Raw genomic sequence first — 72,089 nt, 5'->3', positions numbered from 1 at the left:
CATGATATGACAGGCAACTCGCATTTGCACAGACATCGGTTCAGTTCCCCGTCCGACCACCCAGATCTATTCTTTCCGTGGTTTCCATAAATCACTTTTAAAGCAAATGTCAGGTTGCTCCTTTCGAAAAGAACACGCGGCTGTGTTCTTTTTAAGAGAAGCATCCCGACATTCGCCTTAAAAGTGATTTATGGAAACCACGGAAAAATTATACCTAAAGCTGCCCTCCCTGATCCTTCTTACTTGCACCATATGCACATCCAAGCATCACTTAGTGTCTGACGATGGTGCTGCACGAAGCTCTGAACTTATGAATGGCTTGTAGCTGACAGGCAGTGAATGCTTGAAGACAGTCTCATTGTCAGAGCGGAACGAATTAATAAAAAAAGCAAGGAATCTGCAACCTTTTGCGGTTTGTGCTTACATTAAGTATGAAAGGTGGTTGCGTTAACCCAGTTTTAGTTGCAAGCTGCCTTAGAAAGTGAACTCTCTCTTCATTACATTCGTACATTCCCCTCCTGTGGTGTACTCGGCTCCCTGTTGGTAGAAGGAATGCTGGATAAAAAGCTCGCTAGAGCAGTAACTATAAAAATGGATACCTGTATACGAGTTGAGGCATTTCGTTGTCAAGACACACGTCCTTGCAAAGCCAGACTCCTATAGGAAATGACAACGTGCAGACAGGAAGATGAAATTGATTACTCGTTACAAATAAGGTTTTGCCAGCGCGGTATTCGAACCCGCATCTATTGTTTATCGCAGGCAGCCGCCTTTACTAATCAGTCGCCCGACTGCGCCTCCAGCGAGTTATCCAAGTATTGAGTGCCAGGTATCTTTTGCTCCGCAGACGCCCTCCTTCCGGGAGTAACACCATCAGAGGACTGTGGGGCTTACCACCTCACTGGGTCGTGCATTGGCTGAATTAAATTCACAGGAATTATATGAATTTAATCGACGGGGGTGAAATTAATGAAATAAAAAGCTTTATTCTAAGTGATTTTTTTAAAGAAAGATAAGCTTCTGTCGAGCTCTTGCAAACTGTAAAATTGACGTTTGTGTAAATTTTACCTAACAATTTCGTGAATTCTAACAGCATAAAATAATTACATAGTTGTATTCGTCAGGCCTTCTGACTGTGAAACTATTGTGCTTGTAAGGGTTAAGTTTTGATCCAATTGTCAAAGTAATTAGTTTTAGCTTAACGTTTACAAAAGTCGTTTTTCTTTCAATTTCACTGGCACGTTGAAATTACTAATGTTAACGAAATAACAGACACTGCGTGCGGCACAATAGCCCAATCAGTAGAGATCAGAAAGGCTGGCTCTGAGCACTATGGGACTTAACTTCAGAGGTCATCAGTCCCCTAGAACTTAGAACTACTTAAACCTAACTAACCTAAGGACATATATCCATACCCAAGGCAGGATTCAAACCTGCGACCGTAGCGGTAGCGCGGTTCCAGACTGAAGCGCCTAGAACCGCTCGGCTACAACGGCTGGCAGATCAGAAAGGGCTGCCTATCCGAAATAGTTAATGTGGTTAGAAATTTTTGAGCGGTGGTAGGAGGGAGGTACACGATCAACGTACTACAAATCTTGACTGGTAAGGGATGAGTGTGGCAGTGGAGGTACGTTTGAGGGCCACTTTTGTAGGTTTTTCTTGAGCAACTCAAAAATCGCGGCCTCCATCGAAAACGTATCCCAGTACGAAATTTAATTGCACTAAACTTCCTGTTCATTTTTTTTCTGTAGGACTAATAGTTTGCGCGTAATGAGCGAGAGAATATGAAAATACGAGGAAAGCCACGCGAACCGGGGCAAGGTGCCTGAGACCGCGCAGCTCACACGTGGTTTTTCATGGTCAGATACAGCATTGCGGTTTGCATAAAGCGACATCGTTAAGGGCATCTGTATCACGATGTGTATATCACTCCTCTACCTTAGGAAGAAGAATAAAAAGACTTATTAACTGTGAACTATACATAGTATAAAGTTTGTGTGTTTCAGTTCTGTGCAATTTCAGTTAGTTCTGAGAATTAGTTGTTTATGGGGCAACACATCATTGTCGTTAATAAGCAGATAATGCTGTTGTACTGAGTGGTTTTTTCAGAGAATGGTTTGTTTTCATGCACGAACCAACTGTCGTGACTAACGAAGTTCCGGGATTTCGCGTAATACCGATGGCGAAAGCCAGTAGTGTAGTATGTCCGCTAACCTTCGTACTTAGTCTCTACGGTGTAGCTGTATTTGATTCCATATAAGGATTCTCCGCGACTAGACGCTGCTATAGTTTTAATTACAAACGAAGTGTTTCCATTGATGGGATGAATGTGATCTACAGTGTTCTATGTCCTCACCTGAAAGCAGAACTGCTTTTCTATCTGACGCAGTGAGAACTGAGCGAAAGGAAATTCGGAACGATGTAGACAAATAAACTTTTTTGTGATCGAGCACAACTAAATTATATGTCTTGAAAGAATTTATTTGAGTTTTTTTTATTTGCAATAAGTAATTTTTTTCATCTCATTTGCCATCGGCTAATCCTTCCCCATCCCCTGCGGAGAATACAATTTCTTCAAAGATGTCAAATTCCTGCGTGCAGCTGTTTTCTTTTAGTTATTTAATGTAAACAATTTATTCCATTACATCTGCACTTAGCCACCATGGGTGGAACCTGCAGTTAAGTATCCCACCAGCCTCCCTTTCACTGCTCCGAAGCGTAGCATTAGCAATCTCGTCTACAATAGCAGCCCTTTCCTGTACATACGCTCGTATTGCTTCACGTTAACAGATCTCATGGTTATTACTTCCATGTACGTACGAGATTTCAAAATCTCTGTCTGCATTTGCTGATGAAATGCCGTATGGCTAGGGCCTCCCGTCGGGTAGACTGATCGCCTGGTGCTCTTTCTAGATGACGCCACTTCGGCGACTTGCGTGTTGATGGGGATGATACGATGGTGAAGAAAACACAACACCCAGTCCCTGAGCGGAGAAAATCTCCAACCCAGCGGGAATCAAATCCGCTCCCCTTTGCATGGCATTCTGTCGCGTTGACCACTCATCTATCGGGGCGGACCATTTGCTGATTATTGGATAACGTTGCTTCGTTTGTCCTTGAACTAACTGTATTACATTTTTAACCAGCCTTCTCCTTGATTCTTCGAGGACTTCACTGTGATAGTGGTGAAGGGTGGAGGCAGAGGTGAGTCAAACTTTAATACAGTGACGGTATGAACAAATTGGTCTCTCGGTGCACGAAACCTGTTCGTCGTCAGGGTGCCTACGTTAAGAAATAAATATGTGGACATAACGAATAAAGACGTAGAATTTTAGTGCAGTTTGTTTATTTAAAATGTTTAAAAGTTTTCACATAAATAAATGCTGAGACATCACTTTTCAGCACGCCTTCGTATGTATTACAACAGTTATCGGTTTTACAACTCAGATAACACTTTATGAACAAGCCGAATTGAAGCAAAGCGTTACATTCTATCTTATTGACATTTCTTTTAGCTTTTCAACTTCGTTAGTAGAACCTTACCTTCTTCTCCTTCGATAAAACGGCGGAACTGCAGGCCTGTAAATTTACAGTTTTTCTTCAGCATTTATTCAGCTTCTGAGATGAGGTGGTCACTGCCAGAAAGTTTCTAGTAATTCGCCAATTGTTGCTCACGAAGCTAAAAATTCTTTCCGTGAGACACACTAAAACATAAGGGAAACTCAGTACAGTATGCATTAAAATCTTTCATTGAACCATGAGCAACCTTTCATCATTCATTATTAACCTATTGCCAATACTGTTTCTTCTTCGGGATCGACGCTGCGTTACTGCCGCTGTCTCAAGTCGAATCCATTTATAAAAATGCTTGATGAATAACAGGATACACAGTAACAATAACCTATTGTTTTTTTGAATGTTTGATTCACTACAGAATACGAGTAAGTTCGATGTATAAATAGTTAACTACAGGTTTGCCAACATAGCTCTGTTTGGACTAAAAGCTGAATTTTTAGTTTCAGTTACGATCAAGAGTGCCGCTTAATTTAAACTCTCGCATAATGAGCGGGCTGAATTATGTGAAATTTTATCTCTTTTGGTGTAAGATTCTTACAATCCCTACTATATTTAACCGGGAGTCCTGCTTCCAACAAGCGGAGCTATGTTGCCTAAATCGTGATAACTGGCATCCCTGGTTTGACGTACTGTAAGTCTTGAACGAACGTAATAGTAATCGTGTCGATGAATCTGCAAGAAAGACATAACTATCACCGTTCACCAAATCACAGACGAAAGGAAGCGCGACTGTGTACAGAAGGAGGCGGCAGCAGCGGCGGCGGAACGCTTTGAAGAAGTCGGCGACAGTTTTACGAGCGGAATGATACGCCCTTTGGATTGCCGATGGCGCGTTCCAGTGTTTGTGAACAATGGGGAAAGCGGGTGAGCCCGCGCTTCGTCGGTCCTCCCAAACATCGCCGCATCCTCCATGCCGAAGGCTAGCGAAAGTCTTTGCCGTGCGCGTCACTGTTGAAAGTCACAGGATTAGTACAGCACCTGCAAACCAACCGGCGAATTATGTTCCACTCCGCTGTAATGAAAGTCATTCCTGTATTAGCTCGCAGTAAGATTCGCTATGCCCCATGCAACAAACTTTTCACAAGGAATCAGTATCATAACTATTATCATCATTAGTTGTTTGGCAACCGTTCCCTGCAATAAAGATCTCGGCTCTAAGCATCCCTGTTCCCCTGAATGTTTCTGAACGTCAACCGTGCACCTTCCATTACGTCGCAGCCTCGGTCTTTTCTTGTATTCGAATCCAGAAAAGAACCACTTTGGTCCATCTACCGTTCATTCGCCTATCTACATGCCCTGACACTCATTTTCAAGTCAACCAAAGTTACACATTCCACTTCAGTCTGCTCCCTGATGCATTTTCTTGTTCTCCTAATTGTGACTTGCTGACAGACCACTGTGTCTCGAACTGGGACTCGAACCAGGAACCTGTCTTCTTGCAACTTCATTTACGTCAGAATCTCTCTTCTAGTTCTTTTTTTTTCTTTGTCCCGCATCCACACAGGGTCGGCATGGTTACTACGGATTTGCCAAGATTAAGGGGTGGCCGAATGGCTTTCCTATCGCCACTCCTTTACCTCCACAAGTGTCTGCGTGCAGTGCTATGTATGTGAAAGAGAGTGAACGTTTTATAAATGTCTGCGAATCGTATAACTAGGTGGGACGTGGGTACGAGATCGGTATTCACCTAGTCGGATGTGGGAAGTCGCTTAAAAACCGCATCCAGGCTGACCGGGATACAGACCATCGACGGGGAATTCCATCTAGGGCTTGCGCATTCCCCCGTTCCGAAAACGACGCTTACGCACGGCTATCCGGGCGGGTCTTACGTCAGTATCTCTGTTGCTTCCCAAATTTCACACTCTGTCGCCTGGTTTGATACTGTGGGACGTGTGAACTCCCCATATTACGACTTAATGTGTCTTACCCACTGTGGCACTTGGCCCGGTGTGCATTGGTGCATGTCTGCATTAATTAAAGAATGTGCAGAGCATCTGCATCAGCATATCGTACCGTACGTGGAAGCATATCTGGTCCTTTGTGTAACCTAAGAATCAATTTCGTGTGTGGCTCAATGGCGACGTGGAAGTGTTTCAATTGGACGCCACTTCTGCGACTTGTGTGTCCCTAACCTACCCCAGTTATCGAATTAGTGAAAGGGGACGTACAGTTCAGCGTGAAATCCGGATGATGTTTCGTTGCTGGCGGCTCCTCACATCGTTGAGAAGTGAAGACTAGATTAAAGTCAGACTGAAAGCGTTCGTGGTGCGCCCGTGTGATTCAATCCCGTGACCACTCGGTTTTCAGACACGCGCTTTACCACTAGATCATCGGGCCCATCAAGAAACAGTTAAAAGCCTATCTTTCCAGCAGATGTAAAAAAAAATACCGTCTGATTCTCTGTTTTGAACAACGTAACAATTTTTTAAGAGTTGTCCATTGATTAAGAGTATGGAAGCTGCAAGATTGCTTATAACTACCATGTTATTAATTAGAGAGCTGAGCGTTCGATTGGGCTGCGTTCCCCTCGTACTATAAGCAGCTCAAATAAGACTCTCAGTTGTTGACTCGAGTTACTGAAATGGTGGAAGTTGAATTCATGAGACTGCTTTCTGGACACTGTTACCTTCAGCTAGCTGACAACATTGTATTTAGTGCGTCTAATACCTTAATAAATTATATTTAAAACTCAGCTATATATAAAATTTCAAGAAGACGCCAAAAGTTTTTAATTCTATTTTCTGCAACTTCAAAATGTAAGTTGCTCGTTATTATAGCAAGACAAGTAACTTTTATTGAATGCTGCTCTGCAGTTAAAAGTGACGTAAATACGTGACAGCATTAATCAGTCACTAGGCCTTTCTAGACAACGTTCGGAATGTTCTACCAGTCGTTCGATTCCTCGACTACAGAAATCCGCTCGTTGGTCACGAAGCCATTCGAGAATCGCCATGTGAACGTCCTCATAGTGTAAAATCTGCTATTGCTGCGAATGAATTCCTCGACTGCTTGACATGCCGTCTGTGGTCATTGTCGATGGTCTTCCATCCTGAACAGCATCATCCGCGTCTGTGCCTCCTTGCTCAAATTGTTCGCACAATGTCTACCACCATTGCATTTGGTGCACCTACCACCACAATTTCACGATGGATCTGTGTGCAATTTAGACCTTCTTCCCACAAGAACTGCACTGTCCTGCGTACTTCAACTTCGGAGTTGGTTTCCAGTTGCCGCACTATTTTGCTTCCACGCTGTGATGTACCTGTTATCCGTGTCGCAGCAGAACTGTGTCCATAAAGAACCCACAACATGTACTCTTTTCTGTAATGCGCAAGTCTTGTTGCTCAATAGTCGTAGCATGGGACGACATGTGTAACTTACTTTCTGAAATCCATTCGTAGTGTCAACTTTGACGGCATCGTCTGGCAGGAGTTTCAAAATATTTCAATGTGAATACCACATGACAAAATTCAAATGACTGTGAGCAGGCCGGCCGGAGTGGCCGTGCGGTTCTAGGCGCTACAGTCTGAAGCCGCGTGACCGCTACGGTCGCAGGTTCGATCCTGCCTCGGGCATGGATGTGTGTGATGTCCTTAGGTTAGTTAGGTTTAAGTAGTTCTAAGTTCTAGGGGACTGATGACCTCAGAAGTTAAGTCCCATAGTGCTCAGAGCCATTTGAACCTAGCTCCATATGCTATCTCTTCGAGACATTTTGCATTTTGTGCGTTCCCAATGATAAAATTATCTTATTTCGAAGGAGCGTATGTAACAGAGCGAATCGGTTTAGTAACCCTCGAGAAAATGGTGTTTCTCGGTATCGCAGCGATGAACAACCAGCCAGCGCTCCGAGGTTCAGTGTCAGCCCATACGGATCCCACAAAAATGATCACCAGACGTGGTACGCGCAGTACAGACGTTGGGGTGAAGAACCGCGCAACTGGTGGCGCCGCGGAAGGATCGGGACGCTGGCGGTGGCAAACTGGGCCAGCGCGCCGGCACCGAGCGGCGACCCGCGCCGCTTGCAAAACCCGGGCCGGCGTGCCTGGCGTGCCGTGCCGAACCCGACTCGCTGCCGGTCTTACCGGCTGCTCGACCCTTTCTCCCGACTCGCGTGCCCACCGCCGGCGCAACCGGCACACCTGTTGCAGCTTGCCCTACGCTAGGTGCACGTATCCAAGTCTTTACGACACCCTAACTTGAAAACATTCCTTCCTTCGTCTCTTGAGATCTTTTATAGCGCCGAGCCCCACGCACGTCTCTGGCCAATACCAGCTCGTTCCTGAGCGTGACACGACACCCAAGATAAATTACTCGACGCATTACACGCCCGATTACCCAAGGAGACGACTACAGGGACCAAGTCCCGGCACGGCTGTACTTGTTAAACGGTCTTAATAAGGAACGCCAGCCTTGCATTGACTAGCGAGGCAAGATTAAAATTGTCAGCTTTACATCCACGTTTACTTACACTATGTGATCAAAAGTATCCGGACACTCCCAAAAATATACGTTTGTCATGTTAGATGCAAAATGTTGCCACGTACTACCAGGTACTCCATATCAGTAACATCAGTAGTTGATTGATTGGTTTGTGGGATTAAAGGGACCAGACTGCAACGTCATCGGTCCCTTACGTCAGTAGTGATTAGACATCGGGAGAGAGCAGAATGGGCGCTCCGTGGAACTCATGGACTTCGAACGTGGTCAAGTTATTGTGTATCACTTGTGGCATACGTTTGTACCGAGATTTCCATACTCCTAAACATCCCTAGGTCCACTGTTTCCAATGTGATAGTGAGTGGAAACGTGAAAGGAGACATACAGCACAAAAGCGCACAGGCCGGCCTCATCTTCTGAGTGACAAAGACCGCCAGCAGTTGAAGAGGTTTGTAATGTCTAATTAAACATCTATCCAGACCATCACTCAGGAATTCCAAACTACATCAAGATCCACTGCAAGTACTATGACAGGCGTGAGGTGAGAAAACTTGGATTGCATGGTCGAGCGGGTGCTCATAAGCCACACATCACGCGGGTGAATACCAAACGACGCCTCGCTTGGTGTAAGCAGCGTAAACATTGGACGACTGAACAGTGAAAAAACGTTGTGTGGAGTGACAAGCGACTGGTCCCGGCGGAGGTTCGAGTCCGCCCTCGGGAATGGGTGTGTGTGTTTGTCCTTAGGATAATTTAGGTTAAGAAGTGTGTAACCTTAGGGACTGATGACCTTAGCAGTGAAGTCCCATAAGATTTCACACACATCTGAACACATCTGGAGTGACAAAGCCGACCGCTGTGGCCGAGCAGTTCTAGGCGCTTCAATCCGGAACCACGCTTCCGCTACGGTCGCATGTTCGAATCCTGCCTCGGGCATGGATGTGTGTAATGTCCTTAGGTTAGATAGGTTTAACTAGTTCTAAGTTCTAGGGGACTAATGACCTCAGATGTAAAGTCCCATTGTGCTTAGAGCCATTTGAACCATTTTTGGAGTGACGAATCACGGTACACAATATGGCGATCCGATGGCAGGGTGTGGGTATGCCGAATGCCCGGTGAACGCCATTTTCCAGCGCGTGAAGTGCTAATAATAAAATTCGGAGGCAGTGGTGTTACGGTGTGGTCGTGTTTTTCATGGAGGGGGCTTGCACCCCTTGTTGTTTTGCGTGGCACTATCACAGCACAGGCCTACGTTGATGTTTTAAGCACCTTCTCGCTTCCCACTGTTGAAGAGCAATTTGGGGATGGCGATTGCATCTTTTAACACGATCGAGCACCTGTTCATAATGCACGGCCTGTGGAGTGGTTGCAGGACGCTAAATCCCTTAATGGACTGGCCTGCACAGAGTCCTGACCTGAATCCTGTAGAACACCTTTAGGATGATTTGGAACGCCGACTTTGTGCTTGCTATCGCTGAGAATGCTGGACGCAAAGTGTGATCTTCAACCACTGTATCACGACAGTTGAACGTTCCGTGGTTCGCCTTTCGAAAAATGCTGCGAACAATTGTGAAATGGTATCTTGGACTGTTTGAAGGATAGGGAACTTGGAGCGATTTCTGGAAATAACGGAAAGTCTAATTTTGGATGGCCGGACACGGATGTGAACCGTCGTCCTCCTGAATGCATCTCCAGTGTATTAATTACTGCGCCGCCTCGTCCGGCAATAGGCAGTGCTGGGAAACAGAAAGGACGAAAGGGAAAATATCTCTGAAAGAGCCACTTGAGAGTTATCTAAAGAACCAGTGTTTATTTACGGAGGCCTAAAAGGAAAACTCCCTCCGAACAGGCTTGGGAAGGCCAACGGTACCGACCGACTCCGTGTCATCCTCAGCTGAGAGGCGTCTCTGGATGCGGATATGTAGCGGAATGTGGTCAGCACACCGCTCTCCCGGCCGTTGTCAGCCGCAACTCGTCATCCAAGTGGCTCCTCAATGGGCCTCTCAAGAGCTGAGTGCGGCCCGCTTGCCAACAGCGTTCGGCAGACCCGGACATCCAAGACCGACAGTGCCTAACTTCGGTGATCTCACTGGAACCGGTTTTACCACTGCGGCTAGGCCATTTGCTCTAAAACTGAAAAGAAAAAAATGGTTCAAATGGCTATGAGCACTATGGGACTTAACATCTGAGGTCATCAGTCCCCTAGAACTTAGAACTACTTAAACTTAACCAACTTAAAGACATCACATACATCCATGCCCGAGGCAGGATTCGAACCTGCCACCGTAGTGGTCGCGCGGTTCCAGACTGAAGCGCCTAGAACCGCTCGGTCACACCGGCGGGCAAAACTGAAAAGAGTTTTAATAATGTGGTTATACAGTAGTGACTGTAACTTCATTAGAACAAAAACAGGGAGACATACTATGCCGAGGAAAAATTCTGGTTTTCCTCCAATTGGACTCAGTCAGTAATTTTCTATAGTATGCAACAGGTTTTAATGAAGACAGTTAACACAAAATTGTATTATTTACTTTATGTGTGATATTTACTTGTGGCATGTGTGAACACTGCGCATAGGAGGAGGCATGTAACGTTGACATTGTGAGACGTGTCTTGGGGTGTATAGATCACTCGGCATTAGCACCACCCATGAAAGCCGAGTTTCGAAAAATCACTTAAACCTGTCAGCTGGTCTGACTGTAATAACAATAATATACATAACATACAATAATAATAGATACAGGATTTTCACATTACAGCGTAGTAAAAGATCAACGTACTACCATGACTAGCAATCTGTCAGAACGGGATATCATAGAGTGAAGGTGTTAGCTGAGTACTCGCTGCATGCCCCACCTCTCAACAGTTGTCGTAGCCACATTTAGAGGCAAGAGTCGCTGTGCGGAGTTGAACTCATCTCCTCTTTGGACACAATGTTACCTCCGATTTCTCTGAGGGTCCCTTTCCGTGTTATGTAAACAAGCCATGCCACCCAAGAAGAACGGAAGAAATGGTTCAAATAGCTCTGAGCACTACGGGACTTAACATCTATGGTCATCAGTCCCCTAGAACTTAGAACTACTTAAACCTAACTAACCTAAGGACATCACACAACACCCAGCCATCACGAGGTAGAGAAAAACGGAAGAAATAATTGAAAGGAATGTAACCCAGTTAAACAATATTATGTGAAAAGTTCACGAAATACAGATGTAATGATAAAGAACCGAATTTTCATAGGTTTCTCTGTGTCATTAGAGTTCATCCCGGGAGCCATTGAAGCGAATCAGAATCACGTTATGGTCCACTACGTTTCTGGATCACATAGGGGGTAGTCAAAAAGTTTCAGTTTTCACGTAGAAAAAAAACAAAATAAATAAAAGTACGCAAGTAAATATTTGTTTGTCTGCAGATGCATGTCTGCAGAGTGATAGATGACGCCATAAGCGCGAATGCGGACGCCACGGTACCGTAACGTGCCGCTAGAGGAAACAAAACAGAACGGCACAGCCCACAGATATAGTGGGGGTGGGTTGCGGCGATGGGGTTTCAATGAGTGCCGCACGTGGGCTGCAAACACTACTTGCAAACAAACAAAAAATAATTTCTTACTAGAATAATAGTCATTATTGACGATCGACAGCCACACGAAACCAGTTCGAGACACGAGAGCAAATATCTTGGTGTCAGATGTATACATAAATGATTTGGAGGTGAGGATGGGCAGCAAGCTGCGGTCGTTTGCCGATGATGCTTTGGTGTACGTTAAGGAGTCGAAGTTGAGTGACTATAGGAGGATACAAGATGACTTATACAAAATTTCTAGTTAGTATGATGAATGGCAGCTAGCTCTGGGTGTAGGAAAATGTTAGATAATGAGGATGAATAGGGAAAACAAACAGCATTATTAGTGTCCTGTTTGACATAGCCACGTTGGTTAAATATAGGGGCGTAACGTTGCAAAGCGTTATGAAGTGGAACGAGCGTGTGTGTGTAGTGGTAGAGAAGGCAGATGGTCGACAACGGTTTATTAGAAGAATTTTGGGGAAGTGTTGTTCGTTTGTAAAGGAGATCGCATATAGGACGCTGGTGCGAACTATTCTTTTGAGTACTGCTCGAGTGTTTGGGATCCTCGTATTAGAGGAAGACATCGAAGCATTTCAGAGGCGGGCTGTTGGATTTGTTACTGGTAGTTTGGAACAAGATGCCTTGGGAACTCAAATGGGAATCCCTGGAGAGAAGGCGACGTTCCTTTCTAGAAATACTGCTGAGAAAATTTAGAGAACCGACGTTTGAAGCTGACTGCGGAATGATTCTACTGCCTCCAACGTACATTTCGCGTAAGAGTCACGAGAAAAAGAGAAATTAAGGCACAGACGGAGGCATATAGACAGTGGTTTATCCCTCGCTCAATTGCGAGTGGGACAGGAAAGGAAATGCCTGAACCTGTATTTCCCACTTATCACGAGCGGTCACCTTAACAAGTTCGGTTATCCGCGCACGGCTCCCGTACCGATCCAAACTTCCATATATAACGCTGTCCACATCCGTCTTGTACCACAGCCCCGTGCATTCTGATTTTCATACGGCACTAATAGGTGGTGTACCTACAACTAATACAAGATATTCGCATTCAGTGAATTTATTTGGAACTAATAATTAATCTGTTAATTTTATTTTTTCGAAGTGATAACTAAATCTAAAGAACTGTGCGTTCTACCTGTGGCAGACGCCAGCGTAGACGCTGAATACTTTCATTCCAGGGCAAGGGAGTAAAAAATCGAAGCAACAGCTGACAGTAATACTGCTTTTCGGCGTTCATGGGAGTTTTATCCGCTGATGTTACCGATGCTGGGTGCCACGCAGTTGGCATTTCTATCGCCTCAGTTTCAGTTTCTGCAATACCTTCCATCACATCTCTAGCTTCTCAATTTGTATTGCACCCGTCCCGTCATTATCGCTTTAATAGCCAGCGTCGCGGCTCTCTGTGGTAGAGAGCGTTGGATTGTTAATCTGCTCTGAACCCGTCGCGGAGTCCCGTATTGCTTGCTTTCTCCCCGGAGCGATTAGCGCCCGCATTGCTGCCGGCTGGGAGAAACCGACCAAAGCCGCAGGTGCTGGGTAGCGCCCCTGGCTGGCATGCAACACGCCACGCTCTTGCGCCGGCGGCTAGGCCATTCCTCGCCGTCTAGCGGAACTAGCGCCTTTCCGTTAATCTGATAGGCTACTTACTCTATGCAGACATCCACGCCGCACCTATCGCACAACAGAAAGCCGAGTGTTCCCAGCAGCAGGAATTTTGCGTACTGCGTCGTCCACTCAACAGTAACAAAAGAGTGCACATGTTTTCCGTCAGAGCGCTGTTGCTAATGAGCCACCGTTCCCATTCAGGCTCGACCGGCCAGCTGGTTTTGAAGGAATCTGGTGCGTTGCACATTGGGTCCTAGTGAAGGAGTGGCAAAGACGTTGGATGAGCAACCGAGATCACTACAGAATGCAGGGAAAAGGATAAACACGTATCACAGGATCTGCTGGAAAAATAGATTATCAGCATATCCATTGTGGACGAAGAACTGAGACTGTGATTTGAATTGGCGATTTATCTGGAAATAAATACGCAATCAGTCGCTTTTTTAAGTTATTTGATACGATTTATTGTACCATAAACATGTTTTCGAGCCACTGCAGAGTCATCGTCAGATGGAGGTGTTACAAGACCTTAGTCAACAGCATAATGTTCTTGTAACATCTCCGTCTGACGATGAGTCTGCAGTGGGTCGAAAACATGTTTATGGCACAATAAATCGCATCAAAAAACAAAACAAAAAATGCGACTGGTTGCATATTGGTTACCAGATAAATCGCCAAAGAACAGATACCTGGGACAGGCTGAGATTTCTAGCATGTGTGGAAGATGAAACGAACAATTTCTCAAATGTTATTCTGCACACTGAAAATGTGAAAAATTACCCTAACGTGTCGCCGGAACCCAGTAATGGCTTCTACAGCAACGCTGACGATAACTGCCCAGAAACGATTAAATGTGAACCACTTTCTACAGAACCTCCGCAAACATCGGAACCACCTCATTTAGCCACATGCTAACGTCCTCCGACCAAGAAGAGGAAAGAAAGTGATGCTCTTCTCGAACATTTAAATGAGAACAAAGAAAACAGACGCCACTTTAAAAATTATCTGGGAAAGCTGTTGAAACCGCCACCACAGGAGAATGAAACAGATATGTTCTTCAAAACCATGGCTATGACCATGAAAAATTTTCGGCCAGATACCGTTATGCAGACCAAGACTGGAATTTCTCGATTCGTCGCAGAATTGGAGGTATTAAATCAACAGCGTCAATGCGATTCTAGTTCACCAACTGTAGATTGCAATGGAAGCCACTCGTTCTCGCAGCACCGTTACCCAGGTCCATCGCTGATACGCCTATAAAACCTCATGGTGAAGTTACTCACACAGCTGTCACCGTCACTCAAGCACTTGTTTTCACTAAATGACCATATCGATGAGCAATAATTATACGATCAATAACACAGAACAAGACAATATTTTGTGTAATTTTCAGTATGTTCTTTGCTATATAAATCTCACTGAAAATTAATATTTTCTGGTTGTATTTAGCTGAGATTTATTGTCGTGCCCCACAAACCTACAAAACGTTTATTTTGTCATTGAATTTCTTGCAAATAATAAACATCATTCACCACAACTATGCTTCCACGCAATGTACTTTCAGACGTCACGTGTAGACTAAATAGTTAATGCGCTTGCAGTGTCAATTTTTTTGGGAAACGCGCTACGTATTTAAATTTTGCGTCGCTGCCTGCATAATATGCCCGGTCCTGTTCGCTCGGCACGAAATTCCTGTTCCTAGGAAAACCTGGCTTAAGGTTAGAGTTTATACACGGTGCTGCACAAGTGGTTTTCATTGAAGAAGAAGTACTTTTACTCTTTGTGAAATGTACGCAGTGATGACTATTTATGAAGAATCTGTATGCGGACCAGGGATGAAATTGGGGAACTGGCCCACGCGGCCACGCTTGACGGCGGGTATCCAACTGAGCACTGGCTTTCCTTTCTTTCTTACAGCCTCCGAACATGCTCCTCCTCGATGCTACAGGACTAGCATGCTTCTCTGTATCTATTCTCCGGAAGGTACTGTCCCCTCACCATTGTCGGGAAACTCATGGAAAGTTGGGAAAGTATGAAGAGTGGCTGTCCATGACTCATGCACGAAATCAGAAGTATACAGTCTACGACAGCCGGTTATGCAGTTTCAAGATCAGTGGTGTACAGAATTTTAGCGTGTTAATTATCACCCGGTAACAAGCAACTTCTGGTAGAACTATTAAAATTTAATATATTTTCATGGTTTTGATACCAAAGTCATTGTAACTTAGAACACTTGATTGCACGCCCACGTATTTAATTAGCAGATTCAGAACAACAGTTCTGTTTCAAATGATCGCATAAAAATCATGTAGTAGCAAGTAAATGATAATGATGATGTTTTGTTTGCGGGGCGCTCAACTGCGCGGTTATCTGCACCCGTACAAATTCCCAAACTTTACTCGGTCCAGTCTCGCCACTTTCTGAATGATGATGATGATGAAACGATGAGGACAACACAAACACCCGGGCGGAGAAAATCTCCAACCTGGCCGGGTATCGAACCCGGGACCCCGTGATCCAGAGGCAGCAACGCTAGCCACTAGACCACGAGCTAGCAAATAAACTTCGACCTGCAGTCAATATTGGCGGACACACTAACTTGGCACTTTTATGAGGGTGGAGGAATCGATGGACGTCGGATGACTACGACCCGCTACGTATTTTTTCCGCCCGTTGCTAATCTTACCTAGGAAACAATGCAGCAATATAGCATTATAATAGGCATTGTGTTGCAATGTCAAATCCAGTGTTTTGCTTGCTCTGCGCGGAGGAGGCGAGGCTTGTTCACCCACATCTCTCCTCCTTCTTCAGCAGTCACTGTACAAGGCGGCGAACGCGTGCCAAAGCTCCCTGCATGCTCCGCGAAAAGTACCGGGCTACATTGCGCATACAGTACTCGTTGATCATATTCCTCATTTAAAATTGAGCGGCCCTTTGAACCTTGTGTAATGGAAAACAGGCTTAAAGAGATGAAACACGAATGCTTCTTACACAAAACATTCCCTTATTAGTTGGGTAACATGCAGGTATGCACTTAACATTTTCAGTATGCAGGCGCGAGTGCACCTTAGTGAATGGTGCCTTGGTTAATGGACAGGCGGTGGTGGTGCTGTCCCTTCTCATCTTACCAAACATATTCGTCTCCTCTCTGTGGTGGTACGTCAAATCAACGGTTTACGCACGATCTGTCAGTGATGGAGTACCTCTTCGTTGTGGAAGCATATAAGAAAGAAACTACTACGCCAGTTTTTTTTCAGTGTGTTCGAACTCCCTGCGGCGTGAGCTGCGGCCTTCGCTCAGACAGAAGGTGGGCTCTTGAAGTGTTTTGTGTGAGACGTGAACAATTCATAAAATGCAGAAAATGACAGAATATCACCTTTTCTACTTATTTTTGCTTAAGTAATCCGATCCTTAAATGTTGCGCACATTTTTTTATATACTACTGCATAAATTGAACACTCGCCTTTTGCATAAAACTCGCCAGCCTGAACACTACTGTATGTGATATAGTGGTTGCTGCACGACCTTAGACTTCCACCACAATTCCAAAACCAACCCCACTGGTACAATTGGTTTTACAATAATTTTTGTATAGAATTACTTCGCTTGTTTGCCATCAAAATGTTGAGAATTCTTTTTAAAAATCTGTATAAACGCCTTTGTTGAATTCATTCGCTCCTGAACAGCACCTAAATCTTATCATTTAACTTTGATCGCTGCCTTTTTTCGAGCCCATAGCAACCTCAAAGTGAACGCACAGACACATATCTGGCTTGCAGACAAGCACCACTAAGTTTTAAGTTTCATTTTTATTGTACAGTCAGTAATATGGTCCGCTTCTTCAATTATTATTCTCGTCCGTCCCCTCTTAGTTTACTGAAAATAGGCCCTAGATCTATTAACAATCTTTTCATAGCGTTGGTGTAATAGTGCCCTATTATAACTCTCACAAACCTGACTCTCGTAATTTTGTAATGCAGTAGTTGTGTCTGAGAAACATTACTCCACAGTGTGTCGGTCTGAAAGACGGTGACGTCTATCGCCTGTACATCATTCTTGACATTTTTAGCAAGGTAATTAGCGAACCTGAAACATATAAATGGCGATATGCTTCAATGATGCCCACACAAATTACTTAAAAAAACACGTTCGGTGTAACTTGGCAGTGTTATTACCGCCCCATTTTCTTTTTACAACCAAGAAACATCGTAAAAACGAAGGATGGACAGGCTACTAGTTTATTTTTGTTCGGTATGTGTCTACAGCGACGGGTTATTCCTCATTACTGTTCCTCATTATTTTCTTCCATAAATATTGTCTTTTAGTTCGGAAACGTCTTTGATGATGCAGGGTAATGAACCTATATTTCCAGTGAAGACAACAACTGTGGACAAATACGGGAAAGTTACATTCGAATCATGATCATAGTTAAAATGATAGCCATTCATCAGTCGCTATCTTAACTCATTTTCTGACACAGTTTCGTGGCAGGCTGTCCAAACCTTGTTCACTAGTGCGTCTCAGAACATTCTTTCAAATTACTGTAGTCGTCCTTTTTAGTTGGTGACCTCTTAATCCTTTATTGCTGTCCTATTACCCACTGGTTCCTTCCGTACGGTAGAACAGAACTATATTCGTAGAACAGCATTTCGACAAGAAAATTCGTGAATAAATATAGTAAATAAGGTAGGTTCTTTGGAGCCTCCCACAATCAAGTTTCATGAGATGTAGGCTGTTTTAGCAGACTACTTCATGGGCTCGAATGACTCTGAGCGTAAAGAATATATTTCTGCCTATGTGCTTCTAAGAAACAGTTGAAATCCTTGTAGAAATTCAGGACACACATTTTTAAGGTGGCGAAATGTATTCCCGGACTCGGAAGAACGAGCAGGAACAGAAGGTAACAGAAACATTACACACAAAGTATATCCCCCGGAAGTGCGACCTTTCGAATCCATTGCGGCTGGCTGCTCAGCAAAATACTCCGATGATCAAGGCTCCTACTGATTAGGCTCCTTCGTGGGCAGTGTTCAAGGGAAGGCTGCCAGTAGGGAAAAGACCACGATCTAAGGTTGTGTGTATTACATAGTAGAATGGTGGAATTTCGATGTAATGGGAAAAGGATATGCTATGAACAGAAAACATACTAGGTTGTTAAGTTGTTCCAATATATATGTTGCAACATGGAAAATGAAAACCATACTTACGAAAATAAGTGTAATCTCATTGACAACCATTGGTGTAACGCATTTTTGGAATGGCTATGAATCCGCTGGTAGAAACAATAAGGTGATATAATTATTGAACAGAGAAACGAAACATCGAGCTGAGTGATGGGGATCTTTGTCTGTCCACATGGATTTTTGCTTCATTGCCTGACAGACTAGTCACGTCATTGCCGTGGTACACATTTCGTGTGGGAACCAAGATCGACGATAAATGGATATCCGAAAACGGAGTGGAGAGCGGACGTTACGACCGCAAGTATCGTGAGCTGAAACCAGTACCGATGAATAAAAGCCAAAAGCCTCCTAAGCGACAACATTCAATTAAAGGGAATAGGAAATCAGTGGCCACGATCAGAGAAGTGAGGTAGCAGCTGTGTTCGGATATCGGCGTAACAAAGCCATCAATGACAAGATATTAATAACTGCCGATCCATTTCGAGATAGCAGCAGCCAAATTACCCTTGTTCAGCTGTTGCATTACAAAATTTTACAACTTTAATATAAAAAAAATTAGAAGTAGAATAGAAGATATTAATGACAAAAGATGGTGATGTGGTGTGTTTATGAGAAAACGACGGTGGTGTAGTGTACATTCTCTTCATTCTAGCATTATGTGATGGGGCTACTGATAACTGTGGGTAGGGATTGGGATGTAACGAGTATTGGGGAGGATATTGTATAGGAAAGGAGAAAAAACATGATTGGTGAGGTATGGATGTTACGAGATGAATGGGATGCCAACTGGGCAAGAAAAGGATGGGATGCGGCTTTGGGATGAGATGATGGGTAGAGGAGATTACGTTTGGAAGGAAGGGTATTTCAGAGATGAGTTCATCTCTGGGTAAGGCGATTGAAATTACGGTGTAAAAGAGTTAGAGATGAAATGAAGATGGGATGCGTAGACAGAGGCGCAGAAGCAGGCCATTATTCTCAAGCATCGAGGAGACTATGGGGTATTGAGAGTCAAGGTTAGGGGATATATAAGAGAGGCGAAAATTTTCTTGTTGTTTGAGGTTACGAGTGGGAAAAGATAGTCGGACACGGAAAGCAAGGAGGAGTGCACGTCGTTCCAAGATTTAGACATAGATGGGGATGAGGGGAAAGATAAGTTTATATGATGATGGTTGTCGGATTGAATCCACATTTTGATTTTGGCCGGTTAGTAGTTTTAGCCTATTGCCAGCTTTCGTTTGGATCATTAGAAGATGAAGGTTGCAGGTTAGCTTTTTAACCGAGTGTTCATCCAAGATTTTTTTAGTTTTTTTGTTAGATGTATCGGATAGTGTATAGCCTTCCCACACCTTTCGGTATCTGTTCAATCGACTGTCATCAAATGTACCTGATTAACGAGTAACGACCTGCTGCAGACACGGGTAATTATATCGATTAATTTTGACTAATTACTCGAGTGACTAATTAAGAAACACCAATTGAGTGACTGTACTTACAGGGCGAAATAATGTGGTCGCCAACCATGAAGTGGAGAATAAGTTTTAGTACTAAATGGATTAGAGTGGGTTTGAATTTATGTAACAATGAAGGATAGGCGCGTGGACGGTAACGTTCATTACTTACGCGGGCGTTCAATTGAAAATGTAGGCTATCGCAAAATTTATGTGGTTTCCAATATATTCAGCACTTTAGAATTATTTAAAATCAAACTGACTGGCCGATTGTCCTCTGAGGCCTCACGGTAATGTTCAGTTGCCACTGAGTCTAACTAATAACTCTTTTCGAATAGTCAAAATTCTTACCAAAAACAGAACGATGAAGTATAAATGGCATTACAATTAGCAGCAAATTTGTAAGTCAGTGCCAACATATGATAGCCAAGAGAACGATACATGAAATTACTAAACACATAAAATTGAATAATTTCAACAGTTAATGAACAATACTGTCAGAAAGTTAATTAATACTGCTGTGGTGAAAAGTATACCTAATGACTTTGACTAACGAGAAGTGGTCTTTCAGTATAAGCGAAACATTTACTTTCTTTCACATTTATCATTTTTATATTGAAATATTTCTCTTATTCATAACGTGATTCTCGGTTGTTAGGATAATAGGATATTGACACAGCTAACGGCAATAACGACTTGGGAAAGTAATTACTAAAGCATTTTGATTAACCTTCTGGCGCTCAATGTATCGTCCTAAGAAAACTCTGCGACACTGGGAAGTTTTCCCAGTGCTTGTCTGAAATGGTACAGTCTTAATTGAGGGGAAGCTGCTGGCGGGATGTATTAATAGGCGGTTTACCTGCCGTACACAGTGCTCTTTCTTTATAACGCGCTTAATTAACATTGCAATGTGGCCTACAATACTGCATGCCCTTCACATCCACCAAGCCGTGCTACATACGTTATCACAACGCCGTAGACATACACACTCAGTTTCAGTTTCCTCGCAGGTACATTGCGTCCAGTCGCTTCCACTGCGTATTCCCGACACTCCGCTGTAACGTATTACACAGATACTATGTACCGTCCAACTATGACTCTATACAATGCTACGTCTCTGGCACTGTGTGTGTCTACGTTAAAATATTTATAAAATCGTTTTAAGTAGTTTACATAAAATTAATACCACAGTATTACAAATGGTCATAATTGACAAAGGAATAACGAAAATATTTACATTCTTGATAACAGAACATTATTGAAAAATACGAAAGAGTTCTGCATCATAGCGTGACGTACTGCGTTGTGTTACAAGTTGTGGATTATACGTAAATTGAAGGGGATCACTGCTGTCAGATGCAGCGAGACACTACGCGGAAACAGCAGCGACGAGTGAAAAATGTGTACCGGATCGTGATTCGAACCCAGGATCTGCTTACTAAGGTAGGTGCGTCAACTACTACGCCATATTTCCTTTTTTTTTTTTTTTTTTTTTTTGTTCATTTTGTTTGGTATTGTTCGTTGCGTTTGGTCTGGGCGAACGTCACAAGACATCCGTTCAAGTTGATCGTTGATTCCTTTAGTTGTTTTATTACAGAGGGCTGTTCGCCCTCTGACCGAACACGCTAAGGGGACGCGCCGGCTTCGCCGTCTGGCACACAGCGTTATCACAACTGCTCGGACTATCTCGGCACGCCTCACTTCCACCTAGCGCCACCTAGCCGCAGTCCCCGTCCATTGACTCCATGTTCGCTACTCTGGGATTCCCACAGGAGGTCGGACGTATTTGTGCATCCGCACTGAAGAAGGTGGATCCATTGCCGAGCTAGGCGTATCATTTAGATGAAGGCGTGGTGTCTGTTCTTTTGGACACGTCCGACGTTGTGGATTGTCATTCAGAGCCATCCGCCGGCTCTCGTACTTACCCTCTAGAGGGCCAATGGTCATCCCCATCTGACGCGTTTTCCGTGCCATTGGAGTGGGGGGGCTGCGAAAACAGAACTTTGTGCCACACAAATAATATCACCGCTTGTTTGTAGGTCGGTTTCCATAATGCTGGTGTGGCGGAATGTTAGACTGTGTAATTCCCTAAAGGACTTCAGGTGGCTACCAGGACAGATTCAGTAATAGAGCTCGGCCACGAACAGGCAAGCTGAGCATGTTAACAACAGCAGAGCACAGCGTCGAGACTGTCCGTAAGTGGGTCGCTGGATCGAGCCCCGCCTCAAGGTCGCGTATTGCACGGCGCCCGCTGTATGGGCCTTCCCAGGTGATCTGCGCTTTGTCTGCTCCCACTCCGTGACAGTGGTGTGTGTTGCTCTGCCGGAGGTATGCTGTCGTAAATACGATTACACAACCGACGACAACATCTTGGTAGTGGCCCTTCAGCATCCTTACGTATAAGGAAGCAACATTAGGGTTTATCGCACCGTCGACAAGACGTTATTAGAAACGGGGCACAAGCTGGGATTGTTTCAAGAATGAGGAAGGGAGTCGGTCGGCCGTGTCTATAGCGTATCCCAACATTTGCCTGGAGGGAAATCACGGAAGACCTAAATCAGGATGATCAGGCGTGGATTTAAGCTCAAAATGGCTCTGAGCACTATGGGACTTAACTTCTAAGGTCATCAGTCCCCTATAACTTAGAACTGCTTAAACCTAGCTAACCTAAGGACATCACACACATCCATGCCCGAGGCAGGATTCTAACCTGCGTCCGTAGCGGTCGCGCGGTTCCAGACTCTAGCGCCTAGAACCGCTCGGCCACTCCGGCCGACGTGAATTTAAGTAAAAGGCATTTATTGAGTCTCTTCAAGTGAATTTGGCATATTTGTACTGCACATGGATTCAGTTACAGATAATGTTCGTTCCAGAACATTCGTAGGTTTCCTGCAGGGGTTATTTAATCGTAAAATCGTAGTTCCGGTAGCGTGTTTTGCTGCCAGATGGTAGCTATTCCCGGACGATGTTGCATCATGTATAACATAGTCCACAGGCTATGATCATTCTTGTACACAGCTTCGGAGAATTTAAGCTGTTATGGAAGGCATTAATTTTTAAATACGTTTTAGTGGTTCATTAAACGTGTTCGGTGACTGAATTAGCAGGCAGCTGGCACCTCTGAGTTACATATCAAGCCATTACACAATGTCAGATTGAGGGCATGGCACCATGTTGAAGGATATACATGTGTGGGACGTGCTTATATGCTTTTTAGTGGGGTTAGACTGTGTGTCAGTAATAGGTTTTACGCTCACGTTTCCATTTCCATTCTGATCAGTGCAAAACAAGGACGAGATCTCAAGTAGTTATCGGTGGACCACATGATACAGTTACATGTCTGGTCCGTCATGGCTGATCTCAGAAGAAAGGAAATGCCTTACACTTGGACCTCGCCAATAGTGCATGCAGGGATTTTACGGCCGCTACAGTCAGCTACTGAATGCTCTGGAGGAAGGAAGCAAAGAAGATTACGGTTTAACATCGAATCAACCACGGGGTCATTAGAGACAGAGCACAATCACGAATTTGGGAAGGATTCAAAGCACTCAACCCAGCATTATACTAGAGCGATTTATCAAACCGACGGAAAACGCAAATCTGAGTATTCGGACGCTAAATAAAGATTATGTTTGTCATAACTGCGAGCCAGGATGCTGAGAGAATTTATGTGACTAAGAGCTGATATATACTTGTTAACGTACCCAGTGAATCAAAAATTACCGGAAATCCTATGAGCTTTTATACTTTATTTCTTCAAATCCATACAACTGCAAATAAGTAGGCTTCTGGTCTAACCGTAGGTGGCAAGAAAGTGATTAGAAGTGTAATTCCTGCACAGTACTGACTATTTCTGGCCATTTTCTCAAATGTCGTCATTACGTGAGCGGACAACATGGAGCGTGATCATCACGGAAAGCGTTAAACGATGTGGTTTCTGTGGAAGGAAGGTGTAAACACTGCGGATATTCACAGGCGAAAGGGGGGAGGGGGGCAGTGTGTGGTGAATGTCCATCGCCACGAAAAGTGCTCGTGCATCTCAACAACGTTCGTCCCCATATGAGTCGGAAAACCAGAAAAGTGGTTCGAGGAGGGCCTACAGAAGTTACTGAGACCAAATCAGGGGAATATGGTGTGTGTGGTAGTACCTAGAACGCAGTTTCAGCGATAGCAGCGGTAGTTTTCCGACTAATGTGTGGACTGGTGTTGTCGCGTTGCAAGAGCACTTTCCATGCTGGTGCACATTCTCCATAATCTGCCACCAATCGCCTGTGAATATGAGCAGTGTTTACACCTTTCCTCCACAAAGACCACGTCGTCCATCTCTGTCGTTTATGATCACCCTACATTTTGTCTGCTCGCGCGATGACACCAATTGGGAAAATGGGCTGTACTGTGCAGGGATTGTATTTCAAATGATTATCCTCACACTTACAATTAGATCAAAATACTACATAAATTCAGCAGTAGTGATGAGGCAAATGACGCACCATGAATGATGGGAAAAAATAAGAGTAAAGCAGTATGGAACGTCTCTCAATTAAAAACAGTAACAGCAATTCAACACGAATTATCAGTAACACAAGGCACAAAATTTCTTTTGACGGTAACAGAATTATGAAAAGGATGTTTTTCGCTCGCACGTTGCTCTCCGTAGTCCCTCGTTATTTAATTACATTTGTGACTGGTACATGTGGAAAACAAGGGAAGGAAGGAAAGAAAGTTAGAGCTTAGCGACAAGTGGTAGTCGTTTTAGGCAGACGACTACGTCGGTTGGTTTAGATAAATAGTAACTATACAGCAACAAATTAATCTTTTGCTTTAATAAAATATAGCCGCTCGCACTCCAAGCTAGTCAAGATTACCGGTCGAAAATTTTGTCCTACCTGCTCCCGAATAAGACTGATCTATGTTATCCACGACGCCATGTCATTCCGTGCTAACTCTCTGGTAAATGATGAGCGGAGGCACACACATGTAATCACACGAACTATGCTAAGACACTGTTAATATTACTGACTCCATAGATACACCTTATTTTGTGATATACTTACGTAAGAGGACAATCTTCTTTAAATTATGACTCACAGGTTTAATATATTGTATGAAAAAAATAATCTGGGAAACTTCACAGTTCATGTTAGTGTAAATGACTTGTCTGTTCAATATGAAGAGTTTTTTTCGCTGTTAAAATATCTGAGTATTCTGTGGTAGAACTGAAGAGCATGAGGCTTCTTTATAATACCCGAGACAACAGTTGGGGCTGTTGAACTCTTAATAGTTTTAGGTGGTCTGGCAGGTGACCAGTGTAGGAAATGTTGCCTACTATCGTCGAGCCAGCTGAGTAACAGTCACTTCTTATGACTAACAACTGGAACTCAAACCTGATAATAGGCTCAGAAACATCGTTTCTACTCAGCTTTCTATATACAAGATGAGGAGCTTAAGTTCTTTCGTTTGTCACGATTATTTATACCCAGTGTTACGTCACAGTGCGGCTTCGTCTTTCCGCGGAGCGTTGTTCTCGTTGCCAATTTTCGACCCTTCCGGATACTTCAGTGACCACAAGGGTGCTGCACTTCATGGGGTGCAAATCATGGCTGCTGAGCCTACTCCAACAAGTGAGCATGGTGGAGCAACTCGTTGTAACAGTGGCGTAGGTGGTCACTCGTACGATGATTTCAATATTTATCCGGTCACATATAGTGCTGGTGCGCATCGTTCTTCCCTTGCTGCCTAAATACACACTGGCTTCCACATGCTGACATCCAGCGACATGGCTTCGACAGGCTGCTAAGAACTGCGCTCCACGCACGTACAACTCTCTCCGTCTTTCTTTCCTAGCCCTGTACCGTTGTAAGGGGTACGCTGTATTCATGATGTGGCAAATTTATTTTAACTTATTTGTACCCGAATTCATTTACTGTCGCCAATTCTCCTATAGGAGAAAAGTAGTGTGAGCCATCTGTGTGTGAATCGTATTTTAACTGTTTGTGCGTCGTATTTTCTGAGGCAAAGATTGGGGATGTGGTTAAATGAGCGAGCGAAACCTACTGAACACTCGTAAATACATCTCGCAGGTCACGAAAAGGCTGCAGAAGTATGATGATAACTGCTCCTAACTTTTGTGAAAATGTTTGTGTCTGGTCGTATTTAATTTTTAATTTTAGTTATTTTTCAGCCAGTTGCAGCCGACTTTTTATGGGAAGTTGCTGAGGGTGAAAAAAAACTTCATTTTTCACTTCTTAGAACGAGTGCGTTGCACTGATTAATGTAAAGAAAAGATTTTGTCAATATGGGATAGACTAGAGAAGTAGAAGAGAAACATGCGCCAAAGTTGAAATGTCCTGGTAGTTTCCTACGTTGGCAACAGGTGTGCATGCGTTTGGGGGGAGGGGGAGAGCAGCATAACGGGAAAACCGAGTTGGCGCGTGCCAGCGGCGGCGCAGCGGCGGTGAAAGTGGCGGGCGTCGAGCCGCGGGCCCGGCCTTCGGCAGCCGCTCCGCCTGGTCCCGTCCGGCCGCGGCTCGTGCCAGCCTGCACCAGCGCCACGAGCCACATAACGCCACTAGCCCACTCTCTGGCTATTGCCACGACTGCTGTGCAAGGCCGCTGTTCTCAGCTGGACACAAACGGCTTCTAAGTGCCTCGTCACTGTGTGAACTTGTATTGGATTACAGTCTCGGTGGCACCAGAGTCAAAGACAGAGATCAAAAACAAATGCAGCATATTATTTCCTGAGCGCGCCTGTGCGCTCTTCCTGTGGGTGTTGTCTACTGCGGAGTCGGCTTTTGGGCGAAGGGGGTTTTTCTAAACGTGTTGTAGAGGAGACTTAAAAGCTGACTCAAGGGCGCACGATTTACCCATGATGGCAAAGGTTTCCAAGTACTTCCTTTCTTCGTACTGAAATTGCTGGGCCAGTATTGCCTTAATCCTCCTAAATGGGTCGTGAAGGAGACCCAAATGGCTGGCTCAAGAGTAAGTGACTTAGCCAGAATGGCAGGTATTTGTAAGCAACTGTTTTCTTTGCCTTGGAACTGCTGGCACACTCTTGCCCATATCTTCCTAAATGAGTTGTGGAGAAGGCCTACAAGCCTGCCTCAAGGGCTAGTGATTTACCCAGGATAAGAGAGTTTCCAAGTACTTGTTTTCTTCGGCGTGGAATTGCTGGGCTAGCCTTGCCATAATCATCCTAAATGGGTTGTGGAGAGGACATAAAAGGCTGGCTCAACGGCGAGTGATCTTCCTTGGATGGCAGGTATTATTTCCAAGCGCCTGCTATAGCCGAGACGGCTTAAGAAGCTACTTGATAACTCGCAGCGCTGTTGTCACTTTCAATAGTGAAACGCCAACGGCTCCAGGCGAAAGCAGTAGCCGTCTACGGAGCTGTGCCAAAAGTGATGAGTTGACACAGAATCGCGTTACGTTACTGCTTTAGGTATGCTTGCGCTGCAGCTGCGCCCAGACCACTATGACTGTCATTGGTCAGCTTACGCCGACTCAGCTATGGGAAGTAAACACTTGAAAAACCCTAGCAACAAACAATATTTTGCAGTGGAGTGAATAGCGCGAGCAGGGAATGTCTACATCTACATTACATACTCGGCAATCCACCATACGGTGCGTGGCGGAGGGTACCTCGTACCACAACTAGCATCTTCTCTTCCTGTTCCACTCCCAAACAGAACGAGGGAAAAATGACTGCCTATATGCCTCTGTACGAGCCCTAATCTCTCTTATCTTATCTTTGTGGTCTTTCCGCGAAATGTAAGTTGGCGGCAGTAAAATTGTACTGCAGTCAGCCTCAAATTCTAGTTCTCTAAATTTCTTCAGTAGCGATTCACGAAAAGAACGCCTCCTTTCCTCTAGAGACTCCCACCCGAGTTCCTGAAGCATTTCCGTAACACTCGCGTGATAATCAAACCTACCAGTAACAAATCTAGCAGCCCGCCTATGCTTCTATGTCCTCCCTCAATCCGACCTGGTAGGGATCCCAAACGCTCGAGCAGTACTCAAGAATAGGTCGTATTAGTGTTTTATAAGCGGTCTCCTTTACAGATGAGCCACATCTTCCCAAAATTCTACCAATGAACCGAAGACGACTATCCGCCTTCCCCACAACTGCCATTACATGCTTGTCCCACTTCATATTGCTCTGTAATGTTACGTCCAAATATTTAATCGACGTGACTGTGTCAAGCGCTACACTACTAATGGAGTATTCAAACATTACAGGATTCTTTTTCCTATTCATCTGCATGGCCACTGATATTGTCCGTATGTGGCTTCTGATTGGCCAGAAGGGATGAACGTCATATAATTTCGTAGAGCGGTCGGTAGCTCGCGAAATCGGAGTTGATCGGCAGTCCTCTTCGGGTTTGGAAGTCGTGTACCCTTTGTGGCGGAGGTGGTGCTTTCGTAATATGTTTCAAAAGCCGTGAGAATGTGATCCTTTGTCATCACCCCTGTAACTTCTTAAAGTACAAAAAACTGATAGGATCCGAAAGAGCGTTCCCATATGCGCGTGTGGGTTCCTGGTTGTATCTTTCCGCTTTTCTAGGCTAGTGATACCTTGTTGGATGCGTCCTCACATCAGATCGCGGAGCCAGTAGCTAGTTGAACGTTTGTGTTTTAGTGGAGGAGACGGACTTCGCAATGTTTAATAGAAGCCAATATACTAAATTGGCTGGTTCACATGGCTCTGAGCACTATGGGACTTAACATCTGAGGTCATCAGTCCCCTAGAACTTAGAACTACTTAAACCTAACTAACCTAAGGACATCACACACATCCATGCCCGAGGCAGGATTCGAACCTGCGACCGTAGCAGCCGCGCGGTTCCGGACTGAAGCGCCTAGAACCGCCCAGCCATCGCGGCCGGCTCTATACTAAATTGTATTAGTTTCCGCGGAAATTTGAGTGATGTTTTTTGTGTGATTTTTTTCCGTTATTGGCGATGAAGTCCTTTCCTACTTTGTTGTTATGGAGATTATCGGCCGAGGTTGTTAGGAGCCAGATGGAAGCGCATTAAAGAGCTCTTAGCGGTGAACAAATTCAGTCCAACGTTAGGATTGTTGGTCAAAACGAAGCGATCGGCCCTTATTCAGACTGATTTACACAGGGGGAAATGCAGAGAATTAATCCGGATCCACCGATAAACTTTACCGTGGAGCAACAAGTCTCGTAATTTATCTCGCTTGCCGCCCATCGCCAGAAGAGCTTCGATTCTGGCCACAGCTGCGAGTATGATTTTGCGTGGCTCCACGGAAGCTTCGACGTAGGGACGAAAGGAACCTTTCAAAGTGAAAGGAAGTAAACTATGGACTTTCGGAGGTTCCTTCTCACCATCGTCTTACGTACTGAAATAGTGCCAAACGTAATCCAGAGTTATAAGAGACGATCAAAAAGTATCCGTTCGAACGCCATACAATCCAGAATCGGTATGTCAGTCAGCCAAAATCTCCGCGAGCAGTAGGCAATCGTCCCACCGACGCAACGCGTAGAACACATACATTTGGTAAAACACCTTGTCTTGCTGCGTGGAGAACTCTGTAACTGCCTGCTGCACATCCTCGTCTGACGCAATCGTCGACCCTGTTGGTGTAAGTCCCAGATTGGCCAGCGTCTTAATGTCAAATTGCGACCAGCGCGGAACTTTTCACAATATTTCACAACAGTGGATTTCGGCAAACATGCTGCCCCATATAAATTCTTTATTCTCTAATGGATGTCTATCGGTGTTAGTCCTTCGGAAGCCAAGAAAAGAATAACAGAACGTTGGTCCTGTATGGACGCATTTGGTAACTACGTCACCATAGTCCACGTTTCCGCATGTACAGCATGCACTTCAGGAAGACACGAATGCCACATTAACATCTTTGCCTACATATCGGTGCTTACGCACGCGCATCAAGATAGCGTTAGGTTGCATACACATTTCAGCAACGCCCTCAAACATAAACTTCTCGATGACATCTTTTTACATACATTTTAAGTGAAAGTCATCCACTATCTTTAGTCTGGTTTTTTTATTTACCTGTATGTATTACGGAGCGAACACTCTATTTCAGGATTTAGATGTTTCAATCGAGTTTCTTTGTTGTGACCTGCTGGTACTGTCACCGCCAGAGGAACAAGAGATATACAAACTTCAGCTTCATAAAATACCTGAATTTTGCAAAAATATGCTTCAGTGCTACACCATAAGCCAAGTTACTCCACGATGTTACAACTTTATCGTACACGCATTGTTATAAAAAACTTTACATTTGAAATCATTGGTCAAATGAGCTGTCTGGTTTCCAAGAAATTCGCTTATAGTAGTTCTGATCCATACATATGTTACACTGGAGAAATGGGACTGGTGTCATTGAGTTTACTAAGTTTCAAGCAGGTCTTTGTGACCACAATATTAAATTACTAAGAGCATAGAGCGATCAGGAGTCGGTATGATAGGGTGGCCAGCGTTCGGGAGAAGTGAATAAGACACCAACTGACTATTTTTGAAATCGTCAACATGGACATGGAATCGGGAGGGCGCTGATTAGTACGTCCTCTCGTTTGTCTCAGTTATTTGTTCCGCAATTCCCTTCACGTGAATGTTCGCGTTATTTGGGCTGGGCCTCTTTCCCACTTGGTCTTGACTTTTGTTTTGGTTGAGGGCCTAACGTGGTCTTGTTTGCTTCTTCTACGCACGTTCTTTGAACGTCTTTGCAAGTTAGGTAACAGAGTAAGAGACGGAAAGTGTTCAGAAATTTGAAGAACAGAGATGTCTAAACGTGATAATTATAGAACCTACTCTTCTTCGGTTTCACCGCCTGTTATAGGTGTTCAAAAGAGGAAACATCAGCCTTCATCATTTCTGAATACGCCGAAGTGTTACTTGAGCAATACGTTTAAAAGTTGTCAATTTTCTCATTGTGATTGCTGCAATTCAGCTCCTTCCCGAAGCCCTGATGCTGCATGTGGTTTACTTGGTACAAAAAATAATTTCCTCTCCAGCGGTGTCCTCTGAAGAAAGTGATTAAAATGATGAACGTTTTTGAGTTCTGTTAATCTGTTGCGGTCTGTACTACAAGAAGTTTAGGACCTGTTGCAGCTGTCCACAACATGTCAAGAAACGATACTAGGCTTATCAAAAGATCTCATCGACCGTTGCTGAAGATTTGTCTGTGTCGATCTTTATGTGCTTTGTTTCCCTGGTGGCATGTTTTCTTTTACACAAAATATTGTGTGAAGCTAAAAGTGAAATTAACCGGGAACGTGACATGGCGATACTAAAAATCGAACTCAATATTACGCGACAACGAGGAATGCGCGAACGTTTTCGGCATGGTGCCACAGCCAGCCAAGTGGATCTCCAAAAATTTTTTCAAGAGGGGTAAAGTGCAAAGCTTTCCCATTTTAGTATAAATGAATCGGTGAGTTTGACAACGTATCGTGCCCCAAGAACTATGTTTAAAAAGAAGCACATAAGCCTTTTATATCTCAGAAGGTTATATAGTTATCTACTTTGTATTTTTAAGGTAAATTACTTTAGTACCTGAATCATAAGCATCTTTCAATAGTACATGCAAAATACATTAGGTTAGGATGGGAAAGGGAATCGGCCGAGCCCTATCAAAGGAACCATCCCAGAGTATGCCTAAATCAGGATGGCCGGACGCGGGTTTGAACCGTCATTCTCTCGAATGCGAGTCCAGTGTGCTAACCACTGCGCCGTCTCACTCGGTAATAATTTATTCATTCATATTCCTGTAATGTTAGGTTGGAACTGAAAATTAAAATTCTGAAATAGGGGAAAAAGGTCAGGATGGTTTAGCAGATTCAGCTAGATATCCACTAAAATACGACATTAATAGCCCTCGAGTGGAGAAACAGGGGAAAAAACCTCAGAAAAGGGTTGTTCTACATTAATGCCATCTATAACATTTGATTTGATTATAAAACTTCCCTTTTGTTCACATAGTGGACTTATTGCATTTTATTTTTTTAGTGTCGACTGGCATAAGTGAAGTTGGAAAAAAAATGTATTTTTAAAGCTACATTTATGTACGAGTACATTGTGTCCTAGGGCTAATGTATAACTAGATGAGTGTAGAAAACGTCCCAAAACCTTACTGAAAATGGCCAGTAGAACAACTTTTAGCAGCCTAGGATTGCACGAAGGTAATTCTTCCCGTTTTGTCATATCCGTCTTGACTGCGAATCAGCGTCGAAACCACAGACGCATCAAAGAATAGACAAGACATAATTTCTTGTGAATAGAATGACAACCACGATGGTGAAACTCATATAGAGACTTCCTGTAACACGACCAGGTTCACTGCCAGGCCACTAGGAGCGCTTCAAGCTTATCACTTCATCATCTTGCTTTCTTTTTGCTGATTTTCAGTCTTCCGTGTTCATTTCCGTTTCATAGATAACATAAATTTGTTTCTGATTACAACTTCTCGTCTGAATTGCACTATTTGAATTTCACTGAAAATAAGTTGCTCGTATTGTGGTTGCATCCTTCTAGCAACTGTAATACTGGATGAGGTAAATAATTCCATTATTTTTTGTTTCGTATAAAACAGGAGCTACTTTCGTTGCACGGTTTTCTGTGAACGTACATGTACGAGTAGTTGTTACTGCTTACGAATCTGTGCGTGAACTGCTCGATTTAAATCATTGTAAGTATATTCCTGATATTCTACGATATTTTCGTTTGCATCCATTTTCCATACCTTGGTACATTTAATCGAGAACTCGATGTAAGCAGGTTACAGCACTACTGGTATTGAATTTTATTACATCTTGTCACGGAATGATTGTGTGATTCTGCTTTGAATGGTGTTGATTCATGCCAATGAGTGCCACGCATTTCACAGTGGCTTGCAGGGTATGGGTGTAGATGTAGATGATTATAATAGTAAGCATGGGAAGTGAGCTCAAACCTCCAGTATGATAGTAGATGATGACGCTGTGTAGTCTTGGAGACTAGGGCATTCTTGCTTGTTAATGCTAGTAAAAATGCGAGAGTTGTTACGCAGTTGTTTTCACACGTTATTAATAGGTACTACAAACAACACGTTTTAGCAGAATTCAGTTAAAATTTCGGTGGCCTCCGTTAAACGTGGCAGTACCAGAAACGGATAGGAACAAAAATAATGTAGAATACGAGCACTATACTTACAACGCATTTAAATGGAGAAGTTCACACACAAATTCGTATGCAGTAACAAATTGACATGAGTTCGCAGTATACTGTGCGACGAGACTAGCTTCTGTTTCATAAGAAACAAAAACAAATGTGAAGCCATTTACTCCATGTAATATTACGGGTGAGAGCAATATATTTACAGTGTACTTCAAAGATTGCAATACGCACGAGAAGATTGTAATCAGGAACATGATTTCCATTTGATAACAGCCACGAGGTCTCGATTGCAATATTGGGTCTTACAAAATTAATAAATATGCTTTACCACCACACTACCAGATCCAGCCAAAAAATATAAATGAAAAATATTATTAGTTAGTAGTAGTATTTCGCAAATCAATATATGGAGTATCGTGCCATATTTTCCTGAGCTCGAAGTTCTCTGCCAAGCCATTCGGAGCGTTACTGTCGGTCTCTGTTTCCGTATCGTAACATACTTCTGGTATTTTGGTGTCCTGTCGTGAAAACTTACAAAACTCCAGACATATTGTGGTTGCTGAAGCCACACTATTTCTCCTCACGGTCGCCAATGCTAAATCTGCGTGGAGTCGCAGACAGTCCTTGATAGAAATGCAAGAGAATTATGCGCCTTCACTTTGCTACTCTGAACCAGGCGTAATGTGATTACATAGCTGTTGAGGGCTTTTCTTCCTGTGAAGGTAGAGAGAGCAATGTTTGTCGCGGTACAGTGTGAAGGGCGCAAATATTCATTCAGAATTACTCGCTGGTAGCCTCTTTAGATACGGGTGCCAGTTGTTGGGAGGCTGCAGTGGAAAAAGAGAGGGAGACGAACTGGCTCGCTTTTTGTCCGCCGCTTCCCAGAAGCTGTCTGTGAACAGGGAAGTGGATTAGCAAAGCGGAGACTGGCCGCTGCGGCAGCCCTAATGAGCGTTATCCGACCGACGACCGGCGCGGCGCGCCTTCACGGCTCCGTCACGGCGCCCGCTTGTGCAGAACGCTTTGAAAGGGAAAACCGCTACACTTTTCTGATCGGCACAGCGCGGCCGCCATAAAAGCGCTACTCGGAACCGTTATACTGCAGCGATAAACAGCATTCTCTGTAGCTGGAGCGTGTGGGGCTGTTTGAGTAAAGAGTAATAACATGTTAGCGTTCTGCACGATATCAGCGGCGCCACAGCCGCTTAACTCGTGCGTCACAGTGGAGAAGTAAGACAAGTTGGGGCAAGAACTGTGGCTCTAGAGATTAAACGCCCGACGATATCCAGTTATTAGGGACGGAGTTTTGGATTTCTGCTGAAGAATAACTATAACATAAAAATTTTTATTATGCGGTCGAGTAAGTTCGTAGCGTTTTTATTTTGCATGTTGATATTATGCATGATATAGGTTTATTTACTGACTGTTATTTTTCATTTGTAGTTTACTGTTGCTATTTGAATTTACATATCGTCATTTTGTCATTTAGAGTTGGTGACTGGAGCTGTGGACGCTAGAAAATATAGTGCCAAGTGGAGAAATTGTAACATTCCCGACATATTCTTCTGCTTGAGTTCAATGGAGGGATGTCAGCAACCGAGGCAACCAGAAACAGTATAATGCCATTGGACGGAACACGGGAAGAAATGATTTTCTCGTTTTAAGGAGGATCGCTTTGATATCAGTAACTCTCCACGCTCAGAAGGACGTTCGGGGTTTAATGAAGATCGTTTAGATGCATTAATCCACAATGATACACATCATTGTATTCGATAACTGGCAAATGTGATGAACTGTGGTTATCCCACCATCGCGCGACATTTGCATGCAGCGGGGAAGTTTCAAAAATCGGATGCGTGGTTACCACATGCTGTAAGCCGAAATCACAAAAATCAGCAGATGGCTATATGTGCATCTCTGCTTGATCGTCATCAATTGCCTCGTGAACAACACAGACCATCCCCATCCTGTATCGTTACTGGTCACGAGAAATTGTTTATCTATGCTAGCATAAGGAAAAGAAATGGATGGTTGAGCCCAAACAAAACAGCATCTCCCCGTACAAACAGCTGCACTCATCCACAAAAGATAACGTGATGCATCTGGTGGAACAGCGACGAATAGTGTGCTACGAATTGCTTCCCCGAGGTGTAACGGTCACTGCTGACATTTATTGCCAACAACTGAGACGTCTTGTAGCTGCAACCCAAGAACAACGACCAGACTGCGTCAAGTGATGCTACCCCACGCTTGCGCCCGCCCACATTCTGCTGGACTGACAAGAAACACTACACAGTATTTGGGTTGGGAGTCACTTCACAGCCACCTTATTCACCTGATCTTGAGCTCTCAGATTTTCATCTTTTCCGCTCTCTGTTTAACAACCTTCAAGGAACTTCTTTCCGGATGAAAAGGCACTCCGAAAGTAGCTCGACGAGTTCTTCGCCTTAAGACCACCTGATTTCTACAGTCGCAGAATCGAAAAGTTACACCAGCGTTGGCAACTATTGTAAATAGTGAAGGGGAATACATTATTGATGACTTGAGTCTCTGTTAGGTGTATTTGTTGTGTTTATTAAACTTGCGGAAAGAAGGCTACCAACTTATGCACCAGCCCAATATGTGAAAACCTGTAAAGCTATTTAAATAAAACAAAATTTATTAACATTCTACAGCTTTATTCTTCATGTCTACCCATTTGCAGCGCTTTGCCGCTATGGGGCTCAGGATTGAAAAGTCTAACATGGTGGTGTGTAACATAACTACGGGTATGTCGTGCGTGAGAAACAGCGTGCTGTCATCAAGTTTCAATTCGGAGCGTTCGTCCGAGCGGGGAGCACCCTCTCTTTCAGCATGACTTTGGCAGACCACACACGAACTTTGCGACATCTGCAACAATCTCTCATCTTCGGTTCACTATCATCGATCGCCCGCCGACTTGGCCCCATCTGATGTCATTTTTAACCAAAAGTTAAAGGACATCCTCAAGAACTTCGCTGTGATAGTGACGAAGCGGTAGAAACAGAGGCGAAGTTGTGGCTCCGCCAACGAAGTCAACCGTTCTGTGGTGACGTTTGTTTTATTAGAAAAGTTTTAAGAGTTTCCACATAAAAAATTGGGAGATCATTACTTTACAGCATGCCCTCATAGCTGTAAATTGAAAGTAAATGGTTTTTGGCTCGTTCCTTTTGCATTTATTTACTGTTTGGACGTAATATTTTCAATTACATAATTATTATTATTGCATCAAAAACGAAATTTACTCTGTGCCCATGGTAATATCTTTTTCAGTATTTTTCACCATCACTGAATCCTGTTTGGTGACGATAGTCTATTGTAGTCCCATAATGGTCTTGAAAGGGAAAAACTGGCTAACTAAATAAATTAATACTGTAAAACGTTCTCAATGTTATGCTGTTCATTAATAACTTTGGATAGGTATTTGTGAGAGGCTGCAGTTTGCATCGTACAGGAACGCAGAAGTTGTAAACTGCAAAAGTTTTTTGAAGTTGCGCTGCAAGTAAATCCATAGTCAGGTACATGCATCCCCGTATGTAATTAGTGTAAGCTCTTGTCGTCTGACGGAGGGGCGAAAATAATTTCGACTATTGCCCGAGTGTCTCGTGTTTTAGGAGTGATAGATCTGAAGACAGATTGATGAGGTTCTGATAGAGCCGACGATGGAGCAAAGATAATGTGTTTGCACTCGCACATCTGGGTTGTAGATTAAAAGGCATCTTCATTTCTTCCCAGGAAGTGATAATTGCCTATACCGGTGGGTGTGTAAAGCTCAAATTGTATTTTGTATGTTGTTGTGGAGTAACGGAGCAATAGAAGATGGGCTGCATTTGAACCGTTGTCAGGAAATTGTATTCTAGAGCCATAGCAAAAAGAAAAGAAAAGAAAGGAAAGAAGGATTTAATGTCTTGTGGACGTCATTAGAAATAACCTCGGACTGGGAAACAATAGAGAAGAGTAAATGTCGTGTTCATCATATAATCAACCATCGTGGAATTTGGAGAAATCACAGAGATGAAATCAGGATCGCGAACCCAGTGCGTTAAGTAGGGATGACGGTTACTGCAGGAACAACCTGTTTTCAGGTATACCTTTTTTTTTCATCTCCAGTTTAACCTAACCTTTAAAACCGCTCAAAATAATTGATTTCTGAAACAACAGATTTTCAGTTTTTTGCTGCTGTTCTTTTCAGTAATAAACTTAGACATCGAACAAAGATTGAAAAATTCTAAGACTCCCTCAGACTTTTGCATTACTCTCTTCAATATACGCAGAATCAAAATATCAGACAAAATAGGTAAATAAAAGAAAACAATCCTTCTGTCGCCACAAATCACTTTCCCTTTTTTTATATTATAGAAATGGAGGACGTATAAGTAGCGTTTTTTTCTTTAATTTTTTGAAATGAAAAACGAGTTTTATGGTCAGATACATCTATTTGCCTTATTTCTTAACATGAATTTGAATACAATTGATTGGTGCCAACTAAATTAAAAATGCTCTTTTAAAAGAAATGAACAATTCAGTTAGTAGGCAAAATAAAGCATTTACCAAGGACAATTCCACTACAGCAATCAAAACTTCAGTACTGGAATATTGTAGGCCTACTTCATTGCACCTGAGCTTCGTGAAATGTATCCAGACGAGGGTGGTGTCGTTCTGCAATACATCCGATGTCCGATGTCGACAGGGAGAACTATAGACTAGCTGGGGGCAAGTTTGCACACTGCACGTACCTGCATAACGCCTATAGTCCGATCAACGAACGATGGACGATGGTGGTTCGCGCAGATCGAGAAACGGACGGGGAATGGATTGTTGCTGGTTCCAGCCGACAGTTACAGTACGGGCTTACACGTGCTTTGCACCTGATTCAAGAGTGTATTCAGCAGATTATGTCTCTCACTTGCACATACCACCATCATCAGGCATGACAACTCGCAACAAATGGAATAAAAAGTCACTAAATAACTCACTGCGATCACTTGTAATAGATTAAATTCGATGTTCACAAGCAGAGCGCTCAGAACTCTATTAAACGCTCATTGGCTGTCGGAGAACGTGTGACGTAGGTGCGCAGAACGAACCTAACTCGACGATGTGGGCTCCGCTATACGGCAACAGGTAGGGGGCCTACATAATTGTCTTGTTAGCAATGGTAGACCAAACGTGGGCAAGGCTCGTACACGCGCCTTGTCTAGTAGGCTACGCCACAATGCAAAAGTTTACTTTTGTCTCAGCAACGCCGCACCGATCTTATATCATGTGTTACATGCTCGTTTCTAACTGTCGGCATTGTTGAAATAGCACTGTATACTATAATAACCCTATATTTCAGCAAGAAAGAGGAATTTTTTCGAATAAACATTACTCATTAAGAAAAACAAAACCAAAACGTTTAGTACATTTTACGGCAAATTGATGTATTCAATTTTTTATCAGTAATTATTTAAAAATAACAAGCTCTTACAACCGACACCAAACAAATACTGAAAAGTACCGGCTATTCAGAACTAAAATACTGGACGGTTTATCCCATTCCTAGTTCTGCAACTGACCTTTCAGGAACACTTGTTGTTATATCTATCGACTGAGTTGTATTCCAGTTGTTGAGATCATTTTTTGGCTGTGGCAGGAAATCAAAGATTTTTCATTTGTGTTATGTCGAAGCTTTACTGAAACCAGCAGTCGATCGATAAAAAGCCTGTTTCATATCATCCGTCGTTCTCACCAGCGCTGTTATGCTGCTGTGATGATTTAGGTAGCTGTATTTACGCAACGGGACATGCCGCTCATTTCAGTAACTGGCCTGTTAAGTAAGTTCGCCGTTCCATTGCCAGAAACCATAGATAAGATTTCGTAAACTCAAAAATGTTAAGTACTAAAAGCACTGTTGTTTCAGCTCGAGTGGAAAAGCTGTCGGGAAGAGTCGGGCTTGCAAATCTCCCTGTTTCCGGGAAGTTCTCAATTTCGTATCTAATAGATGTTAGCGAGGTGAAGGTACTGTAGCTAATTAGACACGAATTTAATGAGCAGACGCCTGTTATCTCGATACCTTATGCCTGGAGAATCAACACGCGTGTAGTCGTTTCTCTCTTCCCCAGCCGGAACGGCATGTAAAATCATTGGCTACACTTTTGATGTAAAGTTGCTGCAGCTTTCTAATAAAGCTGTGATAAAAAGAGACCATGCTCACTCTGGTGAATGCGATCTCTGATCTTATAACTTTTTACGTTCACGTCCGCTGATTTGTGGCGTGGGGTACGAGGAGCTTTCCCGTTGCTGGGAGTTAGATACATATGATGACACACATCCACTATTTCCGCGGTGAAAGTGAGTGACTGAAGGAGAAGATTTAATTTTATACACTGGAATAAGTTGTGGATAACGGTCGTTAATATTTGTCTAAACTGTCTCGTAATAATCTGTCCTTAGGCATAATCCTGAATTTATTGGAACTGGTCGCTGAATCTAAAACCCCGAAGATCTCATCCCTAGGTATTTTGTAGAAGCTTTACCTACAATGGTTGTATGAGTATAACGATTAACGTAGTGAAATGCGGCACTAAGGTTTCTCTAGGAAGGGTAACGGAAAGAAAGTTGTGTGTGAAGCTGATATAAAGTGCCTGGAGATAGGCACCAGGGTTCGGGATGCATCGAACAGCTTCGGAAAAGTGGGATTCGTGACTTACGACGGACGTTAGTTTGGTTTGGTATAAAAGGCAATGTACGATGTTTCTAAGCTTCTAATGTGCTGGTAAATCCATTTATCTCCCAAGCCACTTTGATCGATATGTTCGATATCAGGATCAATTAAAGTCACATTAATCAACAATGTAATTTTCGAAGGACCAATTTTGACCATTTTTTTAGCTCTCTCTCTCTCTCTCTCTCTCTCTACCAGAACACTGTTCCAGTCAACGGTATCTTTAGTCTGCATCTGTCGCTTAGATTATAGGCAGAAAAAATTTCAATATGTGTTTAAGCAGTAATACTTTTTATTTGTCCAGTCCTTTTCGTCTGGGCGAAATTCTTGCGTTTGCCTCCCGGTACCATTTCATGCTGCACTGTGCGCAACATCAGTAGCAAAATCGTTGTCCGTCAGAATACGTGCAGTAACTCTCACCGCTCCCAGAAACCAGCCTGTTTCACGCAGCTTTCCAGTTGACGTGCTTATGATACGGAAGGAAAGGTTTTAATGTTGCCTACAAAATACGTGCTCACAGCGAAAGAAGCCAATGTTTCTTCTGGTTGTAAAACGTTGTTGGACGGGGAGGAAGGTTAGAGATTTAACGCTCCGTCGAAATCGCAGTTATTAAAGAGCATAAACGTAACTGAAGGAAAATGGGAGAGGAAATCAGCGAGAGCCTTATTGCAGGAAAATCCCAGCATTCACTTACTGTACACTGTCGCCTCTCTCTGCATTTATCTTTCCTAGTTGTATCCTCATTATTGACGTTATAATGATGAATGCGTGTAAGACCTTATGGGTGTGTCCTTGTAAAAATCAAATACTTGGCTGCCACGTGTCATCACAGGATGTATGTATAGCTGAGTGTAGAAGCTTTTGGGTGACTTTAGGTTTCTATTTCTCTACGGTGACTTCACCAGGATTCTTACACCATTCCCTGGTAACTGTATAATGTTGTTAATACTGTAGATATAAATAAGAATGACTTGACTTTTAATACTGATTGTCACGTGTTTGTTAACCAAACATTTTTCGCATAGTTGTTTTAGGCGTCTTCAGTTGTCTTGAATACCTCCCCATCACTGACCTTAACTTCTGGACTCAAAATCATGAATCTTTCTCTGGCATGACTGTTATTCAAACTCTCCAATTGCGGTAGTCATTTACAACTTTGTACGTCGTTGAATAAAAAAAAAATTCTCAGTTTACTTGGCACGTCAAACTGAAAAAAAACCAAGCTTCCACGCTTTAAATGATTGCCTCCATCCTCCTCCTCAGCTATACTGTCCGTCGTTGGCTGCTGTTACGAGGGTTGTCTGGAAAGTAAGGTCCGATCGGTCGCGGAAAGAAAATCGCACTGAAAATAAAAAAAAAATTTATTCGCAACATTTAATCGCACCGTGCAGCTACGTCTCTAAATAGTAGCCGCTCCGTCTTAGACATTTGTCGTGGCGTAGTACAAACTTTCCAGTACCCTCGTCACGGAAACCAGCCGCCTGTGCCTTCCACCAATTCTCTGCGCTGGTCTACCTTTCGTTGTTTGTGCCAAAATGTTGTCTTCGTAGCCAACGGTTCATGTGAGCAGAGATGAACAACGGAGGTAGCCAGTTAAGGACTGTCTTGTGGGTGATAAAACACTTCCCATCGAAGACGCCGCAGGAGCGTCTTCATTGTCCCTGAAGAATGCGGCTGAAAATTGTCTTGAAGAAAGAAACGCATGAAATTTATGTTATGTGGGCCGCATAGCTTCAGGCGAAATCTCTCACCAGACCCACATACTTGGTGGGAGACACTGTTGTTTTAGGCATTTCTACGTGCACTCTGAACTGAAAAGAGCGACGTGAAGTGATTGACAGGCACACTAAAGGCACTGATTAAGACATCTGTGCAAAGTTCCGTCAGATTTTCGCAGTGGTTTCCATTTCTCTCCTAATCGCACCTTACTTTCCAAATACGCCTCGTAAATATAGAATGAACGTATCATTAGAATGAATAAAGATATTTATATGCACAGTACGTGAAAAAAAAGTGAAGCACCCAGAAGAGACGGTCGGATGTCAGTATAACTTCGTACTCATACACACCATCAGTGGGTGTGTTAATGTTGATGATGATGATAGATTTGTGGGGCGCTCAACTGCGCGATCATCAGCGCCCATACAAAGACCCAATTTTTACACAGTCCAATTCTGTATACAGTCCATTTGAACCACTGTCACGAATAATGATGATGATGATGATGAAAACAACACAAACGCCCAGCCCCCAGGCAGAGAAAATCCCCAACCCAACCGGGAATGGAACCCGGTACTCCGTAATCCGGAGGCAGCAACGCTAGCCACTAGACCACGAGCTGCGGACAGGGTGTGTTACCGATTAGAGCTGTAACTCTCTTTGACACGTAAAATGCCCACCACAGTGTATTAGTGTTCTTCGTAGATCCAGCAAGAAATACGAGGGGGCGTGAACAGTCAGATGTTGAGTGATCAGTGTGAAGGGCAGGCAGATGCTCCTGACAGAATTTGAAAGGGTCTTTATTGTGGGTCTCCAGTTGGCCGGCTGGTCGAATCGTGTAAAGTCCAGATCTGTGGGGCATTCGGATGTGATGTTGAACTGCATGGGAACCTGACGGCACGCATACTCGTCGTCAGGTTCCCGTTCGACGACGTCTGACCAACACAAGAGAAAATGGCCGTATGTGTACCAAACACGTCGTAACCTCTTAACATCTGCAACTGCCATCTGACATTAAGTAATGGATTCCCTGCAATATTCTGTGTCACCCTGCGCTACTGGTTGGAGACTAGCAGCACCCTTCTCATGTGTTTGCTGTTTGTAATACCACAAACGAAAGGCTGCATTTGAAGAAGTGCCGTGACTGGGAAACAAGGACTACTGATGAATGCCATAGCGTTGTGTTCAGAGATGAATTGCGGCTGTGCACTACCCCAGAAGACGACCTTCGGCGAGTATGGCGGTGATCTGGGGAGAGGTGCCGCTCCTCCAGTGTCACGGCTGGTAGTGAATGAGAGAACTCTGACGGCCTGTAGTACGCGCAGATATCACACGCCCGCATGTGTTACCTCTCGAGCGACACTGTCGTGGTCCCGTTTTTCGACAGCACGATGCTTGCCCACACTTGGTACGTGCCTCAACGAACTGTCTATGTGATACTGCCGTGACACGACAGGCCTGTTCCCGATAGAAAATATGCGGGCCAGACCTCAGGAGGGAGTACAAGGGCTTTATGACACCCTTCGCAACAGAATCAGTGCATACATCGAGGCCAGATGGGTTCCACGTTATACAGGCAAGTGGGTCTCATACCGTCATATTCTTTTGTAAATTTTACTCGAGTTTGTAATCACTGAAATAACATCACATACCGGCTCAACTCGTGGAGTTTCATTTTGCTTCCTCCTCCCCTTCGTGATGCTTCACGTTTTTTGATAGGCAGTGTAGAAATATCTGTATGAAATAAATAAAGAAGAAACTCATTGGGGGACGAAAAATATAGGCTGACGCAGATAAGTTGAAATGGTTCAAATGGCTCTCAGCACTATGGGGCTTAACATCTGTGGTCATCAGTCCCCTATAACTTAGAACTACTTAAACCTAACTAACCTAAGGACAGCACACACATCCATGCCCGAGGCAGGATTCGAACCTGCGACCGTAGCGGTCACGCGGTTCCAGACTGAAGCGCCTAGAACCGCACAGCCACACCGGCCGGCCGACGCAGATTTCAGTATGATCCCTTACAGTAGGGAGGTATACTTCTGACATATCATGTAAATATAAGTGATGCGATACAGGATTACCCCCTTGCTTCCAAAATACGTCCCTGAGTGCAAGAATTTGCATTATATTGCAGGCAACTGGCATGCAAATAGAAATGAAGCTTGGAACACCAGCTTGTCGACTATAGGTGCAGCATGCATATTCTACGGCTGCTTTACGTGTCGTACCAATGTCACCCGGAGGCTGTGTGGGCTTGGCCTCACATTGCAAAGCCTCCGCAATGCCACGCTCCGCTACACGCCAAATCAGCTGCTCAGTGATAGACCCCGTCCGTTGTTTGTGCCCCGTTGCTGCCTTTGCGCTACCATAGTGTCTTACAGGAGCAGGCGAGGCAAAACGCTAACATTTGTACATGATCACTTAGAGATCAGAGCACGTCATCTTCAGAAGTCGAATACGGTCGCAGGTTCGAATCCTGCCTCGGGCATGGGTGTGTGTGATGTCCTTAGGTTAGTTAGGTTTAAGTAGTTCTAAGTTCTAGGGGACTTATGACCTAAGATGTTGAGTCCCATAGTGCTCAGAGCCGTTTTTTTCAGAAGTCGAAGGTGCGTAGCTCCCACGGGCTGTAATCAGGACTGTTAAGCTTCATGGCATGGAACGAAAAAGGTCCTGGATATATGCCGACTACAAGTCGATATGCCATAGTATTACATACGGACTCCATGGAAGAGCCGCATTCGCACATGTTAAGTCGCTGCAGTCATGGACTGTGCGGTTGGTTCCGGCGGAAGTACGAGTCCTCCCTCGGGCATGGGTGTGTGTTTGTCCTTGGGTTAGTTTACGTTAAGTAGTGTGTAAGCTTAGGGACTGATGACCTTAACAGTTAACTCCCACAAGATTTCACACACATTTGAAAATATTTTTTGGCCCATGTTACCGTTTTTGCACTTTGTTTGGCGACTCTGTACTCGCTGGACAATATTGACCCTTGTGGTGACACTGGGAGGGATGTCTCTGTACGCTATCTGCAGTCGTAATCCCCTATTGCTAATATACTGTACATATTTTCTAACTTTGGGGATTCATTATCGCCAGGTGTAATGCGCGGGCGGTGAATATTGCAATTTCTCCAAAATTTATGTTTACTGGAGGCCAGTAGGGTGAAGGCCACAGAAGACGACACGGATGTCTCGTTCAGGGTTTCAGGGTTTACGTGACTGATCCTCAGAATATCTGAAACAGTCATTAGTAAACGACAAAAAAGGAGATTCATATCCGTGTCCCACTTGTAAGTCTACTGCATCTACGTTTGGGGTCACAAACATGTCCGTACTAGGGCTGCGCGCCGGCCGGTGTGGCCGAGCGGTTCTAGGGGCTTCAGTCTGGAACCGTGCGACCGCTACGGTCGCAGGTTCGAATCCTGCCTCGGGCATGGATGTGTGTGATGTCCTTAGGTTAGTTAGGTTTAAGTAGTTCTAAGTTCTAGGGGACTAATGACTTAAGATGTTAAGTCCCATAGTGCTCAGAGCCATTTTATTGATGCTCTGCATTGTTTCATTGTATGAAGACAAGGAACGTTTGCTCCAATTATTCTGATAAGTTTTGCCCACACTGTGTTCATTTCCTTTTCTCTTCAAAATATTTTCGTGATTCAATGCCGCTTGATTGCTAAGCGTGTGGCTATCAGATTATGAATCCTCCGTCGGTCCCGGTATTTTCTTCTGTTATTTATCGCTTCTTCCTGCTTTCACGATGATTTATTAATATAAAAAATACCAAGCTGCAAACGTGGTTAAATGTAAATCCTTAAATAAGAAGCTGCGTAAGTCAGTTAAGTGGCCGTAAGAAGCCGGAAGTGTGAAGGGCTCTGTAGCACCACATCTCAAATGCTTCGATTCTCTTCTGTTCCGGTTTTCCCTCAATCCATGTTTCACTACTATGCAATGCTATACTCCAGACGTACATTCTCAGAAATTTCTTCCTCAAATTAAGGCTGATTTTTGATATTAGTATATTTCTCTTGGCCAGGAATGCCCTTTTTGCCATTGTTAGTCTGCTTTTGATGTCCTCCTTGATCCGTCCGTCATTGGTTATTTTACTGCCTAGGTAGCAGAATTCCTTAACTTCATCTACTTCGTGACCATCAATTCTAATGTTAAGTTTCTCGCTGTTCTCATTTCTACTACTTCTCATTACCTTCGTCTTTCTTCGATTTACTCTCAATCCATACTCTGTACTCATTAGACTGTTCATTCCGTTCAGCAGATCATGTAATTCTGCTTCACTTTCACGCAGGATACCAACGTCATCGGCTAATCGGGTCATTGATATCCTTTCACCTTGAATTTTAATTCCACTCCTGGACCTTTCTTTTACTTCCATCATTGCTTCTTCAATGTACAGATTGAACAGTAGGGGCGAAAGGCTACATCCTTGTCTTACACCCTTTTTAATACGAGCACTTCGTTCTTGATCGTCCGCTCTTATTATTATTTCCTCTTGGCTGTTGTACATGTTGTGTATGACCCGCCTCTGCCTATAGCTTACCCCTACTTTTCTCAGAATTTCGAACATCTTACACCATCTTACACTTTTTAAAGGTCGACAAATCCTATGAACGTGTTTTGATTTTTCTTTAGCCTTGCTTCCATTATTAACCACAACGTCAGAATTGCCTCTCTCGTGCCTTTACCTTTCCTAAAGCCAAACTGATCGTCATGTAGCGTATCCTCAATTTTCTTTTCCATTCTTCTGTGTATTATTCTTGTCAGCAACTTGGGTGCATGAGCTGTTAAGCTGGTTGTGCTGTAATTCTCACACTTGTCAGCTCTTGCCGTCTTCGGAATTGTGTGGATGATGCTTTTCCGAAAGTCAGATGGTATGTCGCAGAGTCATGCATTCTACACACCAACGTGAATAGTCGTTTATTTCCACTTCCCCCAATGATTTTAGGAATTCTGATGGAAAGTTATCCATCCCTTCTGCCGTATTTGATCTCAAGTCCTCCAAAGCTCTGGTAAATTCTGATACTAATACTGGATCTCCTACCTCTTCTAAATCGTCTCCTATTTCTTCTTCTATCACATCAGACAAATCTTACCCTCATAGAGGCTTTCAATGTATTTTTTCCACCTATCCGCTGTCTCGTCTGCATATAACAGTGGAATTCTCGTTCCACTCTTAATGTTATCACCCTTGCTTTTAATGTCACCGAAAGTCGTTTTGACTTTCCTGTATGCTGAGTCTGTCCTTCCGACACCCATTTCTTTTTCGATGTCTTCACATTTTTCCTGACGCCATTTCGTCTTAGCTTCCCTGCCTTTCCGATTTATTTCATTCCTCAGCGATTTGTATTTCTCTATTCCTGAGTTTCCCAGAACATTTTTGTACTTCCTCCTTTCATGGATCAATTGAAGTATTTCTTCTGTTACCCATGTTTTCTTCGCAGTTACCTTCTTTGTACCTATGTTTTCCTTCCCAACTTCTGTGATGGCCGTTTTTAGAGATGTTCATTCCTCTTCAACTGTACTTCCTACTGAGGTATTCCTTATTGCTGTATCTACAGCCTTAGAGAACTTCAAGTGTATCTCGTCATTCCTTAGTTCTTCTGTATCCCACATCTTTGCGTATTGATTCTTCCTGACTAACGTCTTGAACTTCAGCCTACTCTTCATCACTACCACATTGTGATCTGAATCTGTGTCTGCTCCTGGGTACGCCTTACAATCCAGTATCTGATTTCGGAATCTCTGTCTGCAAACCAAATTACTTTCAACATAAATGCATTTTACCACGTGCTCAACTCTATCAAGAACAGGGGAATGTTGCTCGAAAAACAGAAGATGCTTCTGAAGATGAACGCAGAGTGCCCGAAATCGGTAGTGTGATGCAACAAAACATACAGGTGGTGATTAAAAACAGCCTGAAGACCTTTTAAGGATGTACCAGGATAGGTTGTTCTGAGAAATAATTGTTAAGAAAAAAAATTCAATACGTTGCGCCGTTTCCGACTTAATTAACATCGAAATTAGCCAAACAGACCGTTGCTTGCACATATTCAAGCGGCCCGCCAGAGACGGTGTCCCTTAACGTGATCTTCGTTTGGTTTCCTAAATCCGAACAAGAGAACGATACAAAAACTGGACATCGGATGGTAGTAAGAATCTAACTCGAGTCAGGGGATGAGCAGTCTTGTGCGCTATCATCTACGCTATGAGAACAACAGGACAACTGACGTTAATTGTATCCGGCGAGCCGCTTCAATATCCGCGCCAAAGGCATAATCAGCTAACTTAAATGCTAATTATCTGCTAGGTCATCCATTGTTGAGGAAAATGGTCGCATTAAAAGGTGAGTATGTAGAGAAGGTCTAACACAACGTTTAATGGTCGTGGCTTGATTTTTTCGATGTGATGATTAATTATTATGGCCTGTGTCATTGGGAAATATCATAGATATAATTTTTCCAAAATAATTATTCAACAAACCTGCATCTGACTGCGTCTGCGAACTTGTTTCGTGCACTCCTCCATTTTGCCTGTAATGAAACATGTATTTGACTCAGCAATCAAGTTTAAGAGAATAATGCCGTTTGTGCAATGGCATTAAGGTGGTACTGAAAAATTAACTTTTGGCCCTGATGTTTACTTAATGAAATTATATCTTGGCGTTAAAAATGCCAGTTGTGCAATGGCATAGAATTAGTTATTTGAAATAACTTTGCTCTGATAACTTTAGTTATACCAAAATCGATTTCAATACTAGCAAAGGATGTGGATTATGATTCAGGCTGTTAGATTTAAACACAATGTTGATATATATATACATTGTTAAAAAATTAAGTCATATACAAAAACTACCATTTCCAACATTTTTGCAGCACGAATCACTCTTACAAAAAATTTTACAAAACGCTTACTGCGTCAAACCTTGGACATACAAACCCTAACTCTGAACATTATCTAACAAAACCCATTTTGAAATCATTATATAGCTTCTCCCATTAACGTGCTAAAGTTTGCCCAGTATGCAACCTATATATATAGCGCGAATCCTACCTTCAAGCTATCACCACACGTCTGCTTCCCCCGGGCACCTAGTTGCGACTCCCGAGTTTTTTTACTGCGCGCGCGCGCGCGCGCGCGCGTCTACTCAAAAATATACTCATTCCACCTTGCGGTTGGCAACTATCGACTTTATTTTCTGGATCTACCCTGATCAGACCTTAGCACATACCTTTCAGTTGGACCGCCCACATATAGCGCAAAAGAATTTATGGGTCACTAATTTGAGACCCAGTCGTTTTCCACCATTGCTACACAGAAGTTTGAACTTGGGCTCAAAGGCGCCTCTGACCTTCCTCTGTAATGGTGCAAAAACCTGGCTCTCTGTGATGTCATCCTCAGACGCGGGGACTGTTCAAACAGCAAGGTGTCACTACGTGCGAAAAAAAGGCCAGAGCTCAGAAGTTCGCGAAAGGTGTGAGGAGCGTTAACGACGCCACATTGGTACCATATTTCACCACAGTTCTGCCCAACGCCACCGTGGACGTGTCGCACGTGGACGATTCAACCCTTCTCTAAGGACATCGTGAGTCTACAACCACAGTGAACGTGATCTGACCTCTTAGCGCGACCGCAATCCTGCTCTGGTGTACAGTGAGGAACCACTAAGGACCGTTCAAAACCAATCGACAAAATTTGAACGTCATCCAAAGCAGCAAGGGGTGCACACGCTGTTTCAGTCCTCCTGTTCCGCACTCTCCTGAGGCGTGGTTGGGGGGTTCGGCATTGACATGCGTTAATAAATAAAGGATCTCTCCAAGACCGCAGTTCCAACCACTTTTCAGGTGTGTATCGCATCAACCGCAGGGCAGACACTCAGAAGTGCTGGAAGTGTGCAAAACGATGTCTGCACAGAGGTTTCTTCATACGTCGTAATCATAAGTGGCCACGTCTGGAGAATACGGTCGGTGTGGCAGTACCTGGAATCCCATTTCAACGATGGCAGCCGTGGTTTTCCGACCCGTTTGGGGACGAGCGTTGCTGTGTTAAAAGAGCACTTTTCTTGTCAGAGCACCCTTTCCACACAATACCACCAATCGCCTGTGAAAATCCGCAGGGTATACACCCTCCTGTCACACAAGCCATGTCGTCCAGCGCTGTCCTGGCCACGTCGTCGAGCGCTGTCCCTGATGATCGCACTCCATGCTGTCTGCTCACGTGATGACAGCAGTTGTGAAAATGGGCTGTGCTGTGCAGGGATCACTGGAGTTGTTGGAATATCGCGATGGACAACATCTTTAATACATCCTCAAAGAAAAAATTGCAGGGGATTTAAATCAGGAGACCTAGCAGAGCAAGTAACTGTTCCCCCTCGACCAACCCAGTTGGCAGGATACCTTCGGTTCAGAACACGACGTGCACGCAAGGTATTATGTGCTGGACATCCATTGTGTTGATACCACATAAGCATTCTGGTTCTTAGCGGAACTTCATCCAGAAGAGGAGAAATAATTCGTCTGAGGAAGTTGGCATACGCTGTGCCGTTTAGCTTGCCATTGATGAAATAAGGACCAAGCATCCCACACCAGACGTTAACTCTCCATTGACGCTAATGTTTATTTATTTAGTTCCGTGGGACCAAATTAAGGAGCAAATCTTCAAGGTCATGGAACGTGTCAGTACATGAAATTACAATAGAAAAGTAATAAGAGATAAAAATAAACGTTTATGACACGAAAAAACTCAGTCCACAAGTTTAAGTAAACGCAATCAACAATACAATGTAAGAATCAGTTTAATTTTCCACCTGTCTAAGAAATTGTGGGTTGTCGCTGGACCAATAATGCATGTTCCTTGTATTTACCTGCCCTTTGTTTGAGGAGGAACATTCATCGGTAATAGAACATTGGAGAAGAAGTTCGGATTGGCGAGGATTTGATACTGTGCCCACTGACATAACTGTACACGATTCAGGAAACCATTCCCATGCAATTCTAGATATAGGTGTACATGATAAGGATGGAACCGGGCCGGCCGGTGTGGCCGAGCGGTTCTAGGCGCTTCAGTCTGGAACCGCGCTACCCCTACGGTCGCAGGGTCGAATCCTGCCTCGGGCATGGATGTGTGTGATGTCCTTAGACTGCTACGGTCGCATGTTCTAATCCTGCCTCAGGCATGGATGTGTGTGATGTCCTTAGGTTAGTTAGGTTTAAGTAGTTCTAAGTTCTAGGGGACTGATGACCACAGATGTTAAGTCCCATGGTGCTCAGAACCATTTGAACCATTTTTGATGTCCTTAGGTTACTTAGGTTTAAGTAGTTCTAAGTTATAGGGGACTGATGAGCTCGGATGTTAAGTCCCATTGTGCTCAGTGCCATTTGAACCGTTTCTGATGGAACCGGTGATGTGTAAGAATACGATATACATTGGTTTTGGGAATGCCAGTCTCGTGTTCAAGCTGTCGTGTGCTCACATGTGGATTCATAGCAACGAAAGCGAGAACAGTTAACTTCGGCAGCTTCGTCTGTGCGAGTGCTACGACGAGTGCATTGTCGTGGGTTGAATCTTTCCGTTTCCTGAAGCGTCACAACAAGACGAGAAAACGTCCGAGGGGTCTTGCCACGATATGGCTCTCTGTACAGTTCCGCTGCCTGCGTAACATTTCGCCAACCTGAACAACAACAATAAAAGAAACGTTATGTCGATGCAGCATGTAGGAAGGACAGCCTTTACTGTATGTCTACTCTACACGACAGTATTTAAAAGGACTAAACTACTGTAATAAATGTACCCATACATAAGAAAACAGTGTTGCAATTACTGTTCTACTAACTTACATTCCCCATAGACGAGTAGCATTTCTACCTTCTCTTCGTTGGTGTACATTCTACACACACAACTCTTCGACTGACGATGATTGACGGAATGACGGGTGGGCATTCTACTTATATTTACATCTGTCCTCTGTCAACGTCAGCACGTGGATGTGTTCCATTACTCCGAGTATCTGCACTAAGTGCTGGGAGCGTCAACGTCAATGTTGTGATATGTAATTAATAACGTTGTGTTTCAGTGAATGGTACACTGTGATACATTTTTGAATAGGTCTTTAGGAAAGGAAATGAATTACCGAAAAAAATAAGGGTGCCATTTTAAAAAGTCATACCGCTGTTCATATCTCAGTAAAAAACAAAGCTACAACGAAGGCAATCATGCTGATTGATGCCCCCTGGCGGCTAAAGAACATTTTCTTGAAACATCTTATAATTTGCATCTGGACAAACAGTTATTTAGGCTGGTTAAGATACATGGGACACCCTATATATACTGAAGCACTTACAAATACAGAATTCGTATATCTAGACAAACTTCAGTGTATCGTCTTCTCTACGTGACAAGTAAAGGGTATTAAAACAGACTGTCACCACCCGTCCGCTTTCAACAAACATCCGTCTCATCGCCAGCTGTGTTCTCAGTGTAGATAATCGGAAGGGAGGACTGAATTTATTCGTCGGTTAAGAGCATTCGCTACCCAGGTACACTATGTGATCACAAGTATCCGGATAGCAATTAGTGGAGATTAATATACGGTGTGCCTGCCCTTCGCCTTTATTGCGGATTGATCCCTGCAGGAGATAGTTTGAGTGTCTGTGGAGGAATGGCAGCCCATTCCACCTCAAGAGACGAAACCGGAGAAAGTAATGCTCGACGGTGGGGTCTGGAGCGAAGTGAACATTCTAAGTCGACCCAAAGGAGTTTTATTGGGTTCACATCGTGACTCTGGGCAGGCAAGTAGATTTCAGGAATGTTATTGTCGCCAAACCAATGCCTCACAGACGCTTTATGCTGATACAGTCATCGCCTTCGAAATGTTCCTCTGCTGTATGTAACATACACTGCTGCGAAATGAGTTGGTATACTTCCGCATTTAGTGTTTTCTCAAGCATGCCCGAACATCAAGAGCTCAGATGGAAACCCAGTTCTAAGCAAAGAAGGGAAAGCAGAAAGGTGGAAGGAGTATACAGAGGGTCTATACAAGGGCGATGTACTTGAGGACAATATTATGGAAATGGAAGAGGATGTAGATGAAGATGAAATGGGAGATACGGTACTGCGTGAAGAGTTTGACAGAGCACTGAAAGACCTAAGTCGAAACAAGGCCCCGGGAATAGACAACATTCCATTGGAACTACTGACGGCCTTGGGAGAGCCAGGCCTAACAAAACTCTACCATCTGGTGAGCAAGATGTATGAGACTCGCGAAATACCCTCAGACTTCAAGAAGCATATAATAATTCCAATCCCAAAGAAAGCAGGTGTTGACAGATGTGAAAATTGCCGAACTATCAGTTTAATAAGCCACTGCTGCAAAATACTAACACGAATTCTTTACAGACGAATGGAAAAAACTGGTCGAAGCCGACCTCGGGGAAGATCAGTTTGGATTCCGTAGAAATATTGGAACACGTGAGGCAATATTGACCCTACGAATTATCTTAGAAAATAGATTAAGGAAAGGCAAACCGACGTTTCTAGCATTTGTAGGCTAGAGAAATCTTTTGACAATGTTGACTGGAATACTCTCTTTCAAATTCTGACGGTGGCAGGGGTAAAATACAGGGAGCGAAAGGCTATTTACAATTTGTACAGAAACCAGATGGCAGTTATAAGAGTCGAGGGGCATGAAAGGGAAGCAGTGGTTGGGAAGGGAATGAGACAGGGTTGTAGCCTCTCCCCGATGTTATTCAATCTGCATATTGAGCAAGCAGTAAAGGAAACAAAAGAAAAATTTGGAGTAGGTATTAAAATCCATGGAGAAGAAATAAAAACTTTGAGGTTCGCCGATGACATTGTAATTCTGTCAGAGACAGCAAAAGGCTTGGAAGAGCAATGGTTCAAATGGCTCTGAGCACTATGGGACTTAAATCCTGAGGTCATCAGTTCCCTAGAACTTAGAACTACTTAAACCTAACTAACCTAAGAACATCACACACACACACATTCCCGAGGCAGGATTCGAACCTGACCGTAGCGGTCGCGCGGTTCCAGACTGTAGCGCCTAGACCCGCTCAGCCGGCTTGGCAGAGCAGCTGAACGGAATGGACAGGGTCTTGAAAGGTGGATATAATATGAACATCAACAAAAGCAAAAATAAGGAAATGTAGTCGAATTAAATCGGGTGATGCTGAGGGAATCAGATTAGGAAATGAGACGCTTCAAGTAGTATATCAGTTTTGCTATTTGGGGAGCAAAATAACTGATGATGGTCGAAGTCTACTTATAAAATGTAGCCGGCCGGAGTGGCCGAGCGGTTCTAGGCGCTACAGTCTGGAACCGCGCGACCGCTGCGGTCGCAGGTTTGAATCCTGCCTCGGACATGGATATGTGTGATGTCCCCAGGTTAGTTAAGTTTAAGTAGTTCTAAGTTCTAGGGGACTGATGACCTAGGAAGTTAAGTCCCATAGTGCTCAGAGCCATTTGAACCATTTTTTATAAAATGTAGACTGGCAATGGCAAGGAAAGCATTTCTGAAGAAGAGAAATTTGTTAACATCGAGTATAGATTTAAGTGTCAGGAAGTCGTTTCTGAAAGTATTTGTATGGAGTGTAGCCATGTATGGAAGTGGAACATGTACGATAAATAGTTTGGACAAGAAGAGAATAGAAGCTTTCGAAATGTGTTGCTACAGAAGAATGCTGAAGATTAGATGGGTAGATCACTTAACTAATGAGGAGTTACTGAATAGAATTGGAGAGGAGAGAAATTTGTGGCACAACTTGACTTGAAGAAGGAATCGGTTGGCAGGGAATATTCTGAGGCATCAAGGAATCACCAATTTAGTATTGGAGGGCAGCTTTGAGGGTAAAAATCGTAGTGGGAGACCAAGAGATGAATACACTAAACAGATTCAGAAGGATGTAGGTTTCAGTAGGTACTGGGAGATGAAGAATCTTGCACAGGATAGAGTAGCATGGAGAGTTGCATCAAACCAGTCTCTGGACTGAAGGCCACAACAACAACAGGTCAAGTACGTGATGCATTTGTTACTCATGTGATATCCAATGACCAGTCCACATTTGAAGACAGTGAACTCTTACGACCTGGCCATTTTACTGTTACAGCTTCGCTAGTTACAACATAATACTTCCCGCTTCTTAAATAGTGGCGGACCCGCCTCTAGTCACATCTAGTTATTAATTCCACGTTACACAGGGGTCTTCACATAGTTTTGATCAGACACTGTATACTCCAGTCATACGCCTGCTCCTTACGTTTTCTCTGAGCGGTCCCCGAGTCGTTGTCGCGCGGGATTAACCGAGCGGTCTAGGGCGCTGCAGTCACGGACTGTGCGGCTGGTCCCGGCGGAGGTTCGAATCCTCCTCGGGCATGAGTGTGTGTGTTTGTCCTTAGGATAATTTAGGTTAAGTAGTGTGTAAGCTTAGGGACTGATGACCTTAGAAGTTAAGTCCTATAAGATTTCACTTACATTTGAACATCCCCGGGACGTTCATCACCTCCTGTTTCAATAGCGGAGATACTGGAGGATAGAGCTCAGTACTCGGAAACACCCAGTTACTCACCCGTTAATCGGTATCGTCGACTAGCTCACTTTGTGGTGCGTCGCTAATAATCGGACGTGGACCAGACGTCAAGCTGTGAACTGGCGTGGTTGCACGTGTCTGCGGGTGCCGGGGAATGGCGTATGCCACACGGCTGGAGGCATTGCCTCCTCCGCCGCTCCGCATTCCTGCAGGCAGCGCCGCGCACTGCACAGAGGAGAGGCGGGCCGAGGTCACCGTCGGCAGACAAAGCGCGCTGCTCAGGCTCTTATCTTCTCTCCGCACACGCCTGCCCCCTGCCGCTGCACTGTGCCCCATCTGGCTCGCACTGTACGCTTCTACATCCTTCGCACTGTATTCCGGCTTTGTGTCGCTGTTTGGCGTTTAGGAAGAGAAATTGTATACAGTACCGAAGACATCGTAGTGCGAAATAAATATTTCCGTTCTACAGTAGGGCGAAATATATTGGACCCTGATGTGGACCAAGAAACAGGTAATAATGATAAATAAGATTTTCGCGCTGCAGCGGATTGTGTGCTGATACGAAACTTCCGCACGGATTAAAACTGTGTGCCGGACCGCGACACGAACTCGGTACCTTTGCATTTCGCGGGCAAGTGCTCTACCAGCTGAGCTATCCAAGCACGACTCAGGACCCATCCTCACACCAAGGTACTGGCAGAGTGGAAGGTGTGAGGACAACAAAGTTTTTATTTTCAGAATTAATCTGATTTTTCGCGGGTATATGTTTTTCATTCACGCACATACAATCTTGGTACTTTTTACAGCTACGTTTAGGATCAAACATCTCATTTATCTATCACAAATGCTCTGTGAGCCTTCCACTAGACGCATCACAAACATCCCGGAGATAGTCAGACCCTCCCACATCACTGACAGCATCTCCGGATTACTGCGTTCACTGTGGTTACTATGTGGCAATATAGTTCACCGGAACATAACACACAGAAGAAGTCTTTGACAGACCCTCACAAAAAGATCACTTACTATGATAACAACTGACCTATGGAGCCGGCCGGGGTGGCCGAGCGGTTGTAGGCGCTACAGTCTGGAACCGCGCGACCGCAACGGTCGCAGGTTCGAACCCTGCCTCGGGCATGGATGTGTATGATGTCCTTAGGTTAGTTAGGTTTCAGTAGTTCTAAGTTCTAGGGGACTGATGACCTCAGAAGTTAAGTCCCATAGTGCTCAGAGCCATTTGAACCATTTTTGACCTATGGAGCCAGTGGTACAACGCGAGATCCCCACCATTGACCCAGCGTTCCATGGCCCTTCCGTTCAGGTTAGTGAACTGTGGCTCTGGACTCGTTTTGGCAAGCTCGTCTCGAACCGCTTGGGCACTGGTACCACCGAACCAAACGGTACGGTAACCAGAACAAGCACACCACCGACGCCCGAAGAGAGTGTAGTGCCAAACTACAGATACAAGAAAAACACACACTATTCTAGGAAGTCTCTGAACAACTTAGTGCTTTACTAGACAAAGACTATTGGAGGTGGTACTCCATTGTCTTCCTCCGAACTACGAATTGACCCATCCTGCCGTCTGTAGAAGGAACTCTTAACTTAACGTGGAATCCGAAGCACTGTTTAACTCTGCATTTTTCACAACGACACACATTGGCAGATATGAAACAAGTGATCAGTGAGCGATAAAAACCCTAAGTTTGTGAGTTAAGATTTGTGTAAAAACACGGCGGAAGTAATACCACAGTCCTCATTCAGTCTTCTCCATAGTATTCTCCATCCGTTGGAAAGAAAATTAGGATTAAACAGATAAAAAAATTCACTACTCTAACACGAGTGAGCGCACGAGATCAGGTTATATTTCGATGTTTGTTGGTCGGTTGAGTGATTTGCGGGAGGTGACCAAACGGCGAGGCCATCTGTCCCATCTGATTAGGGAAGGAAGTCGGCGGCGCCTTTTCAAAGGAACCATCCCGGTATTTGCCAGAAGCGATTTAAGGAAATCACGAAAAACCTAAATCAGGACGGCCAGACCTGGGGTTGAACCGTCGTCCTTCCGAATATGAGTCCAGTGTGCTAACCACTGCGCCACCTCGCTCGGTAGCTTTCAATGTCAGAAATGACGCCCACATCAACAAAACTTCCATCTTGAGAATCCTTGACGACGACGACATACGCGATCTGCGTGAATGTAGCCATTTGAAATTCATTGTGGAATGTTTCGACGTTCATTTCGTGGCAACTGGTGTGAATCGATCCTAAGAAGACATAAAAGTACAAAAACCACTACGGTAAAACGAGTGAGCGCGGGGAGGTTAGGTTAACTCCGGCGTTAGCAGACACCCTCCCGCCAGTGTAAAGACTTTCTCTCCTTCCGTTGAGGACCAGTGCACTCGATTGGCAGCGAGCTCACCTGTGGCGTAGGAGTTTGGGGAGACCGTGGGAACGGCCGGGCCTGCGGCCTGAGATAAGGTGCCTGTGGGTTCCCAGGCTGAGGTTGAGCCCGCGCCTGGCCACCCCGCATTCTTCTTTCCTTTTTCCTTAACAGCCGCCGCCTCCACGGCAGCGCTAAGAGCCCCCTGTATCGGACGCGGCCGCTCGTCACAAGTGCCATAACAGCCTCGCGCCGACCTTCTCAGACCGCTCTGGGAGCTATAACGAGGCCGAAAAGGCGCTCTAATTCACCGCACTCACTCGTTTTTCATATTCCGAATCGACATTTACACGACACTTGACGGGTTTTTACTACTAGATGGCGATAGCGGTGTGCCGGTGTGGCCGAGCGGTTCTAGGCGCTACAATCTGGAACCGCGCGACCGCTACGGTCGCAGGTTCGAATCCTGCCTCGGGCATGGATATCTGCGATGTCCTTAGGTCAGTGAGGTTTAAGTAGTTCTAAGTTCTAGGGGACTGGTGACCTCAGCAGTTAAGTCCCATAGTGCTCAGAGCCATTTGAACCATTTTGTAAAATTCCATTCGAAAACTAATAAATCACACATGGAGATCCAGCTCAGACGGGGGAGAGAAACGCCTGTGGGCTTGTTGCAGCACACATCCTGATGTTTACCTCGGTTCTGGCAGCCTACGAGGAAATGAAGACAAAATGGGCAGACAGGTTATCGGATTCCGTGCTCCTCTTTCAGCCTCATACAGTGACAATCCTCAGTCTTTACGCAATAAATCTGCGAATAATTCTCTGGTTCTGGAAACCTCAATGAAGCAGAAGAGTCTTCACGGGGGGGGGGGGGGGGGGGGGGGGGGCGCCGAATAGTGAACAGCTGTAAATGAAGTAAACTGATGTTAAACCAGTGGTATGCCTCTTTCATTTGTATAAGACACTTCTTCAGACATCGTTTTTCCCGTTTCGTCTGTGTTATCATTTCATACTTGCTCGTTTGTGCCAGTTCCTTCATTGTCAACACTTGACACACTCAGCACCATCAATGATTTGTTTTGTATTTTCTCGTGTTTGATCACCTCTCCACTTGACCCTCAGCGAATTAGACAAGTCTTAAAATTATCGTATGGGCGCTAGGAAATTTTTCTTTTGAGTAAGGTTTTTCGATGTTGTCCTATTATTCACCTACCTCTTCACCAAAGCTTTACTTCCCGATTTTACCGTAATTTTTTCTGTGACATTCACATTTGAAATGGTATTGGTATTTGTTTCTTAGGCTTTATTCACCATACTTTTCTCATTATACCTCACCTAAACGCAATGTTCTATGAAGTTCTTTCTTAATCTGACTGCAAAGCATTTCTTGTATTAAGGGAGATTTTCCTCCTTGTAATGGTCGCTCTTTCTTCACCAGTTTTGCCTAATTTTGCTTCGTAAATGATGTGTTGGCTCCCCTGACCTTTGTTGCTTACCTGAGTTCATGATAATCCAGTGTCATTGGATCGATTAATGATTAAGAACTTTCCATTTTCGGCTAACTGAATGACAGTTGTAATGTGATGATAATTTAATGATGAATTGTAATACGTCAACACTGCATTTCTTTAAATGTTAACAAAATTTTTGTACATCAGTTGCTGCCGAGAATAACAGAGGCTTATCTGTTCGTATATCTCGATTGTAATTCAACGTTGAGAGTCTCACCTTCGTATGCGACAGGAAGGACATTCAGATGAGTCGACTGGGCGGTAGACGAACTTGGGAGATGCGATTAACTGTCTTGAACGGTGTGGCTCTTAGCAGTGGTAGGACGCGGCAGTGGTAATAAGCGGTTTATATTCACGAAATTGACGTTACGGTCACGAGTCATATTTCGTTACATTCTAGATCAGTAAAATCCCAAATACAAGGGTATCACCAGCACGTCCGACATATATCTAGAGCGAGATCGCTATTGACATAATTAGGTGAAGGTCCTTGGTATAGACATCGCTTGTGGCAAGCTGCACAAGTGCACGCTCAGCCCATCGAAGGTGGGAGTTATCTTTAAGGAACTCTATTTTCTATTTCTCAGCACCCAGTGTCAATAGAAATACTCCCACGCTTCGTGAGAAACGGAAAGGTACAGAGAAACCTAAAGAGGTCTGCACACGTTCACTATTTGACAATATTAGTTTGTTAAACATTCACCGTCCGCAGCTCGTGGTCTCGCGGTAGCGTTCTCGCTTCCCAAGCACGGGCTCCCGGGTTCGATTTTCACCTGTCTCGAGATGACTGGGTGTTGTTGTGCCGTCTTCATCATCATCATTCATTCCCATTACGATCGGAGGAAGGCAATGGCAAACCACCTCCACTAGGACCTTCCCTAGTAAGTCCGTGCAGGTCTCCCGCATCGTTCCCCTACGCTCTGTCAAGGAGTATGGGACTTCATCATCATCATCAAACATTCAATATGTTGAAACAACCTACATACCATCAGTGTTATTGACAATATTGCCAGTTGCCAACGCGATTTTCCAGGGCTAAGATGTCGGAACACCTAAAAGAAAGCATATGGAGCAATTAATTGGTCGCAACAACAGAAAACTACGAAAAGAGGAAATTATCCAGAAAATGGCTGAAAAAGAAGAACGACTTGTCGAATGTTAATTTATTGACTGAAATCAGAGTCAAGTTTGCGAAAAACTGTTTTCTGATCAGTCTTGGATCGTATCGTACAAGAAATGATTAATGTCGATACGTAATAAAAAGGAGAGGGAAGTACGGTAAGAGGGATCAGACGCTGTTGACGAGAGATTAGGAGTAACTTCGAGATATCTGGCGACAGATTCGAATGCTCGATGTTTACTTCTGTAACATCAGTAAACACAATTGGCAAAGATATGTGAGGCCCTGTGAAGCGCCGGCCGAATTGGCCGTGCGATTAAAGGCGCTGCAGTCTGGAGCCGCAAGACCGCTACGGTCGCAGGTTCGAATCCTGCCTCGGGCATGGATGTTTGTGATGTCCTTAGGTTAGTTAGGTTTAACTTGTTCTAAGTTCTAGGGGACTAATGACCTCAGCAGTTGAGTCCCATAGTGCTCAGAGCCATTTGAACCCTGTGAAGCAATTATATATGTCTGGAAGGAATATGTTGAGGTACTCAATGTAAAATATTTTTTTACGTTTTGTGATAATTTGGTGAATTAACACGCATTTCGCTGGCCTCTTACTAGTAATTGGAGATATGACATTTTTTCCTAAGCGGAAGCGGATTTTCAAACTGCTTTGTAGTTCGCCAATCTATATTATATTTTCAAGTTAAAAAAAAAAAAAAAATTGTTCAAATGGCTCTGAGCACTATGGGACTTAACATCTGAGGTCATCAGGTTATCCCTGAATCCCTCAGTGTTGCCAACCCTAAAAAAAGAAAGAAACAAAAACAGGCTATTATGGTCACAATACACTTACTTGCTGAACATGCCTCGTATAGGCTTATCATCTTGGTCGAACATTAACTTGCGGTTCGTCGGCGCCACATTGCACATCGTTGTGACTGTGTAGGATAATTTTATTGTGTATTGTTGTTATTCAAGTGTTTCAATTAACGTTCTTCCTTAAAAATTTAAATTACCTTAATCTTACTTAGACGATCATCAGTTGCCTCCTTTCCGCATTTAAACTCGAGGCAGGATAAGCTTACCCAAATCAGCTGCCAAATCTATAAACCCACTACAATCTATAAGTGAATACACAAATTTTAAGGCTTATAGAGGACTCAATGTTGACCAGATGATCTTATTGTTCACTTTCGTTTTGATGCAATTAGAAATGGGAGATTGCTTCACTTTTAGTAGATCTGGCTGTCTCACCACCATTGTTCGATTACTCACCTAGTCCAACGATATGCTCCATCCGTTTACCTCGGTCCACATAAACACAAGACACTGTCGGCTCTTAACCACTGAAACAGTTTAGTATCAGCGACCACAAGTAAAGACAATTATTAGAAGGCAACCACAGTTCGTGGAAGTGGCCTTTACCAACATGATTAATAAACAACCAGGCACAAATGAGGATCAATTAATGCCGTAGCTAGAGTCAACCCCCACTTCGTGTATATCTGTAGCACAACACACTGAAGCAACCATTTCGCCTCTATATCAAAGGCTGCACCATCCACAGAAGACAAGGGTTTAATCACAAGAATGAGCAAAGTGATACCGATGCACCATAAGTTAATGTTCGACCAAGTTAATGAGCCTATAATATTGGCGAATAACAGTTCCTTTTGCAAAATTTCCATTAACCCAGCGGCTGCATTAACACTCCACGTATGTGGCCACTTGAGACACGTTACACGCACCGCCGTCTGCTTTGAATCACTGTGTATCTTACTTCTTCCGTGTGCGACGTTAACCGCTCTTACCAGCGTAACTTCCATCAGTTAAACACCGTCGCATTCGCTTGACGCCGCGCTTTCCACACAAGGCCAGGTTCTTTCTGTCGCCGTGCGTGAGTCCTCTCTCCTCAAAATAACCGATCTCCCTCGTTTCAAAGCCTGCCCGTCCAACAGATAAACTGACACGGATAAACCCCTTTCCTTGTCAGAGAATTCCTGGTACATAGGGGGGGGGGGGGTGCAGTCTGGCCAACCCAGATCGCCTGTTGCCAACCTACGTATACCGTCGTGCCGTACACGATCCATCTGAATGCATGATATGATGTGACCTCACAGCCGGCCGCGGTGGTCTAGCGGTTCTAGGCGCTCAGTCCGGAACCGCGGGACTGCTACGGTCGCAGGTTCGAATCCTGCCTCGGGCATGGATGTGTGTGATGTCCTTAGGTTAGTTACGTTTAAGTAGTTCTAAGTTCTAGGGGACTGATGACCACAGATGTTAAGTCCCATAGCGCTCAGAGCCATTTGAACCATTTACTCACAAAACAGTAATAATGGGACTCTAAAATTTCATTTCCGAATTCAGAAAGAATTCAACGAATGTGATATGCCTTCACAAAGAGTATTTATTGACAGTACTCAGAACGGAAAATTTTGAGAGCCATCAATACTACTTGTGAAAAATTCTATTGTTGACAATACGCCAATAACGACCTCAGACGGTCAATATATTGACGGTTGACAGTGTTGTTGAAAGTGTGAGGGTCACTTAATATAGAAATATAGGAGTTAGGGGCCTTTCTTCGTGCTGTGCTCTTAAGTCTTCCTTTTACTTATCCTAGAGACGAACACACATTTCCCATTAGCCCCTGCTGTTTGTTGTTTCCGGCCAAACCTCGCAGCTTTTGACGGTCAGGAATGTCGCAGTTTCCGGTGGCGATTGTTTTGCAGGTGAGGTTTATAGCGGCCGCTTCCTGCTTATTGGTCAGCGTGCGCGCGCACTGCTGTCCTGTCTTTCGTCTGAGGAGGGGCCGCCGGACGCTGAACACGGGTTTGCTGTTAGCCTACGCCCCCGACTACCTGCTGCACCGCCCTTGTCTCGTACCAAGCACGCGGTGGGCTTCCGACGTCCATCATCCGCCAGATTTCAGTCTGGAGGGACACTCTGCCCGCAAGTGCCCTGCATTTACCCTGTGCATCTGTTCTAAAACGTAACACAGTAGCTGTCATTGGCGAATACCCAGACAGATGATTAAAGAAAACCATAAAGCTGAATCAGGGCCGTCTTAAGGTTGTGCAAAGCCCGTGGCATTATCAGTTCCGGAGCCCTTATTCAGCAGAAAGTACTCATACTTTTGTAGACATATTACTTTTCAAAATATGTCAAGGTAACGTCTAATAATATTTCATAACTTGTGTGTGCGCTTTGATTTTTTCACCATTATCTGATCAACATATTAAAAATTACTCAAGGCACTAAACCTATGCGTCACAACTTCCATTAATAAGTTCTATTCAAGTAGCAAAGATGGACCACCGTTTACGAATAATAAGGCTCTGCGTCGTAAAATCACTCCCTACTTAGACCGTGTATGTCTTGGAAAAAATGATCAGGATGTTCTTAGTCCCGTTTTCACTGGGTGGGAAGAGTCTTGTTTTCACTAAATGGAAAGAGTAAAGCAGTTACTATCCCAGTTTTGTCGCAACGTTGAATTTGCCGACGAGCCTAACTGACAGACGCCATTGCAAGTGCTGACTTGTACAGACATGTCTCCAGTCTGATTATTAATTATTAAAGCTCTCGTAAAATAGTAAAATGAGTCGTATTAATAAAATTTAGACCTCTGGATAGAACTAAGATTTCCCATGTACGACTGTATCATACGGTTAAACGTCGCGACAAACCGATTGGGAAAGCTTGATCTACGTCGTGCTTAGCGATGGAATTCTGAAACTGAACACATCATTCCACAGTAGAGAATGAACGTTAAAATGTTATAACATTCATGAAAACTTTACAGAAATGCGTTGGAACATGGCAGACAAACTTACTGTAAAGGCACACTGTGACTGAATTCCACATTACTAAAAGGAACTTAAAACAAAATCGGACTTAGTGAGCATTCTGGTTGCCCAAGTGTTCCAGTTAATGGCTGCGCAGTTTGGTGGGAAAGTTATCAACAAACTATTTTTTTAGGGGCTTTGTTAAGAGTGTAAAGCAAATTATCTTTGCCGGAAATACTGACGCACAAGTTCATAATAAGGCACAGTAGACCAGAGTAAAACGGAACATGCAAATAAGATCTTTATGACGATTATTTGTCGTAAAATCCGGTTTAATGAAGCAGAATTACGACGAATGTATTCTTTAAACTTTGGCTTATACACATAATTCAGTGGCAGTGATCTATTATCATCCGTGCTACGTATTATGCTCTGGAACCCTGAATAATTTTTTTTTCCATTTTTTAATTTTCCCCCCAAAAATTTGGCAATGTAGCTTCGTGGCTCTTGTCAGCCCGAACCCGTAGATTGTCCTGTGTGCTGAGCTGTTTTACGGTTTCTTCGACAAAAACGACAGCAGATTCCCTCCTCCACTGTTGCCTAGCTAGGCAAGCGCATCGTCCCTCATGGTACAATGTTGACGAAATGTTAAACAGTAAGAACCCTCTCCATGACAGTTTTTAGCGCCGATCCGGTAGGTAGTGGAGATGCTACCAACTGTTTCTCACTAGCCAGACACTGCACCAACGGTTGAGATGAATATCAAGATTATTTGTAATACGTGACGAAATGTCAATATAAAAGCGTGCAGCCACTCAGGTTCCTGAGAACCACTAGCAATCTGCTTCAGGAAAAAGTAGTCGCTTCGGTCTCGATCGCATAGTTAATGACCGAGACAGCTATATGGTAACCGCTTGTCATTCCAACACTCATGTCCAATAATAACTTGATGAAGATGCAGTCGACCGTTGTTACGAAGAAACTTATGGTGTATTGGCGTGACATGTGCAACTTTGCAGACTTTAAGTGCGGACCTTTCGTCGAGCGTACCGTTGTATATGATTGCCAAAATTGGGGCTATTTCATCAACAAACTCCCTCAGACTCTTCCTTCAGAATAATTCCATTATGATCTCCGAAGAATGAGAATTGTAAATCGAAAATTCCTCTCTAAAAAACACCATTCTGTAAATAAATGTTCTATCATTTCTCAGGGAAAATGAAAGGTTTATTGGCTTCCACACGTCAAAACTGATAACAAGTGGCATTGAATAATAGTCAGTGCGCATTTTAATGAGATGTTTTAGTGTGACGCAAATCTCAGCTAGTTATAAGGTCGTAAGCCGTACGTGAACACGTATAGTGTATAGAGGAAATGTTGAAGTGAAAACTACAATAGTATTTCCCAGAGCTTGGGGTATTAATTAAAATAATGTCTGCATAAGCGCCTTGTTACTGGTCAACAGAGGTAGAAACACAAAAATGGCTTATTTTCAATAGAAGCTGGTTCAACAGCGTGTATAATTACCTTTACTATATTGTTATCTCTCGTACTGATATTTGAACGCTTCAGCACGATGCGTATTAATAAATTAGAGAAATAATAACATCAAATTAGTAACAGGGTAAATATATGTGGCACCACAAAAAACCACAGTGCATAGTCTCAAATCAAACACTGTTCTGATAGCAAAAGTAAGTAGCATGAGGCGCACGCTACTGCGCACATCGCTACAGATCACGAGAAGAAAGGAAAACACTGTTCGGTAATCGAGTAGATAGCAGTAAGAGAACAGAAATTGTAACTTACACACGTTAAAATAATTTTGGATTAACACGTTTTTTCAGCCGCACTGTACTGCAACGTCGTCAATATGTAGGCAGGAGTGATGTGCCTTTATAGAGTCTGAAACTTCGATGATCCGTGCACGGTGCTCTACGCGTGGAAGAGCAGAGGAATCAGGGACGTGAAGAAAATTTGTCAGTGTTTAAAAAGCAAGTTATAGTTCCATTATCAACAATGAACAACCAACTGCTTTTGCACCCTATGTCCTTCAAAATATGTACATGATGGCAAAAATTTTTACATTATGTATATGTCACTAACGCCGAAAGTTTGGAAATCAAAACAAAATGCGTCTTTTGTAAGGTAAATATAGAAAATCGGTTGGCAAAAGTCAATTTCCACACCTGAATTTGTAGAATGATGTTGCATGTTACGTTTAAAACAAGCAAGATTTGATATTAATATGCTTTCTCTTTATTTTCAGGTAAACGGATGCAGGGCTTTTTCTCTCATCATCCAGTTTAATAGTTAAAAGGTAACGCGTAATATAATTAGTATGTATTAGTACACTTGATATCACGGAAAACCTGTTACAAATTAAACTATTCCAGATTACTTTTGATGACATAAAAACAATAAACTGTGAGCATCTGCGTGTGGCAGAAGTAATAGATTTGTTAATGAGAACACTGGCTTCAAATAAATTTTCATGTCTTACCTTATGGTGTGACAGTCAGGCTCAGGCTGTGGTTTGTGACTGAATTGAGGACCTCCTGTGTTGTGTACGACTTCGTACCCAGTGGTAAGGAGACGTGGGCTAAAGAGTGGTGCAGCAGTTGTTGTTGTTGGTCAGCTGGACAGGAGCAGAAATGATTAACGAACAAGTTAACACAATAAACTGAAGATTTACGTGACTTATACTTCTCCAAGCGTATGAAGTCTCACTACAATTAATGCAGCAAGAAATGGAGTCCAAATGAAAACTAAGGAGAAACTTTCTGACCCAAAGCACGAACAATGGTGTCAGAGCCGCTAGGGGGCGTGTGCGTGTATGTAGCATCACTTAGCGAAGTGGCGTCAAGTCCGATTGGGGCTGTCTGGCTGATGCCAACTGTGCTGTACTGCAGCGTTAGAGGGTGCCCGTGGTATGGACCCGCTGGAGGCGTGGCTCAGTGGGCGTGCTCCACTGGACCCGCCAGATCCCGCACGATCGCTATTGACATCTGACGGAAACTTGCAGTTCCGTTGAGAAGTTAAAGACGCCCATATAGTGGTATCAATATGTGCGATATATGATACCACATCTCGTAAGGCAGAAGGCAGCATGTTATCATGGACCGTTCACGGCTACACTAGTAATTTTATGTGTGGTCCAGGGAATAATGGTAAGGCTATTACCGTTCATGTTATGAGATAATCGCGCAATACGTTGTATTAAAGGCAATCACGGACTTTCCACAGAGAATTCGGTTGGATTATCCCGCACACATGGTGATAATATTCAGTCAGATTTTGACAAAATAGCACCATACAGAGATTGACAAATGTCTCTTAATGTGAATGAAAATGAAGTTTGCAATTCAGAAAATTGATGTATGAAGCACTTCTTGAAAGAAAAAAAAGAGTGTCATGTGGATTCAATTATGTGAGACAAATACTTGAGCCTATTGTTAAAAGAGAACTTTCCCATAAGCTCAGTTGTACGTAAAGCAAATTGCTGGTTTCGATTTAGTGTTAAGTACTGCGAAATTGTAGACTGTCAGTAAGAGTAATCGCTTGGCAAAACACACATTGTCTGTTCAGGAATTTTTATGGAGTGTATCGAATTTGTATCCGTTTGGACTGTGATACATATTGAACGTCTGGAAGAGATGAAAAGATGACAGTGCCAAATGACGAGAAATCCGATGTGGTAGTCAGTAGAAACCCTTCCTGGTCAAAACGTAATTTGAAAATATGACTTCATGTTGGTGTCTTCGATTATCCCTAGACCGGATGCATATCGATCCTGTAGATAATACGAAGATATAAAAATAATATGTGACAGAGATACCTGCCCTATCCAAGAATGGATTAGGAGAACGTTAATCTACGTTAAAAAACGTCGTTAATCTACGTTAAAAAACGTCGATATACACCGGCGATATTACTTTTCCTCGATATATCGGATTCAAAACGGCTATATCGAGTGCCGTTATTTTTATTTTGTATTTTTTTCACAATTTTCGAAGAACATTTGAAGTTGTTCTTTTGAAATTGTAGTAGGACATAATTCTACTTTCACTGTGCGAAGGACTGTTGCTACTTTTTGAGCTTTCATCACGTCCACTCATTCTCAAGTGTTCCCGACAAATCCGGTAAGTGACGAAACCGAACGATGGCCCCAATCAGTTCTTTCTGCTTGGAGTCCAACCAGCACCAGCGATAAAACGAAACATGCAGCAGGCGGCAGTAGCCTCGCGAGTGGCCAGCCACACCACGAACAGCTTCCAAGTAGCCTGTGCCAGTTATTTAGTGGAGACTGGAAACCGGTATGGATGTCCTTACGGCGTTAAAAACAATTCCGTTATGTTGGCTACATTTAATACATAGCACTGTATTAACTAAAACGCATCAACGTAAAATGACCACTGACTAATGTTTCTACTGTAGACTTTTCCAAAAATGCACTGTGTTTTACTTAATTTCGGGAAGTATTACAGTAACTATGGGCAACAGCGGAAAGAAAACCATTATCAAACTGTCATGTCAGACTGAAAGAAGCAAAAAACTCAGTTTTTTTCCGGTTTCCTGAGAATCAGATGGAAATGAGTGCATAGAGGACAACACGCACGAATTACAAAACAGGCTTTTATTTTTTTGCGAAAAGTAAAAGTTTAATTGAGATACGGATGTAGCATTGCTTCGTCTACATAAAGTATCTTTTTGGGCACATCAGGTGACTTGAAGTTTTCCTCTCCATGTACCGATCGATACAGTCGCTCAACAACTCCCCTTGCGCCTAACTATAGGACAGAGAATCTTATTGGTGTTGTATCGCTGTCGTCCCAGAATTCTTCTATGTTTCTACGCGCTCCACCAATGTAACGATAGTCGCATCGCGTATCGTATCGCGTACTGCTGTGGTTCCCAACCTTCTTTAGACCATTATCCCTGAGTGCAATCATACATTAGCTGGTACCCCCGCCGGCCGCTGTAGACGAGCGGTTCTAGGCGCTTCAGTCTGGAACCGCGCGACCGCTGCAGTCGCAGGCTCGAATTCTGTCTCGGGCAATGATGTGTGTGATGTCCTTAGGATAGTTAGGTTTAAGTAGTTCTACGTTCTAGGGGACTGATGACCTCAGAAGTTAAGTCCCATACTGCTCAGAGCCATTTGAACCATTTGCCCCCTCCTCCACATTATCACCAACATTAACACCTAACTAAATTGTAGAATGAAAGATTTCTTTTAATTACATTTATTTTTAAAGTGATGAAAAGCGAATGATATTTAGTCATTTGTGTGTGCATGTGTGTGTGTGTGTGTGTGTGTGTGTGCGTTAAAATTAATGACGAAGGAATTCGTGGTGCTTCGCAAGTGCTAACTCCTTCTCAGAAAACAAAGCTAAGTATGCACAGTGAGAGAACTCACTTATTAAAAAAAGCGCTTCCCCTGCATTACTCCTCTCCATTGTGGCACTTGTTTTACCTGCACACTGCAACCGCTTTTAAAATCAAGGAAGTTCAGATGTGTGCCCTATATTTACTGTTCGTAAATCACTTGATTGCTACACTCCTTGCTTCTGGACTGGCAGGAATTGGAAGACTTCAGGCTGTTAATGCTTTGTTTCTGATCACTCTAATAATAATGATGATAATAATAATAATAATAATAATAATAATAATAATAATAATAATAGCATTGTGTGCAGCAGTATAGTAGTTATAGTACTCTGTGTCGTGGGACCAATTCATTCATTTATCTGTTTCGAAGCGAGTAACGATGTAATTTCTGGACTGCTGCAGGTATTATGCATAACTTGGAGAAGACACTTTCTTGAGATGCTTCGTAGTATTTGTTAGTATGTACCTCACTTTTATCATCAGCGATGTTCGGGACTAAACAAAACATATGTGTGTAATGGGTGGACTATGTGAGGAATCTGTAACCTCCATCGCATTAATGCTACTAATTGAGAAAAAGTAATTATTGATAGTTTATATAATCAGTATTAGTCTTACAAAATTGTGATACTAGTAATCATCTTTTGAAAATAATGTAGTTTTGTGACAGAAACAGAACGAATCGTTTGGTTTTTAGCTGTCAGAGGGTAGTTACCCGCAGGTTGGGAACCGCTAGCATATCTTATCACCTGAATGAGAGCCGCGGGACAGTTAGAAACTGTGTGTTTGTCTTTAGGCAGCGTAACTCTGGGCACACATATTACGGAGACTATATTCATCCAGTATTTGAGAATAAGAGTACCTAGCAACTTCCAACAATTTTCACACACAATTTCAAACCTTTACGAAACATTTTTCTCACCGACGCGCCCTACAAAATGATGAAAGGGAAAAATTTTATCGCTTGGTAAATTTTTGCTGTTCATGCAGTGGAACTGCAGCATCAGGTATAACATTGTAATGTACAGCTTCTTTACTACTAAGTCTATTCGCAAAACAGTTTGTAGACTATCCTCATTACCACTGAATGTAGCTGCAGAATTATATCATTGTACGACACAGGTCTGGGGAAATGATATTTTCTGCATAGGAGATCGATTCTATAAAGAATCCTCGTGTGAGTTTATTTGTCGTTGCTGCAATTTATTGCGGTACATGTGTTTCCCTGTGTAAAAACCATGCTGCAGGTAAGTCGATGCTATTCGCATTCATCAGATACCGTCCTCAGTAGTGTGATTTATTGGTCCCTCGGTGCACTGTTGTCGCACGTTATAAAACAGTGAGTGGGAGGTGACAACTGCATTTTTTTAGACCGAATCAGATATTCGTGTGGCCCGCGGTTCTCAGCCGTATCCTACAGTAATATACTTTTAGCAACTAATAGTCGAATCAAAAACGTGAACTACCGTTAAGAGCTTCTTAAGAGTGTGTTTTCTTGCTTATCACCCAACAGAAATAAAGAGGCTGTAAAAATGTAAGATAAGTTTCATTTTAATTCTTGGTCAATTCGGCCGTGAGCTAAGTTAAATTGGCCGATTACCTCACTGGCGGGACACTGCTAATTAGAGGAAGTGAGAGGAGGTAGGTTTTGTTGCTTGTGTTCCAGTACTGACAATTCACGGGCGTGCGCGGCTCGTATCGATGAGCTGCTATGGTGTAAAATTTGACATGGGAGTAACATGAATTCATGAATGCGCATCGTAGGGATGGTCATCTTCAAATGCACATCTTATATATAGCAAGGAACATTATCTGGATTCAGGCTGTTGTAATACAACGCACTGCGCAATTCCAATTAAATGCAAATATGAAAGTTGCTAACTTTTTATATTAGCTTTTAAATTCCGTTAACATTTCCAACATTTATAACTGGTATTGAAATCAACTTTCGTGATGGTCTCTCGTATTCAATAAAGAATTTAAAGCACAAGTACTGCTAACACTTCACCACGCAACTATTGTGTCGCTGAGGTTGGCATCAACCTGAAACAGACCATTGTTAACACGAAGTGCCGCCTTTTACCGATCAGTATCTACTGACTGGCGGCCAACTTATCGCGCCTTTACGATGGGCCCCACGACATACCGAATTATGTATGTTACTAATTAATGAGACCGGTATATATACGGCTCGTGGTACCAGCCTACAATGTCAGTATTGGGTCTTGAGCAAAAATGTTTGTTGCTGTGCTAATTGGCTCTGAGCACTAAGGGACATAACTGCTAAGGTCATCAGTCCCCTACCACTTAGAACTACTTAAACCTAACTAACCTGTAGACATAACACACATCCATACCCGAGGCAGGATTCGAACCTGCGACCGTAGCGGTCGCGCGGTTCCAGACTGAAGCGCTTAGAACCGCTCGGCCACCTCGGCCAGCGCTGTGCTAATTCCCTCTTCCAAATAACATTGTCAGTGTATCGATGACCCCGGCCGTCGGCGTGGCAATTAGACGCTCAGCTGTGCGGGCCGAAAAGGTTCTGCTGTTGTTAAGGCGCGCATAAGTTCCGCGAGCGGTCAGAGCGATGCGCAGCCAGCTACAGCTTGCGCTACTTGTGCCGTGTTGGTGTCCGTCGGCCGTTGGCGAACCTGCGGGCTTCCGCTTCCGGCGCAGGCCGACCTCCAGTGGATGGCGGACGGCGCGCCCACGTGGCCACAGGCATCGGCCCATAAATTCATTACCTCGCGCTTCGCTCTGTAAATGATACATCGGAAAATTGCCTAAAAACAGAAAATTTGTTTGAATTCCCATTTTAAGAAGCACCTAGCTCACGACTTCCAATCCGGTGGTAGACTTCGGTTTATTGGTATAACACTGGGGAAGTGCAATCGGTATACAAAGGAGACTGCTAACAAATCACTCGTGCTACTGTTTCTAGAAAAT

This window comes from Schistocerca piceifrons, chromosome 2 (genome assembly GCF_021461385.2).
Source record: "Schistocerca piceifrons isolate TAMUIC-IGC-003096 chromosome 2, iqSchPice1.1, whole genome shotgun sequence".
NCBI lineage: Eukaryota > Metazoa > Arthropoda > Insecta > Orthoptera > Acrididae > Schistocerca > Schistocerca piceifrons.
The sequence above is the reverse complement of the archived record's forward strand: the minus strand, read 5'-3'. Positions refer to the sequence as shown.